General features: G+C 33.1%; 1 pseudogene; it reads right to left on the reverse strand.

Moving 5' to 3' along the window:
* Positions 1 to 26685: 26685 nt before the first annotated feature.
* On the reverse strand, positions 26686 to 37895 carry LOC101712776 (vesicle transport through interaction with t-SNAREs homolog 1B pseudogene; annotated as a pseudogene).
* Between the last annotated feature and the right edge of the window lie 34194 nt (positions 37896 to 72089).

Below are 72089 nucleotides of genomic sequence, written 5' to 3' on the forward strand. Positions count from 1 at the left end.
AAAATATTCATTATTTCTCTATGGTAGAAACATTCAGAGTCCTTCTAGCTTTGGGAAATATACAGTGTATAATTTGTATATAGGACTATATTGTAATAGAAATAACAAATTTTATAATTATATTTACACTAGTACAATTTTATATTTCTTCAATTTTAAAGAAAATGTGCTTTTTCTATAAATGGAGTATTACTCAGCCATAAAGAATGATAAACTAGACACATTTATAGCTAAATGGATGGACCTTGAGGCCATGCTCTTAAGTGAAATAAATAGGATACATGTGTAAATACTGAATAGTTTCTCTGGTGTGAAAAACTGAAAGTGTAAATGAAGACCAAAATTTATAATACATAATGTAAAATAGGAAGAAAAGAACCAGTGAGGAGCAGGAAGTAGAGAGGAGGGTTGGGGAAAGGAAAGAAGGTAAAGAAAAAAATATGAGAAAAGAATGGAAAACTAGAAACAAAATTTTTGCAATTAGGGAGGGTTTGAAGAGAGGAAAGGGGAATGGGGAAAAACAAGAACCAAGATGTATCATGTACACATAAACATTCCCAATGATGAATGTGATCATAATGTATATCTAAATGTACTAATAAACTTAATGGGAAAAAAAACTACACTCAAAAAAATAAAGAAAACTTATAGTTTGTCACAAAATAATAACCTTAACCAACTGTGTCCAAATTTTGTGTTGGGATTTACTTTGCAGGGTTATATGCTGGTGAATGGTTGTTACAATGGCAATATTTTCTCACATAAAGTTAATGACATTCCCCTCAAGATATATTTTCTCTCTTTGTTTTTGACTTCTGTAGGAAATTTAAAAATGAAAGGGATGTACCTTGTAGTGGTAAAATAATTTTTGTTTATAGTAAAAGGCATTTTCAATATTGACAATACAGTGATGTACTGAGAAGCAATTTAAGTGGCTCCGAGAAGTATTTTCCATATCTCAGCCATACCTTTCCCCCACAACATGATGCTGTGAAGAATGAGAAAAGCCATGGCATTTACAAAGTGTATGCTATGATTCAGGTGCTTTATGTGTTTGGAGTAGATCATCACATTTTGAGGCCCACTTATTAACTCAATCATATGTGTTGACATTATTTCCCTTTTATATGTCAGATCTGGGATTCAAGAAGTACAAAGAATGATGACAAAAGTATGTGCCTCATTTGTGATATACATGATTTGACAATGGAGAAATCCCTTTCATTCTTAAATGACACCTTTAATTTTACTGCTTTTATAATATTTCATAAAGTCCAAAATGTAATGTATTTTAATAATGAGGAGCTACACGGTATATGAAATACTGAATTTTCAAGCAACTTCCCTTCAGTTGTCTTTGGTGTTTGATAATATTTTTAGCATAGCCGATCAGTAACATTGTATATTTACATTTTGTTTGGAGTGTCATTCAATACTTGAAATATTTATGACAGAATATTGGGGCCATTATTATATGTGAGAAAAGAGATATTCAGAAAGTGCAGTGTAATTGATGTTGAATTCAGTTATTAACCCTGACCTTCCTGCCTAGCAGCAATACAATTCCTCATATATGCTAATGTACTATTCTGAATAGATATTTTTATAATTCATTAACAACATTATTCCAACAAAAGTTTATTTTGTAAGCACATTTAGTCTTTTAGTAACCTCAAAACTAAATCTCATTTGACATTAGATTCTCATTTTTAATATTGTATCATTTTAGTAATTTCTTGATATTGGACCAATGATTTAAAAGAGGAAAGAAAGACTAGGAAATATGTATTTCTAAGGGAAGAGTGCTGTAGACAGACTCTTTCAGGTTTCTTTCACAATATCAAAACAAGTACATAATAAATATTATTGTTAGTTCTTAGGAGACTAATTGGCCCAAATATGAAGATCATTTAGAATATGCAATTTTATTTAGTTATGTGATGTATTCTCATTATGTGTAAATGTGTCTACCACATAAACTTCACTACAAACAGTTGCTGAGTGAAAAACTTTTTGACAGAGTTCAACGTCAGAAATGTATCAATTTATCTGTTAAATACAAATGATTTTCTTTGCAATAATAATTACAATGTTTGAGACTTACTATAAGTTTCAAATTATAAGTAACTACTTATTGATTACCATAACTGGAGAAAAGGTATATGATTTACAAACATTGTACTGGCACATTTATTGGAAAATTACTTAAGTACATCACTGATTTCTTCAACAACTTAAAGTATTTCTGGTTTTTCACTGTTTGTGTGTGTGATTTTGTCACAAGACAAGAAATACTTTCAACATGAATTCTATTTTCCTGACATATTTCAAGAAAATAAGAGTGTGTGAAACATTTGACAAAATAAATGTGTATGACAGAAATTGAGGAAGATTCATAAAACAAATATTGTCTTGTCCATTGCAATTATTTGAAAAAATAAAAGTATTTTAAACTTCAGAAGAGGTGATTAAAAAATATGTAGTCCATTACCTGGATAACATTATCTTTTGGATGCAAAATAAATAATCTTAAAACATACCTTTATGTGCTTACTATAGATCAAATAATAAGTTAATCTTTTTTGTTTTCATATGTCTTATTTATTACTCACAATAATATGACAATTATTCTCAGATGCTCATGAATAATGCTTAGAATCAGTACTATTATGACAAGGTTGCAATTATAATGTGATGTCAGTTGATTTGAGTACAAGTAGCTTGAGTACACATGGCTAAGTTATTATTGCCACCTTTTCAGAGCAGCAGAGAAAGATTAACAAAAAGATTAGGTCATTTATTCAATACAAGTTTATAATAAGTGGTGAATCCAGCATTTTAACACAAATTAAGTGCTTTTGTAGAATTTACAACTTTTAAAATTATGCTACTGATAAATTGCATTCAGGAATTATTTATCAGTACAATGAGATAAAATATGAAAAAGAAAACTGACTTTCCCTATTGCTCAGTTAAACTCAAGTTGAGTATATGCAATATTAGTATATTATAAAATATTTTTAAATCCAATAATTCAGATTCAAATATAAGGAAATTGCATACCCATTATATATATTCAAAATTTAAGACTATTTATAACAATTGATATTCTAATAATGAGCTCTTAATAACTTTGACTTTGAGGATGTAATCATATATTTGACAATATAGAAGTCAAAATTCCTTTAATTTATAAAACAATTGTATCACTTTTCAGCCTTTTGACTAAGATCAAGTGCAAAACAATTGTACCATTTTGCTAATAGACTCTCTTGATCTACAACTTAATTCATTTGTCAAGTGATATATTTTATATATTGTGTGTAATTATCAGTATATGTATATGTCCTATTATTTTGTTTTGTTATAATTTCAGTTCTCTTTTATCAATGTCTCCATTACGTATAGCTCAGAGGCCTTCCATTAATACGGACTTTAAAGTCTTACTAAAGTCATCAAATGGAGTCCAAATTGCATCCTTTATTTGTAGTTGTCTTCAGGGATCTTTTTGGTATGTTTTAATTTAATAAATTTTTTCTTTATAAATCATTACATTTATGTGTGAGAAAATTAACTCAATGCCATCGCTCAGAGCCTTAACTACTGCTCTTATGGTGGAAATAATAACATTTTCAAATTAAAGTGAAAGTTTGTATTCTTTCTGCTGCTTACCTATATGAATTAAAATATGGTCTGAACATATTATTCATATTCTAATGTTGAACAATTTTCATTGCTATTTAAATGTTGTAGGGGATTCCAAGAATATAATGTACCAAATCATAAGCTTTTTCATGTATATTAAAATGATTTGATTTTTCTATATAAACACTAGTTTGATGAGAATCTGCAAGATTTATTGAAAAAAACATATGAAATACAGGTGTCAATTTTTTTGTTTTTATTGTTTTGATAGTCTTTACAGTAATTTCCTAGATATGAAATTACTGGATCCATGGCTGGAAGAAGTCTTATGTTGGTCAAAAAGATTAAAATGCCTATTAACATTAAATTATTTAGGAATATTTAGCCACCAATGCTTTCTAAAGATACTATGCTTCTAGATTCAGGACATATATGATATAAAGTGAGGAAGTTGTAATAATAGAGCATTAATCAAATTAGACAATAAATGTGAGGCTAGATTTGATTATAAATTTGGAAACTTAATGAACAGTAAGTAGCATTGATATCACAAGTTTTCTCTACTTAAAAAGGGCAATACCATGATCATTTCTCACTTTTGAAAATTTCTTATAATTTTGACTATAGTTACATAGAATAAATTACAAGAAAATACACATTTCTTATATCATAATTCTAATTATATGTTTTATATTTTGTATAAAATTGTCTTAATTTTAGAAAACATAACAAGAGACATATTTAAAATACTTTATATATAACATAACAAAAATTATAAAAGCCTGAAGTAATAAAAACATTTTTATTTATTCTAATATTCAGTTAGTTATTACTTTTCTATATTTGAACTTCTGATGTCTAACTAATTAATATTATTTAATAATAATGATTTTGATTTTGTTTCAATTAATCAGTCACTTGAAATTCCCAAAGTTAACATAGATTCAGAACACTCAGCCTATTTTGACAAGTATTACAATTAAACCTAAGTATTGAGTGTATGTTCTATTTATTCATTTATTGGTTTTGGATTTTTGAGACAGGGTCTCACTGTGTAGTTCAGGCTGGTCTCAAACTTATAATGATCTTCCTGACTCAACCTTTTGAGTCCTGGGATTACAAGTGTGTGCCACCATGCTTGGCTCTGAAGATGGCTATATTTCTATCTAGTGTGGCTGGCCTTTTACAATTTTGTTTAAAAAAATACATGAAATAGAAATAGTGTAGGACATGTTTGTGACACATCTGAGCTTTGAGTATAAACTTCAATAAGGTATTGGTTTTGGAAAACAACATTTGAACCCATCATGTGACAAAATACTTGACGAGCTGTCTGAAAATGTAACAAAATATTTGATATCTGAGCAAAATGTAATGTTATTGAATTTTACTGCATTCGAATTACCATAAAAATAATACATCTTTGAATGAAGGACAGTTCCTACAGAAAAGATATTAGTGCCTGGATTTTAAAATAAAAAATAACTAAATTACAGCTTAATAAGTGTTATGAGAAGGAAAAGTAAGGGACGTTCATGAAGGATACCAAAGCACAGGGAAGTTAATTACCTAATTTTTAAAGATAACCCTACTGGAAAATATATCAAATAAATAATTACAAATCAATTATATTTATATTGGAAGGCACATGATCAACATCCACTTATGTTGGTTACCTGAAAAATACACCACTTAATATTAAAATGGTTATGGGAGTGCTTTCCCTTTTCTCTTTACCTAACAATATTTAAAAATTTAAAAACAAATATTAAACTTAATTTTATTGATACATTTTTGACACCCATAAGGATTACATTCATCATAGGGAATTTGTACCTGTCCGTGATATATCGTAATTCTTTTTTTTTTTTTTAATTTCCCTTCTTTCCTTGTATCTTTATTCCCTTCTACATTTACAAACTTTGTTTTTATTTTTTCCCTCCATTCTTTTTTATTTATTTTTATCCCTATTCTCTTCCTCATTCCCCCCTCTCTTGTTCCCCTTCCCATTTGAACATTTTCTTCCTATTTCCTAATATTTGTTCTTCATTTTGGTCCTTATTTACCCTTTGAGTCTCTCACATAAGAGAAACAATGTGATCTTTAAACAGGTGTGTCCAATTTATTTCACTTAAAATTATGTTGTCAAGGTGCATCCATTTCCCTAAAAAGTCTCAAGTATAGCCTTCTTTATGGCAGAGAAGTATTCCATTGTATAAAAACCCCACATTTTCTTTATTCGTTCCCCCATTGATGAGCATATGGGGTATTTCCAAGATTTAGCTATTATAAATCGTACTGCTATAAACATAGGTGCACATATATCACTGTGATATGATGCTTTTATCTCTTGGAAAGATAACTAGGAGGGGAATTGCTAGATCAAATAAAATCTCCAGTTCTAGGTTTTTTTTTTTTAAGGAATCTTCATACTGATTTTCATATTGGATATACCAATTTACACTCCCATGAACAGTGGAGAAAAGTTCATTTTTTTCCCACAGCCTCACCAGCATTTGTTATTAGTTGATTTCTTGATGAGAATCATTCTTTCATGAATGAGATGGAATCTCAGTGTTGTTTTAATTTAAATTTCTTGAATGACGAGGGATCCTGAACATTTTTATATATTTACTTACTGTTTATACTTGTTCATTTGAGAAATGTCTACTCATTTCAGATGCCCATTTTTTATTGGGTTTTTAAATTGGGGTGTTCTGGGGTTTTTTAGATTTTTTATGTATTCTAGATATTCATTCTTTATCTGAGGAATAGCTGGTAAAAATTTTTTCCCATTCTATGAGTTCTCTCTTCATTCTTTTGTTGCAATAAAAGGACTTTATCTAAATTTGATAAAAGCTATCTATGACAAACAAACAGCCAACATCATACTAACTGAGCAAAAACTGATAGCTTTTAGGGGCCGGGGATTTAGTTCAGTGGCTCTAGCACCTGCCTCACAAGTGCAAGGTCTGAAGTTCAATCCCTGATACCAAACAGAAAAAAAAAATCTGATAGCTTTTACTCTAAAATCAGAAACAAGGCAAGGATTCCCTCTATCTCCACTCCTATTCAATATAGTTCTGGGAACATTAGTCAGAGAAATTAGGGAAGACAAAGAAATTAAAGGAATAAGGATAGGAAAGGAAAACTTAAATTATCATTATTTCCCAATAACATGATATTCTACAGAGAAGATTCCAAAAACTAAACCAAAAGACTCCTAGATTTAATAACCAAATTCTTCAGCATAGCAGGATACAAGTCAACACTAAAAAAATCAGTAGCATTCCATACATGAATAAAAATTCACTGAAAGAGAAATAAAGGAAACAACACTTTTCACAATAGCATCCAAAAAAAAGAAAGAAAAGAGATAAGAATCAATCTAACAAAGGAAGTAAAAGAACATTATATTGTAAACTACAGTACTCTGAAAAAGGAGATCAAAGAGGATATCAAAAAATGGAAAGATATTCCTTGTTCTTGGATAAGCAGAACCAAAATAGTGAAAATAGCCATAGTGCCAATACTCTTATACAGATTTAATGCAATCTTGATCCAAATAGCAATAGCATACTTCACAGAACTAGAGAAAGCAATCTTAAAATTCATATGTAACTAGAAGAGACCTAGAATATCAAAAGCAATTCTAGGCCACAAAGGGAAGGCAGGAGGCATCACAATCCCCAACTTGAAATTATATTACAAAGCTACTGTGATAAAAACAGCATGGTACTGGAAAGCAAACACACCAAACCCAGACCTGAGGATCAGTGGAACTGCATAGAAGAAACAGAAACAACTCCAAACACACTCAGCCATTTTATCATTGACAAAGGAGCTAAAACCATCCCTTCCATCCGTTCACTAGAAGACAGATAGCCTCTTTAATAAATGGTATTGGAAAAACTGCTTTCCACATACTAAAGATTAAAGTTAGACTCATATCTCTCACCATGCACTAAACTAAAAAAGAAATGGATTAAGGATCTAAATATAAAAACACAAGCACTAAATCTGCTGGAAGATAGAATAAGTGGAACTCTTGAAGACATGGGTATAGGCAAGGACCTTATGAACAAAATCCTGATCACACAGGGAATATTAAAAAAGAATCAACAATTTCGATCCTATCATATTAAAAAGATTTTGCACAGCCCAAGAAACCACTAATAACCACTAATAATGAAGAGACAAATTTTTATTTCTACTATTTTTTTTTTTTTTTTTGTACCAGGGATTGAACTCAGGACCTCATGCTTCTGAGCAAGGGCGAGAAACCACTGAACTAATTCCCCACCCCTAGACAAACCTTTTATAAAAAGACTGAGTGAAGGAAATTCTAGTTGCTTATAGACTTAAGTAAATCAATGATATACATTAATTTTAAATTAACATATCAGTAACTCACCCACAATAGCAATAATTCAATTAAATTTTAATATTTTCTTTGCACTAATTAGACAATTTTGTAGTAAATTATACAATTTAGAAGGATGCACAAAAAGTATTACATTTTATAATGAAATAAATCATAGGATTTTGTTCAGCATTTCAGTATTTTTACTTCATGCATAAAATCCGACATATGTCAGGAAAACAAATTAATCATATAAAATTCCTAATAAAATCAATTTATTATATGTCCAGAGTCTAACATTATAATTTATTTTTAGATATTTGCAATTATGAAATGAGGGTTTCCCAGATATTTAAAAATTTTTATGCATGTTGTAGACAACCTTGGATACTTGAAATAAATACCTGGGTTGAAGTATTGATTCTGTTCCTAAATATCATTGCATCTTTCAGTGATTTAAATAATAACATCAAACTTTCAAAGTCATTATCAAAATTATATTTGACATTATATTTAAAATACCCTGGCCCACTAAATTATATCCAAGTTTATTTTGCTTTTACAAAAATAAAGAGTTTTGATTATTACCCAATGTGTAGTTGGATTAGTTTCTATTTTCTAACTAAAGAAGTATTATACAAATTTAAGTACAGTAACATTACTTACATTTATTTCTAAATATTATTTTTGTTATAAAATATATGTGGTAAGTTAATAGAATAATCAAGAATTTTGACATGATAAAACCTGGGTTCATATATTGTCTTTACAACTTAAATATGATAGACATGAGAAAATCAATCAAAAAACCTTAATTGAAGTGACTAAAGATGTAGATTACAATACCTGTCTTATTTTTTCTTTTAGACAGAGCTTCACTCTCTAGCTCAGGCTGATGCCCCACTCACTGTGTAGCCCAGGGTGGCCTCAAACTGCCAGGAATCCTCCTGCCACAGTTGCTTGAGTGCTTGGATTAAAGCATGCACCACCATGCCTGGCAAAACACTTGTCTTACAATATAATTATAATATATATGAATCTAATATTTACCTTAACCATATAAAAACACCAAACTTGAACATTTTTTAAAATAAAAATGTGAAATTATCATTCATTTAGTATGAAATAATTTGCTTTAAATTATGATTTTGGTGGATTTTAATTAGAAGCCCATTGCAATTACATAGCAATCTACTGTAAATGTGTGTTAATAAAGATGTGGTTTTTTAAAAAATATAAAATGGAGACCACCCCCACTAGCCCAGAGGAGGTGAGCCACTCCCAGTGCACAAGAGGAGGCTTCCAGGCTGCCTTACCACCCCTGCCAGCACAGAGTAGGTGAGCCATGCTTGTTTCAGGAGTAACTCCCCCCATTGAAATGAGAAGACATGCAAACAAGTTTCAAAACCAGACTTCCAGATCACCTAAAAGAACCCCAAAGGGAAATGAGACGGAACACTCTGATACTCAACCATCTGGAGTCCATGAACTGGCAACAAAAGATGATATTGAAAAAATGAAATCAGAAATAATTTTTCAGATAACAGCAGGGATTGCACTCACAGTGCAAGACAAGATTAATAAATCTAGAGAGGACACAGATAAAAAAATAAAGGAGCTGAGGAACATGATGGAATCCCACCGTAGGAAGCAAATGGAATCCATAAAACAGATACAAAAACAGATTTCCAGGAGATTAAAAACTCCACAGAAAGTCTATGCAGCAGAATGAACCAATGTGGGGACAGAATTTCAGATATAGAAGATATGATTGCTATTAGAGATCAGGAAAAGAAAAATGTCTTTAAATTTGTAAGGGACCATGAGAAATCAATCCAGCAGCTGCTAGATGATGCAAAGAAGAATAACATAAGAATGATCACAGTCAATGAAGAAACAGGAGAGAGTGAAGATGACATAAAAAAAAATGTTCACAGAAGTAATGGCAGAAAACTTCCCAAGCAGGAGAAAAGAACTTGAAATACAAATTAGTGAGGCATATAGGACTCCAAGTAGCCTTGATCAAAAAAACAATCTACACATAGGCTTATAATAGTTAAGATTTCAGAAACCCAACAGAACAAAATTCTACAAGCAGTTAGAGAAAAGAAACAAATAACATACAAAGGAAAGCCCATCAGAATCACAGTAGACTTCTCAATGCAAACCCTGAAGGGAAGAAGAGCTTGGAGTGATGTATTTCGAGCCCTAAAGGAAAACAACTTCCAACCATATTGATGTACCCTGCAAAATTATCTTTCAAAATTGATGGAGAAATAGGATACTTTCATGACAAAGAGCACCTTAGGAACTTCATGAATGCTAAACCATCACTCCAAAAAATTTTAGACAATATCCTAGGAAAAGACAATGAGGATCACAACCCCAGGAAGCCCAGCAAATGAATCTGTCAGGCACAACAAGAAATTAGATGCAAGGGGGGAGAATCCAACAAACAGAAAAAGTCATGAAAATGATAAGTCAATATGTCTAAGTTATAACCATCAATATTAATGGTCTCAATTCACCAGTCAAAAGAAATAGACGGGCAGAATGGGTCAGGAAGTAAGATTCAACAATATGCTGCATATAAGAAACAAACTTAATTCAAAAAGAAACTCATAGACTGAAAGTTAAAGGGTGGAAAACAATACTCCATGTGAGAGGAACCCGAAAAAAAGCAGGAGTAGCGATCCTCCTTGCAGATCAAGTGGATTTCAAACCAAAATCTGAAACAGTCTGGTGTCAAGAATTTCAGATAAGGGATAGTCAACTTGTATATACAAATCTATTGTGAACATGTATTTTCATTCCTCTTAAGTAAAAATTTAAGAATAGAAATGTTGATTCTTTACATTAATACAAGAAATTTCTATATTGTTTTCCAAAATGGTTTTATCATTTTACATTTACATTAGCAGTATTAGAATGTTCTAATTGGTTCACACCTAAGCTGACATTTGTTCTTTTGAAACTTTTAACTTCATCTCCCTAATGAGTGTATATTTTAATCTTGTTATTGTACTCATTAGTATTTTTCTGATTCTTGTGTTGCACACCTTTCCTTGTGCTGTACTGGCTATTTATCATATACTTATGTCTACTTTTTAAGTGAGTTGTCTATTAATGAGTTGTAAGAGTTCTTTATAATTTCTGGTCATAGGTTATATGCATTATAAATATGGTCTGTTTAAGAACTACTTTTCATTTTTTTAATGATGTCATTTAAAGTTCTAAAGTTTGATGGAATCTCATTTATCATTTTTTTCCATTTGCTGAAAACACTATCTTTTCCTCTGCTCTTGAATTGAGTTTATGTTCTATAAAATGTTCATGTTAAATAATCTTTCAAAACTCAATGGACCATATATGTGTGGTTCTATTTCTAGATTCCCTGTTTTATTCCAGTGATCGATATGTTTTTCCGAACACCAACACTGTCTTGATTACTTTAGCTTTACAGGAAGTCTTAAAATTAGGTACTAAATGTCTTCCAACACTTTTTTATTTTTTCTTTTTACTTTTCTAGGTCCTTTGTACTCCTACATAACTTTCAAATTTCAATATCAAACTATTCATTTACAGCAAGTATCCATAGACCTGAATTTATATATATATATATATATATATATATATATATATATATATATATATATATATATATATCTTGTTATTTTCTAATCCTAGTAAATTCAAACATAAGTTCTACGGGCTCCTAGAGATTTTTTAGTATTTTCTGTGTAGATGATCATTCCATCTACTTATAAAGATTTTACTTCTACTTTGCCAATCCTATCCTAATTGTGTTATTTTATTGCCAAACTAATTTTGTTTGGGGCTATGTTTCAAAGTTTAATGAACAGATGAAGAGTAGGCATATCTACCCTGTTCCCCACTGTGGGAGCCCCCCCCCCCCGTTAGAACTCTTGAGTGCCTTTTGCGGGCATGTCTGGGCCTGCTGCAAGTCTACCCGGCAACAAGGAAGTAGCCCCAGTACCCTCCCCTTGCTCCTTCCCTCTAGCCCTATGGTATATATGCTGTAGCAGCTTCCGCAATAAACGAGACTTGATCAGAAACCTGTCTTGTCTCCATCTCTCGTTTCTCTTGTCCCTTGTCATTCTCACTCCCCCTCTAGGGTCTCCGTTGACTTACCCACGGGCCGGGACATCCCACCTTAGGGAGAAAGCATTGTGTCTTCTCCATTCATATAAGGCATATTGGGGGGAAGTATGGAGTACATGGCTTATGTGTTGAGAAGGTTCTGTCCTACTTCTAGTCTCCTGATAGCTTTTACCATGAACAGCTGTAGAATTTAGTCCAATACTTTTTCTCCAATTACTGATAGGATCACATGGCTTTTTCCTTTCCTCTGTTAAAATGATGACTTTTAGGGGTGGATCTTCCAATGCTGAACCAACACTGACATCCCTATAATAAAACCACTTTCTAGATACAGCTGGATCTGACTTCTAATAGGTTTTGTTAAATAAATTTTTATCAATGTTTATACTTTTTTCTTCTATTATCTTTATCCAGTTTTAGTATTAGCCCTATGTTGATTTCCTAAAATGAGAGGAAAAATGTTCTTTTTTTTTCTGCTTTAAATATTTGATATAATTTATCAGTGAAAATGTATATGAGCCTGTTGTTGTCATATAGATAGGTTTTCAAGCTAGGAATATACTTTCTTTAATAGGTGATATTCAGATTTTATATTTCCTGCAGAGTCAGTTTCATTAATTTGTCTTCCAAGGTACTTCTTAGAAGTTGTCAAACTTATTTCAAAAAAGATTTTTGTAATATGCTTTCTATATCCTTTTAAATTCTGTAAAATCTGTGGTAATGTCTTATAGATTTTGGTATTGTAATTTTAAAAATGTATAATTGATATTGTGTAATAAGAAAAGGTCTAAAGGAGTAAGGGAAGTGGGAGGGGTAGGGGAAAGGAAAAAGGGAAAAGAAAAAATATGAGAAAAGGAAAAAAATGGAAACAAAGTCTTTGCAAATAGGGAAGGGTGGAGGGGGTGAAGGGAGGGCAGGGGAAGGTTAAAAAAGTAATTACCAAGATACTCATGTAAAGGTACAAGATCCCAATGATGAATGTAACTGTATTTAATACCTAAAATGTACCAAGAAACTTAATGGAAAAAAAAATATATATAGGAGTATATTCAGCCATAAATATTGATAAACAGAGATATTTATAGCTAAATGGATGCACATTGAGACCACCCATTTAAGTGAAATAAATAGGGCACACATGTGTAAATAATAAATAGTTTCTCTGGTGTGAAAACCTGAAAGTGTAAATAAGGACTAAAGTGTATAACAGATAAAGTGAAATAGGAAGAGAAGGTCCAAAGGGGAAGGGGAAAGGGAAGTGAGAGGGGCAGGGAAAAGGAAAGAAAAAAATATGAGAAAAGAAAGAAGAAACAGAAACAAAGTTTTTTTGTAAATAGGGTTACAGGGGTAGAAGGGAGGGAAGGGGGATGGAGAAAAAATAAGAACCAAGATATATCATGTACAGGTACAAATTCCCAATGATGAATATTATCATAATGTGTATCTAAAATGTACCAATACATTTAATGAATAAAAAAGTAGAAAATCTGTTTTAAAGAGTTTTACATTTTTCTAAAGCACTTCTTTGTAAAATAAATTTAACTCATTATTTATTACGTTAACTGATTATTATATAGCATTTCCTGCTTGAATGTTAGCTCCTCAAGGGAAGAGTTGCCTGGATAAGATGTATATCGTGGGCTTATAAAATCTTACTGCATCAGTAATTATTTTTGACTGTAGGAGTACACATAGTTTTTACTTCTATAAAAGTAAGTAAAGTCAAAACTGTAGAGTATATTTCAAATATTTCATTATTGGTCTGAATATCATCTTGTAATCTTATATAAGCTATTTTTATTTATAAAACACCTGCCAAGATATCTGCCACTGTACAAGGTGGCAATCAAGGACATTTCATTCTTTCATCTTGGTATGTTACTACTTTGGTTTTTGACTTTGTTCATGCAGGACCTGTTTAGTCCACCTTCTAAACCTAGAATGTTCTGTGATGTGTTTCTCAAATTCAAATCAGAATGAGAAAATTTATCTTACTTCTGTATTTAGAAGTAACTTTTCCCTACACAGAGACTATAGCAGTTGATTGCATCATATATTTTATGATTAAAACTAAATATAAATTGTTACTTTGAACAATTACAGCTTATAAATTACATTACAAATTTTTCAAAATGTAATTTATGTATATACATACACATTATAATTAAAATATATTACAATTATAATATATATATACACACATATATATATACATATGCATTTAAAGCTTGGATTGATTTAATTTTCCATAATTACAATAATAAAATAAACCTATTAGCAATATGAAAGCGACTTAAGGCATTGAACAAAAGGCAATGAATTCCTTTTACCACTTAATTAATTCACAAAGAAACATTTTTCCATTTGTTTTTGTTTTTTATTACCAAATAAATATATGTAATTTTTGTTTCTCTCTATGGGATAGAAAGAATAAGAAAATTATTCCCTGAAAAGAGTTAGATATAATTAGGATGCTGCTAATTATATTTTATTTTAATGCCTACTAATAAAGAATCTACTAATGCTCATTAATTTCATGTACAAGGTTAATTGCAAAAGAAATTAATTCAATTTATATCCTAATTCAAAACTGAAGTCGTAGGAAGTTTTCCTGTCCTCTGCTGATTGATGAAGTAAATGTTCTAATAATAATTCCTATAGCATATTAATGATACAACGAATTGAGAACATTTTACGTTGTGTCAAAATTGTTTCTAGAAAGTTCTCCTGTTTAATGTTTTGAAATCAAAACAGTTAAATTCTAATTGCATTCATAGAAAGCATTCTATTAAAGCAGAACATTTCAGTTGCCTTGCAAGAGTATATGATAAAGTAAGTCACAAGCGATGTGGGTCCATTTACTTAGCTATAAAGGTCTCTAGTTTCTCATTCTTTATGGCTGAGTAGTACTCTATTTTATATAAAACAAAATATTTATCCAGTCTCCAGTTGATGGGTAATTGGGCTGTTTCCAAGTGTTTTTTGTTTTCCTTAAATTCTTTTATTCGTACATTGTTGGTGGGAGTGAAGACTGGTGCAACCACTGTGGAAATCAGTATGGAGATACCTCAAAGAACTAGGGCTAAAGGTCCCATTTGACCCGCTATTCCCCTGCTGGGTATCTTCCCCAAGGAATTAAAAAAATCATACCACAGCGATATATGTGCACCCATGTTTATAGCAGCATAGTTCGTGATAGCTATTGCTTGGAAACAGACCAAATGCCCATCAACTGGAAACTGGCTAAAGAAGATGTGTTTTTTAAAATAAAATGGAGTACTACTCAGCCATAAAGAATGAGAAACTGGAGTCATTTACAGCTAAATGGATGCATATTGAGACCATACTCTTAGGTGAAATAAACAGGACACACATGTGTAAATACTGAATAGTTTCTCTAGTGTGAGAAACTGAAAGTGTAAATAAGTATTCAAATGATTAAAATGAATAATTGATAATTTGAAATTGGAAGAAAAGGTCCAGAGGGGTAGGGGAAGTGGGAGGGGAAGGGGAAAGGAAAGAAGGAAAAGGGAAAATTATGAAAAAAGAAAAAAAATAGAAACTAAGTCTATGTAACTAGGGAAGGGTGGAGGGGGTGAAGGGAGCACAGGTAATGGGGAAAAAATAAGAACCAAGATACATCATGTACAGGTACAAGCACTCAATGATAAATGTAAACATACTGTATATCTTATGCTGCCTTTTTATGAGAAAGATGCAGTTTTTATATCTCACATTAGTATCTTGAAGACCTTGCACCAATCCTAGGTGATATTGCCATCGCTTCATTATTATAATGCAATGGAGGTATTATCCAAGTTCTATATGCCTCAATAATTTGAATATTAATGTTAAATATTGACAGATTTTTAAAAGTATCTGATAATTCATAGTAAAGGAACTAAAATAGTAATCATTTTAAATAAAGCCACACATTTTGTGTAAGCTACCACTGTGATTACCATAGATATAAAATTACAAGGTTGTATTACTTACTGGTTTAAGGAAATGGGTAAGAAGTATCCTAAAATAAAGACTAACAATAAAGGGAAGGGATATTTTAGTTTTCCATTGTTGTGAAAAAATTACCACAAACATAGGACATAAACACACACAATTGTGTGCACACATGTGTGCACGCACACACACACACACAATCTTTGAGGTCTAAATCTGTAGATCAGAATTCCAGATGGAACATTGCTGGAATCTAGCTGAAATGAAGATGTTGTCTGGGTTGGATTCATATCTAGAGGCTGCAAAGAATATCTACTTTCATGATGACTCAGACTATTGAGAGATTTCAATTCCTGGCAGCTGTAAGATTGAGTTCTGTATTTTTACATTGCCTGAGAGCTGGACACTAGTTTTTGTTCCAAGAAGCTACCCAGATTTCATGCCATGTGGTATCCTCAGTGTTCAAATCCAGCAACTGATGATTTTGTGTGTGTCAAATCCCATGCATACTTTGACTGACCTTAGAAAGAACTCAGCCAATTTTAATAGAAATAATTATATGAACTACACCCCCAAATCTTTTTTTCCTAATTTAAACTCATACAAATTACTTAGTTGCAGTAATGAGGGAAATCCATGGTGCATTCAGTCTAAGGGGCCCTGGAGCTTGTGTACATGAGGAAGCAGGGGCTTTGGAAGGCATCTTAGAATTCTATCTACCAAACTAAATCAAAAGCTGTGTGACATAATGGAATACACAAGTTCTGTGTGCATAAAGATTTGACATCTTAAAATATACAATTCTGTAAATTATGCGATGTTGTAGAAATTCATACACCATCACTGAACCCCAGATTTTTTCATTGCACCAAGATTTTACAATAAACATTTTTTTGTTTTGCTGTGACATTTTGCTGCCACATAAAATGTTAGGTTGATTCAATTTATAGATTTTACCATGTATTTTGATGTTGAATTCATAAAAATTGATTAAAACTTTTTCTCCAGGATATGTGTAAAATGAATTGAGGAAGAAGACCAGGGACAAAATACGGAGAGGCATAGAAGTCCAGCCATTGCCTCAGCTTAGCCACAACATGTGATCAAACTCCTATCTATTCTGACTCACAACACATCTTAAGGAGTAAAATGGTAATTATTATGCATAACGAAGCACAAGAAACATTTCTTTAGTTGTGGAGGAAAAAGAGCACTTGTGGGAAGGGGACGAGAAGGAGGATTTTAAAAGTGATCAGGAAAACTAATAACCAGCCACATAATAGAAGATGAGGAAAACAAATGCCTTGAGAATGACAGTGACAGAAGGATAAAGATGAAAGGGGTGTCAGGAAAATCAAATGCTAATGGGAAGTACACAATTAATTTATGGAGATTTTACAAATTTGCAAATGATAGGTATTTAAATCGATAAATTGCAGTGAAAGTATTCTGGGAAAAGGGAAATATTGTTGTGAATGTTGAAAGCACATAGTACTTGATAGTGCAAGGGCCTTGAAGAATGGTTAAGTATATGGAGATACTTATCAATGTAGAGTTTTAGAACAGTGGAGATTTACAACACTGCCATGAAATAGTATCCGAGAAAGTACACAGAGACTTCTGCCCTGGAGGGCACCACAGTGTGGTGTAAACCTGAGATAGTGACCAGGTTGTGATGAAGATTGTCAGCCTCAAATTTTATATTCTTGAGGATGCTTTGTTTGCTTAGAAAAGGTTTTATATTATATTAGTTTGAATTATAAAACATGCACAACTCAATTTTAGAAATACATAAATAATTGGTAATCTCAAAGCTTTATGCCAACAATCTAAATCTGGCCAGTTTAAAAAGATGGCACACTATGAATCTAAAAAAAAAGATGAAATCCCAACTAAAAAGCATCAGTGTCTGTCCTGATGCATGGCAGTTAGGAACCAATAGGTGAAAGATGTCTTAACTTAAATTGTGATCTCTCCTTATGCATGCTTTGATGAGACACACTGAACACTGAACCTAAGTTAAGATGCTACAGCAGGATATATTACTCAATGAAAATGCTCTAGTCACATACACTATACCTTCTAAAACTCCAAGCATTATTTATTTCTTGTCTCATTTTTTACATAGCCCAAGTTCATGCTGCTATGTAATATGCTTTTAGAGATATTCAAATTACATTTGACTGGATTCTACTACTCCAGAGATTTGTATGAATCTGTTTTAGGTCTTCTTAATGACTCACTGAAAATGAGATTTATGGAAGATCAAGCTATTGCTAAATGTAAATAGCATTAGTATGGTTGTGAAGTAAATCTAATATAACTCAGATTCAAAAGTGCCCTACACAGTTTACAGTAGTGTATATGTATATTGTAGAATTTAAAGATTACATTTATTAAAAACACAATTTTAATTTTTTAATGTTTTAAAAACATTAAGCAGATATTTAGAAATCTCTCCTTTCTTTTTAAGATTTTAAGACTGCATAGTGAGTAAATATTAAATATAAGGGAATGTGTAATAATATTTTTCGCTTTTTCTTTGCCTTTACAAACAAATGCTAATTTATGTACATTTTCATTAATACCGTGAATGCAATTTTTAAATAAATTTTCCTTAGGTAAGCAAAATTGTTTACAGTCATTGAATGCTTTAACAATTGATAGCAATATGACACAAATAAGCTAAAAACCACTTCAAGGAAAACAGTATAAAAGCAAAAATTTAGCATTTAAAAAGAAATATAAAACAAATAAACAAAAACACAGAGCTGTTTAAAATAATTTAGATGTGAAACCAAACATGAATGTTCATTCTTTTTTCTTTTCTTTCTTTTTTTTTAAAAATTACTAGGGTTTGAAGCCCAGGCCTATGCACAGCACTATATATCTCCAACCCTTTCTATTATTCCTGTTTTGAGAAGGTCTTACTAAATTGGTAATTTGCTTAGGCTAGGCTCAAACTCACCATTCTCTTTGCTCAGCTGTCTGATGTGCTACCATTATAGGCCGGTGACAGCAAGTACGAGTCAATCTTACACAAATTTACAAATTTTTGAACACCAATGTATGTGCATGCATGTACACGTGTGGTGCTTGTATGTGTGTGTGTGTGTGTGTGTGTTGAAGATTGAACCCAGGGCCTCGTGCACACTAGCCTAGCACTCTATCATTAAGCCACATCATGGGCCTGTGTATTATAGACAGATGAGTTGGTAGAAGTATTATAGGCAGTCAGACAGGGCTAGGTCCTTGAGAGGGTCAAGACAAAGGTTAAACAACCACAGCAACAACCAGAGATACATAGGTTGAAAACCAGGCCTCAAGATAAAGACAAGATGAGCAGACCTACTATGACGTATTTCCTCAAATAACAAACACTGAGCCTAATGAAGTCTAGATAGACATCAACCACCTTGGTGGGTGACCAGCAACCTCTGGACCCACCACTTCCTAGCAGAATCTTTCTTCTTTCCATCCATATTTGTTACATGACTTGTTTCTCAATTTGACCAACACTACCTAAGTGACTATACTTGTAAACTTATTAGATGATCATGGCTGTGGCCCACACTGTACTCAAATGGGTTTCACCCCATAAAATTCTTCTGAAAAGTGGGGTCACTGGGCTATCCACTGAGGTCGCCCTCCTGCCCTTCAGGAGCTTTCCTATCAATAAATACCTTCCTACTCTTTTTTTTTTTGGTACCATGGATCGAACTCAGGTCCTTGTGCTTGCACAGCAGGCAGCAAAACCACTGAGCTAAATCCCCGGCCCATATATCTTCCTACTCTTAACCTCTGTTGTCCGTAGGAATTTTCCAGAGAACAAGAACTCGGCTTTATCATATAGCTAACAGGTTGGGAGATATCATATTTCATACTTCATCTCCAGTATTATTTTCTGTAACATTTAGACACCAACTCTTAATGTAACATATCATCCTCTTTGATAGAATACCAGTATATTTTACTTCTCTACAGCTTTTATTCTATGAAGAGAAAGATAATAAAATATGGTACTATGTTTTTAATTTCATTGATTGATGTTGGGTTGTCTAGAATTTTTAGATCTTCTTTGTTCAACTTTGGTAATTCATACGTATCTAGGAATCTGTAATGTTCAACATCACCGGTCATTCAAGAGATGCAAATGAAAACAACTCTGAGATTCCACCTCACCCCAGAAAGTATGGCTGCTATCAAGGAATCAACCAATAATAAATGCTGGTGGGCCTGTGGGGAAAGAGGAACCCTGCTCCAATGCTGGTGGGAGTGTATACTGGTGCAACCACTGTGGAAATCAGTGTGGAGATACCTCAAAGAACTAGGTCTGGCAGTCCTATTTGACCCACCTATTCCCCTGCTGGGTATCTTCCCCAAATAATTAAGGGAATCATACCACAGTGATATATGTGCACCCATGTTTATAGCAGCACAGTTTCGAATAGCTAAAACTTGGAAACAGCCCAAAGGCCCATCACCTGGATTGGATAAAGAAAATGTGGGTTTTTTAAAAAAAATAAAAATGGAGTACTACTCAGCCATAAAAATGAGAAATTAGAGACATTTATGGCTAAATGGATGCACATTGAGGTGATACTCTTAAGTGAAATAAACAAGACACACGTGTAAATACCAAATATTTCTCTAGTGTGAGAAACTGAAAGTGTAAATAAGGACTAAAAGGTATAATAGATGATGTGAAATAGGAAGAAAAGGGGCAAAGGGGAAGGGGAAGTGGGAGGGGCAGGCAAAAGGAAAGAAGGGAATGGAATTAATATGAGAAAATGAAAAAAAGGAAACAAAGTCTTTGTAAATAGGGAGGGATCGAGGGGTTGAAGGTAGGGCAGGGGAAGGGAGAAAAATAAAAACCAAGAGATTATGTAAAGGTGCAAATTTCCAATGGTGAATGTCATTATATTGTATACCTAAATTGTACCAATAAAAGGATATACAGTTAGAAAATTATACTATTGTGGAGAAAAAAAACAGTAGGAAGGACACTGCAAAGTGACATATCTGAAAGCAATGTAGTTTTAGGTAGGATTATAAGGGTAATCCTCACTGCTTACATTGGAGCAAAACGTGAAAGAGGCAAAGCCATGAGCCATGTATCCTAGGGAAGGTTATCCAGACAGAATCTTTATATTTCAAATATTTTGTATTCTAAGTATCAATATAAGTAAATCTCTAATATTGTCAGTACCTCCTTTAATATCAATTGCTCCAAATATAATATTTAGTTGAAATACATGATCTTGATGAGGTGTTTTATTGTTGTTGTTGTTTTCTGGTGTACTTGCAATGTGTGTGTCTATCACATGCTGGGCTTTATATGTATTATCATGAGTGAATAAATATTGTTTTTGACACAGGCCAATTTTACATATGAGCCATAGTATTTGCTCAATGAAAATATCAACTTTTTTAGCTATGCTAGTTACTGTAATTGAGATGTACTACAAGTTGCAAGCTAATAAGCACTCAACTTTAATGGTATTCATCGGCCAATGTTTCTATTTGTGGCCATGCCCTCTTTCATTTCTTTAATCTCTTTTTAAGCTACCAAAACATCTTCCACCCACAAACATTACCATTAATCTCTTCATTGCAGCATTTTTAGTTCATCTCTCATTACTCTTGTGAAATTAATCCACATCTGTCATATTTTCTTTCTAATCCAAACACTGGAGCCACACATAGTAAAGTCAAAATACTATCAGTATTAATTGTAATGTCAATTTTGATGTTAGAATACACAGTATTTGAATTGCTGCCCTTTTAAATTCTTGCCAAGTCACCATCCTCTCCTGATGTATTTCCTACATCACTTGTCACTTTTCTCAGTGGGCCTCTTCATCATCATCTCTGGCATTTCTGAATAACTCACTGCTTTCTTGACATAGTCTGATACCTCTTCTCTTTATCCAAAGTCAACTGTTTTATTATTTCATGCATCCTCATGTTTAAAGTTGGTGGCTCCTAGATGAATATATCAGTGTGATTCTCTCCTCTGATCTTCAGGTTTTTATATAGTTCTCAATCAGCATCTGTGCTTGATGTCCAACAGGCTCCTTGCCCTTAATGTGAGCAGCAAATTTCATATTTTTTATCTTAGCATCACACTTTGAAACTTCATTTACAGTAAATGACTACTGCATACTGGTGGTTGCTCATACCAAAATGTTGGTCATCCTCGACCCTTCTCTCTCTCTCTCTCTCTCTCTCTCTCTCTCTCTCTCTCTCCCCTCAAGTCCATCAGTATATATTAGTGGCACTGCACTAAAAATATCTATTTAAGCAGCCATCTTTTCTGACTGGGAATACTGCAATAACCTCTTCATCTTATTCTACCTCTGTACCTGTTTCCCTGCAGCTCTTCTTAGCCGTTCACCTTTTAAGCTAAGCCCAAAGTAACATTATAACACCTCAAATTCCTACAATAACTTCTCATGTTAAATGTCGAAGTCTGCACTGATGTACTTGAACCTTATAATGGTTAAGGGAAACAAAACACTACATGATCTACCGTCTCTCTCCATTGTCTCTCTACTTCCTCTGTTATTTTCTCTTCTCTTTTCTCCTTAAAACATCTGGATTCATAGTTTTTATATGAAATTAGAGACAAGCTTATCATCCAGGGTCTTTATTAAGCCTTGTCTTTTAAAACAGACTTTCTTTCCAGATATATAGACAATCCACTGACTTCCATCTTCTGGATCTTCAACCAAATGTCACCTATGCCGTAACAATTCTCTTACCTTGGCACATAATGGCCTAACTCTTGTTTTTTAGTACCTATCAATATAGTGTGAGGCCAATTTTTGAACCTAATCATTTAATACATTAAAATAAAGCATTCATTCCTTTATTGCTTATCTTCCACCATTGAAAGAAAATACATGAGTTGTCATGTTTTTTTATTATTTTCTGATGTGATTTCTTGTTTGTAAAGTGCAAAGAGGTGTACAGAAATATTTTTTGACTTAATGAATCTGCCAGGTATTGTTAAATTGCATTTTAAAATAGTCATTCAATATCCAAATTCTCACTGTAGGTAAATGCCTGTTTTTATATTATATTCAATAATGTCTGGCATTATAAAACTTTTGGCTTTTATTTTAGAAACTAGTAGGTGTAAACACCTGTCACATTATTAGTACATTATGTGGTATTTCATTCAATTATGAAGTGTTATGGACATTTCAATTTGTTTTTCTTATACTATTTGCTACTTATTCTTTTGCCCAGTTTAAATGATATTTCTATTTTGTTACTAGCTCTTAACAATTCAAAATTTTTTAAGGAATTTGGCATTTGTTTGTGCATTGTTTTTCATATTCTTCCATTTTTATACTTTATTGTTATATTTATGGATTATTTTAATAATGCCACATTGTATTGTATTTTTATTGATATTTTAAATTGTATATATTTAAACTTGTTCTTCCTATTTGTGGTATTTGTGTTTTCTGACATGCTTTAAAAGTAAAAAATAAATAAATGATTTATTTTAATTCAAATCTTGACAGAGATTTGAAAAAAAATTACTTGAGAATACACATAAATGGATTGTGCTAATCCATATTTGGTTAACTTTACAACTAAGGTAAGAAGAAGAACCAAAGGTAATTTGTAAAGAGGTGGCTGTATTATCCTTTTAGTAAATAATTTAAGAAATCAATACACACTGTTCTAAGAAGAAGTTCTACACTGCTGTTTTTATAATTCTCTTTTTTACTTTCTTGGACACTAATTATGGATGTAGATTAGTAGGAATCAGGGATCCGGAGTGGTGGGAGAGGGGCACAAGCACAGGGGAAAGGAAAGTAAAAAGAAACAAGATGTGATATGAACATATCCCAATTCCCCTTGAAGAAACTATCTATTATGTATCACAAACATAATAAATTATTTTTCAAAAATTTGCCACATTGTTTCCTTATATTCTCTATGTTTCTTTCCTTGTGTGACTGTATAAAATAATTACAAAGAAATTTCATCTCATATCTATATTGATTGGAATATTATAGTATCATTACTGTTGTTATGATAAATTTAAAATAAATGAATTTATCATTGGAATTTAAAATATCAACAATTTAGGCAATTTTCTCTCTGCTTTTATCTTTGCAAATACCTGTGTGGCTTCTCTGACTTTATAAATGGAATCTGCTCTTCCCACATTTGTCAATGTGAACATCTATGGAGATCATCAAGGATGAAATTTCCAACCAAAGATTGAACACTTCTGAAATTTTATACATTTAATATAAAATATGCATTTCAGAATTAGTGTTCAGCAGTATATACATTTATCAATGCAATATACAAATTTTATGTGATTAAGTGGTTTATCTGATATTTATCAAGTCTAATAAAATAAGACTTTAACAGCTGTCTCATAATTTTAAAAAAAATCTTCCATTTTATTTGGGCAAAAATCCCAGAAAATACACTAGCCAATTCCTAATATTTGAAAGTGGATGAGAGATTTGTTCTTTTCTACCAACATCAAATAGAACAAACTGAGACCTAATGGATCACAAAAAGACACTCATGCAAGACACTACATTTGAGTTTCTACACAGAATGGAAGAAAAATATATTAGATCTCAGAGAGAATGGACTTCCCTTAATGAAGCGGAAGATGAAGACCGGTGAGGCAGGAGAAGAACAAATGGGGTGTGTGGAGGAGGGAACAGGGCCATAGGGATTATTGGAAGAGCACAGAGCACGCCAAAGCCAGTTCCTGTAGGCACTGCTATTTTCATCTCTATTTTCTTTACAGCTATAAAAACAATTGATCTTTTATTTTCTTATGAGAACAATAGCTATATAGTTCCAATACAGTCTCCAAAATTGTTAGAATATGGTGAAATAGACAGCCTTTGAGTCAAACTAGTCCTAAATAAAAACAAATGCTATATAGTTGTTCAATAGCTTCCTTAAATCCTGATTATATTATAATTTGGGTTTAATAAATATTAATTGTATCAATTGGTTATATTTTGATGATTTGGGAGGATTTTTTAATATTGCATACTGAAGTAGAAATGGGAATTAATTCATAGAATAGAATTTAATAGATACTAACAGATAAATTATATTTCTGTGCAAAAAGACTTGCTTTCTTTGGAGTTCTTTGAATTGTTTGATTAAAAAATTTCTCAAGCTTTTGTTCTGAGAGGTAAGGTATTGTCACTTAGTGACTCTTTGTAACTTCTTAATTTAAGTGCTAATTTAAATGACTCCATTGTCCTACTACACTGGGGAGGGGGTAATAAATGAGTCACCTTGTATCAAAATATGAAGAAGTATCCTCTTTGATATTATTAGCCTCTGCATTGTGTTAGGGAAACTGATTCTATGTGCTAGAGCAAAATCCATGGCTCATAAACTCAACGGAGGTGAGTGAGTTATGATAGTCTTGGAAATACATTAATGAAATTCTGCAAACATCAGTATGGTACATTAGTCTTCATCACATTTGGCTTTATTAAATACACAGATAGATGGGAACCTGTCATGTATACCAATTGTTTTGCTTTTTCAAAATGACCTAAGGAAATATAAAAGCACTGTGGCTTTTTAAAAAGCTTTTTCAACACCACATGTAAATGATATCATTTCATAGTTTGGTGATTTAAAAAAAATGAGACAGCTTAGGATATTGTCATCATGATGATTTAATATTCATTAAGGACCCATAACATCTCGGACACCATAGGGGGAAAAAAAAGAAAAAGGACACTGCAAATCAAAGTATCTGTCCTGGAATTATGTTTGTTTGTTTTTCTCTAAAGAGAAAATTGCATGGAGAAATGCAATATTCACTTCAGAGTACATGACTTGAAAGCCAGGGTTTTCTACCAGAATCAAGGTGGCTTCTAACATCAGGAAGAACTAAGTTGAACGGTCATTTCAAGGCAAAATGTATATTAAACTGAGAGTTACATTAATTAATAATAAAAATTGAAATGGTGAACTCCAGGAAGGAAATTTTGCTTTATTACCTAAATATATGAATAAACAGTTTTTAATGTTATTGAATCCAAATTAAAAACAAAATATATATCAGGATTTTGCTTTATTTTATTTCTACTTTTTGGCAGGATGTAACAGATTATAAATGGAGTTTATATTGTGGAACTACCTTCCTTGCTGGAGTAAAGACTTGTGTGTATGTGATGCCTACTGGATACATTGCTCTCGGGCTCATTTTCTGAGGTGTCAATGTGATGTCATTCAAAGCAGGAAAGCTTTCTGGCAATCAAGGTTGCAAAAGTGTTGAGTCTTTCATAAATAGCCAAAATTTTGCAGATACTCAGTAACTAGGTGCTAAATATAGAAATGGTGCTTCATATGTATTGGTTGTCAAATGATGCAGCTTCAGAATTTGAGTCTCTAGTTTTCTAGAAAATTTTATGAGCGAGTTAATATCTAATAATTAAATTTTTTTAAGAAATCGGAAACACTTATTACCTTAGTATATCATACTGGTCTTGTTCTTCCTTCACGTTTACGTGGTTTTCTGTCTGCACACCCTCTTCCCACATTTTGGTACACAGTGCATCCTTGACCCGTCAGCCCACAGCAGCAACAAGCTTGTTCCACATCTTCCCTAACACCATTCATCCACAGGGTCAAGGTTCCGGTCCACAAAGCCCTTCCTAGAGGAAGTGCAATGCTTGCCAAAGAGCTTGTAATAAACCAGGCCTCCCAGGATGACGAGCTCCAGTAAGATGACGATGGAAAGCAGCAGCTTGTTGGTCGTCACTTTTCTGGACATTGACCAGAGAAACTTAGACTTTTGCTCGTTTTCACTTGTGTTTACCAGTCTGTTCGTGGTGCGTTCCAGCTGGTCTCACTGCTCCCCCAGCCCTTCTAAGATTTCCCAGCCAATCTGGTCCGTCTCTGTGTCAGTCCAATGAGACTAAGCAGTACTCTGGGTGGCCCGGTTGAGGCTTACAGTGCCTTGCAGAAGCAGTGGCCTCTGAGACTGGAGCCCATTCATATGCTCATTCTCCATTGCACATGTACTGTGCTTCAAGTCTCCTCGGCCCCCAAGTATGGCTGTCAAAGGGCTTCTCACCTCCGATGAAGTTTGGCAAGGTCCTTCCCATAGCTTTGCAGCTTAGACACCATGGGGTTATGGAAAGTCAGGGGTGCATACTGTAGTTGTTCCTCCAACTCTTGCCAGCATTTTATTTGTTTCTGCTGCTTTTCATCAAAATCTCTGATCAACTTCTTCTTCTCCTCGGACCCTGCAGTCCCCAGCAGCTGCTCGGGCACCCCCGTAGACCTTCATGGAGCCCGCAGAAGATCTCAAAATCCTCCGAGGAGGCCGCAGAGGTGGCCACAGCGCAGCCGCTGAGACTCTTGGAGCTGGGCCCCGTCCTCGGCCAGTGGTCAGCAGCCTAGCTCTGAAGCCATCACAGCGACTGCCACACGGACTCCTCCCCCTAAACTATTTTTTATTTTCCAAGACTCCTTTTCTATTTGAAAATATGCATTTTCAGAAAAAAATAACTGCTAGGAATAATGGCAATTAATAAATATTTGATGATGTACCAATCTTGGGCTACTTACCTAACCTTGTGCAAATCTAATACTACCGTACAAGATGTTGGGAATTAGGAGTACCCATGCGAAATGTATTCTGTAAATTACAGTGACTGTTTGTCTGGTCATAGTGCCTATGTAGGGTAAGGCTTTGACAAACCAAGGACTACATGAGATTGCACAAAATATGTTAATGATAAAATATAACAATCAATTTTTACACTCTTGGCCCAAGGCATATTCATATAAAATGTTGAGTTCCATCATGCTCAACTCTCTTAAAGCCTAAACCCAGACAGCTGATGAAACAGAAAATCAAATGTGTGGTCTGAATCAGTGAATTTCTGAATTATAAGATATGGTGACTGTAGCTTTTTTGGTATCTTTGTATGAAATTTGGAGAATTGGAAATAAGGATGAGCAGAAATACTGGAGAAAATTTCGATTAAGCTAAAAACAGAAATTGGTCACTAACAGAAGCAGACTGCTCTTTTCTGTTCAGTGAAGGTGTTGCCTCTTTAAGAATTCTGTAATTATTGTTCCTTAATCATGTTAAGAATGTTTGTTCTCATCATTTCTCTCTTTCTCTCCCTCTCCTTCTCTCAACAAGAATAGGAAAAATTAGATTTACCTCTTTAACAAAGCAGCAATTGTATCTATGTAATGCTTTTTCAACTCTTTTGAAGGAATCTTTTTTCCTCCCCCTGCCCCAAACAATCCACTCTTCTACTTATTCTATGAATTTTCCTGTTATAGATAATTTATACAAATGGAATCATACAGTATTTGTCTTTCTATGACTAGATTATTTCACTTACAATGTCTCTATAGGTTCATCCATGTTGTCATATATTAAAGAATTTCTATCATTTTATCGATTTTTAAACACAATGTACTCCACGATAAGTATCACTCTGTATTTCCTTATCCATTCAGGTGCCCATAGCCATTTAGGTTGTTTCCATATCTTGGCTATTGTGAATAATACTGAAGTGTATAGTGGAGTGCTAATGGTCCTTGAGATCACAAATTCAGTTTTTTATAAATATCCAGAAATGAGATTGCTGGTTTATACAGTAGTTCTATTTTTGAATTTCGAAGAGCCTCCATGCTGTTTTCTACAATGGCCAGATCATTTTGCATTTTCACCAATAGTGCGTAACCATTCCAATTTCTCCACATCCCCACCAGTATTTGTTTGGTTTGGTTGTTTGTTTTTGTTTTTAAGCAGTCATCTTTATAGAAAGTGTTTCAACTCCTCCCTAAATCAACATCTATTATACATTAAGTTGGAGTTGCATCACATTAAGTGGGGCAAATGGTAAAATCAAATTTGTGATGAAAAGTCTTATAAACCAAAGACCACACCAACTTCTCTGTAATATCTCCAATGAAAATTTGGATATCTATATAAAATTTGTTACTATGATGCTAGACATGGGAATGAGAAACATAAGTTTCTGTATGTTTAATTCATAAATATGGGTTGAATTAACAAGTATGTTTAATTTGATGTGTTACCCCAAATGCTGTAGTAGTAAATTTCTCAGTAATCACTAACAGTTACCTGGCTAAATTGGGTTCCACATTAGATAATGTTGAGATGTCAGAAATCCCTTGATATGATATAGCAGAACTGTGCCAAGTCAGCTGAAGATAAAAATATTGGAGTGGATTCATACTGCTTGCTGTGCTCAGCTAGCATTTAACCTGCTGCTGGTTGAGGCAAGGAATTAACCATTTTGACAGGCATTGAGAAAATTTTTAGGAAGACAAGAACAGGCATCATTTAAAAATAATCTTTTGGCTGAGTTCTAGAGATCAATAATGGGGATGTTAAATGCAGTCAGCCAAATGTGTTGCCTAATTTCACTGGGAAAGATAGGATGATGGTGTGACAGAATTCTAGCATGGGTAATATACTGTGAGAGGTAACCTTCACAGTTACTAGATTTTGTCTATATTCAAAATAAAATAATCTGCAAGATTAAGTAGTAATAACTACTTAAGCATGGTTTCCTGAAGCAAATATAATTGGGTATAAATTGTATAATTATACAATTAGAATTATATAATTTAAGGAAAATACTCTGTATGACTGGTTAATACCACCGGATTTCAATAATAAAGTTATCTACACCAACTCAGTTTCTACTTTAAATCCATTCAGACTTCATGAATCTTTTGTGAGAATTATCCCATAAAATTCTAAACATCAGTATAAGTCACCATTCTAACTTTCCCTGAATGACCAATGCTTATATAGTACAGAGAGATAATGCCAATTTTTCATATATACTTTTATAAATTTTCTGTAATATTTTCACTAATAGAACTTGGAATGGCACTGCTGTCATGGTGGCAGTTTATGGTTTTCAAAATAAAAGTATGATTGCCCATGTACGTATTACAGGGCTTACTGAGTCTTAAAACAAACTGGTTATTTTCTTCAGTAAGGAGTTGGAGTAAATATATTTCAGAAACTGAAAGAATCACCATATTGCCTTCCTGTCTGAAGGAGTTAAATATATCAAGGGAGACTCAAGTAACATAAACAACATCTTAAATGCCCCTCCAATTCTAAAACCCCAAAGCATGGTGACATGCTTTAGAGGCACTTCTGAAGATATATTTTATAAAGAAATCTGAAAAATGTGTACATTTCTTTATTTCTATCATGTACCATCTAACATTTCTACTTTCAAAGGAAGAAGGCATTTAGGATTTGGAGAAGAAATCAGAAGACAAGTGAAAGTTTGGTAAACAGGGATACACAATTGCCATCCTTGTTTCGTGTGTGTTATCATCATGGGGATGTTAGTCTGGCCCTGGTACCTCAGGAATAGCTATTCATAGGTGAACACTTTTTCTTTTCTCCATCCTAAGGAGTAGAGAATACTGCAAGCAGATTATCTTTTTCTGGTGAGAATGATAGTTTACAGTCACAATCTTGCCTAGAATTATATCAATTTCTAAACCTATACTATAATATATATCATTACATGATCTCAAAAAATATGATTTTTTTATCAGCTATCTTGATAACCTGCCATTAGTTTATGGGGGAAAATAGTAAGTAATATGTGTAACAGAGGAATACTGATTGATCTCATATAAATACAGGCATCATTCATGGTGTTTTTCAAGTACTTAGAATCCAAATCATGTGAGTTTAAAGTCATCACCCTATTGTCAGTGTATCTGATGCAAGTGGTGGATAACAAAAGTAAAGTTGTGCAAAGCCCTGAAGACTAAATGAATTCTACCCTGCAACATTAGAGACTGGACAGAAGAAAATCTGTATTGTTCAGATGCCCAGTTCCTGAAAACACAGGAGCCACTGATATACTGCATGTCTAACAATGCTATCTGAGGTATTGTGAGGGTCTGTTTGTGTTATGCATATGTTGTTCAAATTTTATTTTAGTGAAATAGGGAAATAATTGCAAATACATCAGCAAAATCTTTGTGTATTTTGTAAAATAAACTAAAACCAAAATTTCACTTTTCAGGGCTTCGTAAGCATTCTATTTTTCTTAGAGGACTATGATGGTGTTTTGTGTCCACTGGCAGTTTTAAATAATCTTTTATTTACTTTTTCTCAGCACATAGTTACCCTAATGAAATGCAAATTTGAGGAAATATTTAAATGAGGAACATTGATTTCATGTAATTTTAATATCAGACAGAATGCTTCTTCAAAGAAACTTGAATGATAATACCAATGGATGGATTCAGGACCATCAACAGGGTAAAGTTAAAAAATTTTGTAAAGGCCATATTTTCCATTGCTGTAATTGACATCAGCTCCATTTCTTTTCAGTTTTTCTGATTGTGAAAATGAAAGTTGACTGTTATTCATTTACATTGCATCTAAGATATAATGATCTATTTTATTTGCTTTGATTTTCCTAGATTCTAGTAGATCAATCATTTTCATTGTCTCATTCATCTATTCATTATGGAAACTACATATATTTTAACTCTTAAGTATTATTCCTTGTGTTTTTCCATTCTGAAATTCTGTAAAACCACTAATATTAGATAATCCATGTTTTCCAGCAATATGCCCTGTTAATGTTGGCCTAAAAAAGCAGGCTTTACAAGTTTTCACAATATTAAAACTTTTCACTAGTACATTTCTTATTGACTTAAATTATGGAATTCTTCTGGGCACTCAGAAGTATAATTTCATGTTGGGTTATCTAAGCATGAATACAAGTTAAAATTAAGAATTTTATACAGGGAAGATTTTGCTCTTCCCTCGTTTTTATCTAAGCATTTACTTTAGAAAACTTGAAACTTTAAATACTTTTCTTCCTTTGAAAAGTTGACAGGCTTTTCAGCTTTATGACCTCAGAAGGTCACAAAGAGTCATCTCCTTGGATAAAACCATAAAGGACAAGGACGAAGGGACTCTAATCTTCCAGTTTTTGTGGGACAGTAGAAGTCCAATTTTGGTGGGCTATTTGTTTCAAGTTATAAAATGATCTCTTGTGTGTATATAGATTTAAAAAGTTGTTTTTCCTTTGGATAAATCCGCTTACACAGATGATTACTCCAATTGCTAACTCCATGTTTGTTTGTGACAAATGGTGTTGTCAAATTGTCTTCCTTAAGGATAAATTTTTATCTTGAGAACATAATTGTAATGGGTTGTGTATCCTTGACTGTATAAAAGTATGAAATTTATTTCTGCCTTTGAAATCTTAGTGAATCTATTGTGATACACATCACATTCTAACTTAATTCTTATTTAATAGCAAGCATTTTGCTTCTCCCCTATCTTTATGGATCGAATATTTAGATAGAGAAAATGTGTGTTTTTAATTATATTTCACCAAAAGCTCTTAGTTTATGCTTATTAAATGCATTATAACCATTTATAATTCCATAAGATTTCTCATTTGTTCTTTATAATTCTGATAAGAAATATCTAGCATTTGCACTCAATTTACTTCAAAACACTGTTAATCTCAAGATTTAATATGGTGTACTAACAAATCCTTTGAACTCTAAGCATCTTAGCCAGATATCGAATCATGTGTTATATTTTTATATCTCATATCCATAAACTGCTCACCAAGTTTTACATTCTGTATTTCCTTTGCACACTACAGTAAAATCTATTCCCGTCTATAGTAACTTGTTTCCTAAAGTATAAATTGGGCAAGATTTGAAAATCCCTAAATAAGCAGGAATCTCTATCCTAGTATAGTATATACTTCTCAACTTGGACTTTTCAGCTAAAGATGGATAAAGAAAGTTTGAGGGTAGTCTTAAAGAAAATGAATATTATCTTGTGAAAGACATGCTAAATACATGAATTAGATGGTCTTGGCTAGTATCACGTGACTGCTTCTATCTTTCCTATCTTTTAGAAAAACTCAGTAAAATAGAAGCAATTATGTTTTCAATGCATATACTTATATTTTTTTCTAGGTCTCAGATACTTTTCTCCTATCAGACCTGTATTATATAACAGACTATTAATTATTGCACATTTTATATTCATTAAAGAGCACTGTCAAAATCTTGGGGCAGATTTTTCAGCATTATCAATCATGTGGCTACCAGATGATGCCATGGAAGTGTTCTAGTGTAAAATCATTCATTGCACTGGCAAATAAGTTCTCTGAGCCTATTATAACATGTTTTCAATATGCTATAGTGTCAACAGCATCTATCTTACTCTATAGCAATTGCCTTCCTTGTTTTACCATATTAATTCGACATTTCATTAATCCTTCATGGTTTCCTCTCCTTGAGTATTTTATCCCAATTAAGAATAAAATTACATTATTATTATGATATGATCATTTCTAGAAGCTGTTATCATTTGAAATACTGCTCTCAGTGGGTTCATTACTGTCCTAAGTAGGTAGACAATCCAATTCTAGAATCCCATCTTTAAGGGATTTCATTTTACTTGCTGAAACAAGATCTTCTAGCAGTTTTCTGAGCTTTATTTCCTAGAAAATAAAACAATACAGAATGAGCTAAATGTCAGTGCTTTATTGTAAGATTGTAATCCTAAATGAGTAATAAGGAGAAAATGTAGATATGATACAGGAAAGACAGGAAGAAGAAATGCATGATGAAGCAATCTCCTTTTGGCTATTACTCCATGATGAGCCCTGAGAGGCAGCCTTCTGCCTAGCAGATGCATCTCTATATGGTTGTACAGACTGGAATGAGAAAAGGGCAGAGAATGTATATGAGTAGTAGCTATTCATGCCAGAACAATTTCTTTTCCTGAGGTGGCCAAGCCCCATAACTACTTTTTTTACCTTGACCAGCTGCTTTTGCAACACTGCCTGCAGCATTCCTGTGCAAGAATGTGATTTCTGGAGTGACTGCCTTCTAGGCCAGCTAAGCCAAACATTAAGTGTGTGTGCAGAGGTGAAAGGTAACTTCCAGGAAGGAGGTAGTATAAAGACAGAATGATAGAAATCTATCATTTCAATGAATACATAAGCTAAAATTTTTATAGGATCATGAAAAATATTGGATTTCAATTTTACACCACACAAAAAGTCTTTTCTAGGCTTTTTTAAAAGTCAAAATTTACAATATGTACAAAAAACATTTTGAAAAACTTCAGTTTAATAATTTGGTAGAGAAAGTTATTACTTTCACAAAAAGTAGGAAGTTCAGACGGGTAATAAAAACACAAAAAATAAAACTTTAACTGCCTTAAATTTATAGACATTTGTTGACCAAAGGAAGCCATAAAATGTGTGAAAAGAAAGCCACAAAATGGAAAAGATATGTGGAGCACATGTAGGTTGCAAAGAAAATAGAAAAACACTGTATATGAAGCTGTGAAGAAAAAATGAAAAAAAAAACATAGGTAAGTAGTAAAAATCGGAGACTGTTATTTGAAGTAAAAACAGTATCATGGTGGAATAAGTCTGGCTTGGACATCAAATGTGAGCATGCTGAGATATGTTGTGGAATATAAAACATGTTGGTTTGGGGATGCTAACTAATAGCAATTTATATACTATATGATTTAACACAACAATTTGGGAAAAGTAGGAGTTCTTCAAAAATACAAAACATTATAAAGAATATGAAGCACAAATCCTGTTGAAATAGGAATAGCAAAAATTATTCCTAATGTTAGAGAACTTGCAAACACACCTACATCAAAACAGTTTAAGTGATGGGAAAATTGTACCCTAATTTTGTAAAATGGAGAAAATACAAAGATGGCTCATATTATTTCTAGTTCTTCTGAAGGCACTTTGTATTCTACTCAGCCCTATAAGATATTTATTAGATAGTTAAGAAAGAAAGAAATCCACTGAAATTACCTGTACTTATAAACAATAGGAAAAGAGTTTAATTCCAGTTTAAAATGATTATAATGAAATTACAAAGGTCCTGGGTAAGCAAAATGATTCACAGAAATAAATTGGATTTGTTTTCAAGAGTGATAATCAAATAATAATCTTAGTACTATAAGAGACAGTTTAAACTCTCAACAAATCCATAAATTGCACAGGAAGTTATTTAATGTACATTAACATCAAGTTGTTAAATCATTTCCAAACATTATAAATGAAGGTCAGACTAAATGGGGATATTCTGCATAATGTTGAATGGTGAATGCTGAATGGTGCACTCAATATTATAAAGATGTTGATAAATTTCAAAATAATATATAAAAGCATTTAATATAAATTTTCTTGTGTATATGAATCATCATGAAAGCAGGACAAGGTGAAGAATTTAAAAGAAATCTGAATATATAAAAACATTTTAATAGGATAAATCTCTCAGAGGAAATGTATAGACTATTCAGATCTCTCTTTCGATAGATAGATAGATAGATAGATAGATAGTTAGATTTACCCTCAGATAAATATATGGGAAACCAGTCATTAAGTAGGAAGGAAGTTGGATCATTCCATGAAGTAGATTAAAATGAGATGTCTGTAGCATCAAGTTGATTTCAGTTTCATTTGCTTTAAATGTAATATATACAAGATATGTACAGGAAAGAACATTTTCAAAATGAAATGTCTAAAGCGTAGGACATAGTATGAAGAGCTGACATATTTGATCATATATATACCATAAGCAAGCTTTACTAAAACTTACACAGAAACTGTAAATATACAGGAGGTGAGAATTTAATATAAAATATAAAATTGCAAACCCTAAAAAAAATGAAGCACGAAAAACAACAGAAAAATGAAGAAAACATAGATTAAAAGAGAATAAAATTCAAATGAATTATACTTGAGAATGATAGCTGATCTGTAAATAAAAATAAACCACTACATTATATCAACAAGATATTCAAACAAAATGTTACATAAAACTTTTGGTGGAAATAGAGACAACTCCTCATTGCTAGTAGAAATGAGCTTAATGAAGTATTTATGGACAGTAATCTATCCTCAATTATAATACTTATTGTGAAGGTGGATGTGGTGACACACTCCTGTAATCCCAACAGTCAGGAGGTTGAGGCAGGAAGATCCCTATGAGTTCGATGCCAGCTTGAGCTACATAGTGAGACCTTGTCTTAAAAAAAAGTATATATATATATATGTGTATATATATATATAAATAATATATATATATATGTGTGTGTGTATTTATGTATTTACTGTGATTCAGAAATCCTTTCTTGTGTATATAGCCCCCCCCCCAAATCTCATATACTCATAAAAGATGAAATGTTCTGGAATTCATATCAGAATTCTTGTGATAATGATATTTGGAGGATATTTAAGTATTTATTTTTGAAGAAAGATAAATAGTGGGTATAGCCTCTAAATATCTAATCTAGCATTTAGAGGAAATAAATTAGTGGAAATGCACTTCTTATATATAAACAGATTTAAAAAAACCCATAATATTGCTAAATCTTGTATGTATTTCAGTTACTTATTTCCTAAATAAATGATAGATAAAATTCTAGAATGTATACCAAAAATATTAGATTATCTGTAAGATGATACAGATAGAGTGAGAAAGGGAAGAAATCTACAATGCATGAATGGAGTAATAAATGTAAAGCTAAAGCAAAAGAAATGACAATGGATGAAGTAGGAGTACAATATAAAGAATATGTTATCTGAATTTCATTTTTAAGCCCACTGACTACATATGAGGTAGAGATGAAAAAGAAAACATCACAGTACAATTGGTGAAGGAAAGTACCATAACCAATCACAAGTGAATGAGAGTCTTAGTCCTTTTCTAGGCACTGGGACACAGAACCTGACAACCACAACCTAAAGGAGGAGAGATTTACTTTTGCTCCCAATTTCAGAAGTTTCAGTCTATGTTCAACAGGCTCAAATGCAGAAAACAACATGGTCCTAGGCCCTGGGTGGAAGAAAGCTTCTTACATGATAGTGAGCAGGAAGCAAAAGAGAAGGGAGGAGCTAGAAAAGGAGAAACACCCTGTTAAGTTGCCCACCCCCCAGTGACCCACCTCTTTCAACCAGACCACACATACCAACAACACATTTAGCTAAGAAAAATACACTTAATAAATACAGTGCCCGGATGATCCAATCACCTTCCAAAGGCCCCACCTCCAAGTGCATGAGAATTGAGGGGTCATACTTGATCTAAACCATAACAGTAACTTTGTCCATTTTCTCCAGCTAGGACAAAATAACCATAGAGTTATTCATAAAGGAAGTTTGTCACTCATAGTTTTAGAGGTCAGGAAGCCCAAGCTAGAGTAGCTGCAGCTGGTAAAACTTCTTTCTGAATCATAACTGTGTAGCATCTCATGGAAGAGAAAGAGGGAGAGGGTCTGCTCAGGATCTTCCTCTTCTTCCTATTCAGCCATTCCCCTCACCATGAAAGCTCCATTCTCATGAGCTTATCTAACACTAACTCCCTCCTGAAAGCTCTGTCTCCAAATCTAATGACATGTTCAAGGTGAGTTACAGAATTCATGAAAGAAAGAGGTTATTTTTACTTGCAGTTTTAAAAATTAAAAGTCCAAGATCAGGCTGGGCAGCACTGGCCCAACCTTTGGGAAGACTTCGTGGCCGATGGCATCATGTTGTGCCAGATGTATATGCAGAAGGAAGCACTGCATGTCAAACCAGGAAGTAAAAAGAACTGGGTTGTCCATCAAGGAGCTACAGAGAGCTACACTAATTCCTTTGGAGGGCAGGCTTTGAATGATATAAGCACCTTCCACTGTGGCCCACATTTTAACACTTCTTTCAGCTCCCATATTACTACGCTGAAGACCCATTTTCCAACACATGGACTGTTCAAGGACAAACCACATCTAAACCATAACAACAATCTACATATTGAATGGAGCATTAAACTTCTAATGCATGAATTTTGAGGCACACCTCCAAATTGGAACAGTGAAAAAGTTGAGTCTAGCACACAACCAGTAATGGCATATATGTTTACTATGCAATTTAGCATACCCAGAGAGGCATGTATCACAGCATTTGGTAAGTATCAGACATGGATTCATTCAATTTTCTACTTCCAATCAGACATTTTCAAAAAGTCATAATTTTTGTCTTTATTAGGTCTGAAGATTAACTTTAAAAAGCATATATAATACTTAAAAAGATGCAGAAAAACAAAATACAATCTTCTCTAATATATTTTGTTTGAATGATTTAAATTGTTATTTGAACTTGATAGTTGCTATTAACTCATGTAAATGATTTTTCATTTGCTTTCCTCTCATACTCTCTCTCTTCCCCTCCTTCTCCTCCCCCCCTTTTCTTCTTAACATGATCTCAGCATCTAACTACCTTACGTAGCTCAGGCTGTCCTCAAAATTACAATTCTGCTACCTTAGTCTTGAGTATACAAAGATTTGATTATATGCATTTGCTACCATACCAGCACTAATTTACCTAATTTTAGAAACACTTTAAAAATAATTTATCCTTAGAAATATATTGTAAAGTAATTGAACGGAGGGAACTTTTTTGCAAAAATAAAATTTCAATACAAGTTTCTTACTACTCTTTCACTAAAATTGATGGCTACAGCATAATCTTGATTCAATTATCAAACTTTTCAGAGAAAGAGAGGACTATGTGCTTCCACCATTATTTTATGATAAGATCAAAAGACATTTAAAAGTCTCCAAAATTAGTTTTCAATCATCTCTCAATTCAGAAAAATTATGTTGTTTTTACATTATTTAAATGATTTGTATTTATTAATAAAATTGTTATTAGTATGAATCTGTATGTATGTATTTTACAAAAGCTTTGTTAGAACTCTTTATCAATTGGAATCAGAAATGTTTTTTTCATTCACATTTCTTTCTACAATTGTTTCACTAGAAGGCAGGTCATTGAGTAAAGGTCAAAATGACCTGTGAGAACACAAGTTATGTGGAAAATGATAAATTGAGTATAAAAAAGTAATGAACTGAAAGCTATGTGACTTGACTTCTGAGCCAGTTCTGGTGTTTGAAATATATTCACTAAATCGAGATACATTCTTTCCCCATCTCATGTTTTTCCTCATCCTGGAAGAAAATAGGCACTAGAAGCACACCTAAACATCACATATTCCCACAAGTGTTTAATGCACCCAGTGCGGATTCATCCAACAAATCCTTTCTAATGCATCTTACCTGCCAGACATTTTTCTCCATGATGAGGAAGCAGAGATGTAAGTGTGAAGTAAGGAAGTGCAGGGCTTGTGCAGGGGGTGGTTAAATCCTGGTTCATGGAATTTAATTTCAAAAGAGGAAAGATAAATCTCTAGAGGAATGAGAAGTCAGTAGCTTTAAAAATGTAGTAGCAAGCCAGGTGTGGTGGCACACACCTGTAATCCCATCACTCTGGAGGCTGAGGCAGGAAGATCCTTCTGAGTTTGAGGCCAGCCTGGACTACATAGTGAGAACCTGTCTCAAAAAACCCCAAACAAAAAAAAATATTTAGTAGCATCAAAAGTTGTAGGTCTTGATAAGGTCAAAGGAAGTAGAGCTGGAGAACTCCAAGAATTACACTGGAAGGAGAAGAGAGGAAATGTTTGACAATAAGATAAAGGAAGGATCGCAGTCATCAGTACCAACAAGCTATAATTTTAAGTTTTTCACTTCATCACTGCAGCTCTTCCACTGAGTCCATCAGCCTGCCTGCCCCCATCAGAACAAAATGCCTACCAGAAGCTGCTAGATGTATTTTTTTCCAGGATAAAACCAGAATATTCAGCCATGTGCTAGTGCAGGAAACACTCTCTGAATCCAGTAGAACTGGGCAAATGATTGTGTGGGGAGATTTGATACTCTACCACTGAAAATTAAGATGGTGACATATGGATCTTGAAGATTAAGAACAAGAGAGTTTGACCTTGCAGTCAGATGTGGGTAGCTGTGCCCTGCTCCATCAGGCTTGCCCTGCCCGCTTGCATCCAGGAGACCCTGAGGACAACACCCACCTGGCTTGGCTGAACAGGAACCTGTAACAACAGCCCCCCCCCCCCAGCTTCTTGGCTGTGCATCTATTTGGTTCCACACTACAGAGGCACAGGAGGACATAAAGACCATTGTCCTGAGTTGCAGAGGTGAACAGCAGAGAGAGGGCCTCTTTCAGGCTCCCTGATGAAAACTGAAGCCCAGTGGAAAAGTGAAGATAATCTCTGCAATATAGGCACACCAGACCACAGTACTTGATAAGTCACCTCCCATTTGATCCTGGACTATTTTTAGGGGAAAGACAGCTGGAACCTGTAGTAGAGCCTTGCAGAGTTCTGCCCTACAGGAGGGCAGGGAGCTCAATTTGGGACTTGGAGCCAGAAGTCTGTCTGAATCTCACAGGTCTGTGATGGGCTTACTGGGACTCATTGAACTATAACTGACAGTACCAAAAACAAAAATGTAAAGACACTTAAGCAAGTCACAAACCCAGGCTTCCACCCCACAAAAGGCAATTTCTGAGGAAAATGAGGTGGAAAAGTCTGATAATCAACCACCTGGACACCTTGAACTGATAGCACAGGAAGTAACAAAACAGATGAATGAGGCTCTAGAAAAATTCAAGGCAGAAATAATCTCCCAAATAACTACAGAGATGGTGAGCAGAGTGAAAGATATAATTAGAGGCTCTGGAACAGAAACAGATAAAACCATAGTAGAGCTCAGAAATATGCTGGAAGCCATGAATGCCCAGCATAAGAAAGAAATAGAAACCATAATCGCCCAACATAAGAAAGAAAGGGAATCCATGAAACAGATTCAAACAGATATTCAGGAGATGAAAAACTCCACTGTAAGCATGCATAGATTGAGGGACTCTGAAGATAGAATATCAGACATAGAAGACAGGATGGCAGTTAAGGAGAGTGAAAACAGAATTTTCTTCAAAATAATAAGGGACCACGAAAAATAAATCCAGTAGCTGCTAGATGATGCAAAGAAGAATAACATAAGACTGATAGGAGTCCATGAAAAAACAGGAGAAAATACAATTGACATAAAAAAAAAAAACTGTTTAGAGAAGTAATAGTAGAAAACTTCCCAGACAGAGGTGGAGAATTGGACATTCAGACAAGTGAGGCATATAGAGCTCCAATTAGCCATAATCAAAAAAAATCTACACCTAGACACATAATAGTTAGGATCCCAGAAACTCAACTGAAGAAAAAAATCCTACAGGCAGTTAGAGAAAAGAAACAAATCACCTATAAAGGAAAGCCTATCAGAATCACGGCAGATTTTTCAACACAAACCTTCAAGTCAAGGAGAGCTTGGAGTCAAGTATTTCAAGCACTAAAAGAAAATAACTTCCAACCTAGACTGCTATATCCTGAAAAATGGTCTTTCAAAATAGATGGGGAAATTAGATACTTCCACAACAAAGAACACCTGAGAACTTTTATGAACACCAAAACCAGCACTCCAAACAATTTTAAGCAATATCTTAGAAAAAGACAATGAAGGTCACAACTCCATGAGGCCCAAGAGAGAGAAGCCACAAGGCAAGGTAAGAGCTAAAGGGAAAGGGGGGAAAAATAAGAAATAAAAGAGCCAACAACAGCAAGACATCATGACAAAGTTGAGTCAATATCTATCAATTATGACTGTCAGTGTTAATGGCCTCAATTCACCAATCAAAAGAAATAGAATGGATTAAGAAGCAAAATCCAGAAATATGCTGTATACAAGAAACACACCTAACTCAAAAGGAAATTCATAGACTGAAAGTAAAAGGATGGAAAACAGTTCTCCACAGGACAGGAGCCTGGAAAAAGCAGGGGTAGCAATCTTATTTGCAGACAAAATGGTTTTTAAAAACAAAACCAATTAAGAGAGACAAATTTGGTCACTACACCCTTGTGAAGGGAACAATCCAAGAGGAAGAGATGACAATCATAAATGTATATGCACCAAATATGAATGCCACCAACTATACAAAATAAATATTAATGGACATGAAAAACCAAATAAGCACTAATACAATTGTAGTGAGGGACCTCAATACCCCTCTATCACAAATAGACAGATCATCTAGACAAAAAGTTAACAATGAAATTCTAGAACTGAACCAAGCTATTGAACAAATGGACTTAATAAATGTTTACAGAGTGTTCTACCCCACAAAATGAGAATACACATTCTTTTCACCTGCACACGGGTCATTCTCCAAAATAGACCACATGCTAGCTCATAGGACATGTTTAAGTAAAGGTAAAAGAATTGAAGCTATCCCCTGTATATTATCAGACCATAGTGCATAAAATCGGAGATCAATGAAATAAGAAACTGCAAAACCTCCACAAGCACAAGGAAATTGAATAACACCCTCCTGAACAACCGATGGTTCCAGAGGAAATTAAAGTAGAAATTGGACAGTTTCTATAAGTAAATGATAATGCCAGTACAACATACAGGAATCTATGGGACACAATGAAAGCAGTTCTATGCAGGAAATTCATAGCAATTAATGCCCATATTAGGAAAACAGAGAGAACTCAAATAAATAACCTAATGGAGAACCTCAAGCTCCTAGTAAAAGAAGAGCATAACAAACCCTAAGCTCATACAAGACAGGAAATTATAAAGATAAGAGCAGAAATCAATGCAATGGAGCCTAAAAGAATGATACAAAAAAATTAATGAATCAAAGAGTTGGTTTTTCAAAAGAATAAATAAAATTGATAAACCTTTAGCCAACTTTATCAAAAAAAGGAAAGAAATGGCTCAAAACCATGTAATCAAGAATGGAAAAGATGAAGTCACAACAGATCTAGGAGAAATCCAAAGCATCATCAATTCTTACTGTGTGAACCTATACTCTAATAAAATGGAAAATACAGAAGAAATGGACAGATTCCTAGATATATACAAACTAACAAAGTTAAATGAAGAAGATATAGAAATTCTAAACACCCCAATTACAATGAGTGAAATTGAAAATGTAATAAAAAAATTTACCAACAAAGAAAAGCCCAGGTCCTGATGGCTTCACTGCTGAATTGTACAAGACATTTAAAGAAGAACTATCACCATTACTCTTTAAACTCATCGAGGGAATTGAAAGGGAAGCAAAGCTTCCAAATTCATTCCTGGAAGCAATTATTACTTTGATTCCAAAACCAGGTCAAGACACAACCCAAAAAGAAAACTACAGGAAAATCTCCCTAATGAATATTGATGCAAAAATCCTCAACAAGATACTGCCAAACAGAATACAAATGGTCATCAAGAAGATCATACACCCTGACCAAGTCAGATTTATCCCAGGGATGCAAGGATGGTTCACGATTCATAAATCGATAAATGTAACGCACTATATTAACAGACTCAGAGACAAAAAACACATGATTATCTCAATAGATTCAGAAAAGGCATTTGAAAAAATCCAACTCCTATTCACAATAAAAACTCTACAGAAAATTGGAATAGAAGGTCTTTATTTCAACTTGATTAAGGCTATCTATGAAAAACCAACAGCCAAAATCATAGTAAATGGTCAAAAACTGAAAACTTTCATGCTAAAATCAGGAACAAGACAAGGATGCTGACTTACACTACTCCTGTTTAATATTGTTCTTGAAATAGTAGCCACAGCAATTAGAAAAGAGAAAGAAAAAAAAGGAATGAAAATGGGAAAGAAAGAAGTTAAACTGTCATTATTTGCCGATGATATGATACTTTACATAGAAAACCCAAAATACTCTGCCAAAGGACATCTAGACTTAAATGACAGATTCAGTAGAATACCTGGATATAAGGTCAACACTCAAAAAACAGTAGTCTTTTCATATACAAATAATATACTCACTGAGAGAGAAATTAGGGAAACAATTTCTTTTACAATAGCATCCAAAAAAATGAAATATCTAGGAGTCAATTTAACAAAAGAAGCAAAAGACCTCTACGCAAAAACTGTAGCATTTTGAAAAAGGGGATCGAGGAGGATATAAGAAAATGGAAAGACATCCCTTGTTCCTGGATAGGAAGAACCAATATAGGGAAAATGGCCATACTTCCAGAACTATTATATAGGTTTAATGCAATCCTGATTGAAATTTCAACCATATATTTCACAGAACTAGAGAAAACAATCCAAAAATTCATTTTGAAGCAGAAGAGACCTAGAATAGCAAAAGAAATTTTAGGCAACAGAGATATGGCTGGGGATATTACAATCCACAACTTGAAACTATACTACAAAGCTACTGTGACAAAAACAGCATGGTATTGGCAAAGAAGCAGACCTGAGGATCAGTGGAATAGATTAGAAGATGCAGAAACAACTACCAATATGCTCAGCCACCTCATCTTTGACAAGGGGGCCAACCATCCTCACTGGAGGAAAAACACCTTCTTTAATAAATAGGGTTGGAAAAACTGGATTTCAACCTGCCAAAGATTAAAACTTGACTCATGTCTATCACCACACATTAAATTAAGATTGAAGTGGATTAAAGATTTAAATATTAGGACAGAAACAAATTTCCTGGAAGATAAGTTAGGTAGAACTCTTGAAGATATTGGTATAGGAAAAGATTTTATGAACAAAACCTCAGTGGCATGGACCTTGAACAAAGAATCAACAACTGGGATCTTATCTTATTAAAAAGCTTCTTCACTGCAAGAGAAACCACCAACAGAGGTAAGAGACAACCTACAATGTGGGAAAAATTTTTCAGCAACTGTACCTTAGACAAAGGACTACTATCTAGCATATATAAAGAACTGAAAAAAATCAGACCCCACAAATTCAAAGACCCAGTTCAAAACTGGGCATCTGAAATGAACAGACATTTCTCAAACAAAGAAGTAAAAGTAGCAAATAAATATCTGAAAAAATTTTCAACATCACTGGTTATTCGAGAGATGCAGATGAAAACAACACTGAGATTTCAGCTCTCCCCAGAAAAAAAATGGCTGCTCTTAAGAAAATATCTAATAACAAATGCTGGTGGGGTTGTGGGGAGAAAGGAATCCTTCTCCAATGTTGGTGGGAGTGCAGCTTGGTGCACTCACTGTGGAAATCAGTATAGAGATACTTCAAAGAACTGGCCTTAGAGGTTCCCATTCCGCCCAGCTATTACCCTGCTGAGTATCTTCACAAAAGAATTAAAAGGCTCTTACCACAGCAATATATGTGCACCCATGTTTATAGCTGCACAGCTCATAATAGCAAAAGCTTGGAAACAGCCCAAAAGCCCATCAACTGGAAACTGGATAAAGCAGATGTGGGTTTTTTATAAAATGGAGCACTACTCACCTATAAAGAATGAGAAACTACAGACATTTATAGCTAAATGGATGGATATTGAGGCCATCCTCTTAAATGAAATAAATAGGACACACATGTGTAAATATCAAATAGTTTCTCCAGTGTGAGAAACTGAAAGTGTAATTAAGGATACACATGGATGAAATTGCCTAATAACATATTTCTCAGATTGTGTTTCTATCACGTGTCATATGACTGTATCAGAATTTAAATTAGGGAGAAGCTTGGCTTATGTGGAGTCTGCTAACTAACTGGAGTTTTTTTCCAGATCATTATTTGTTTAATGTTGGTTTTGGGGACCTTTCTGAAACAAGTCACATCCTCTGCTGTCTTGTTGGTGCTTGAGGTGCTTTTTTAAGTTATATGGAAAAATGTTTAAGTGCTTTTCAGTTTTGTTTTGGTTGAGTTCTAATGTATTTGAATATTATTTTAGTGTTTTTCCCCTTGCATTGTTCTTCTTTGAGTGGTTTTAATTTTTTGTATGTGTGTGTGTTTGATAATAAAGTTATTTAATAAAAAAGAACAAGAAAATGGTGCATTCTCTTTGGGAATTCATTTGACAAGCATCTATGCTAAGAGCAAATGACTGTTAGAGTAGATCAGTGTAACTTTCATGTTTTAGGTTCATATCTAGGGTTTTCATTTTTAAAGTTTGTTTTCTATACAAAAATAATAAAGCGGTCCAAGACTATGACCAAATCTATGTATTTGCTTTTCATATTGCAGGAATCTACGTTTTATTTTATCAGATATTTTCATTTAGGATCAAAAAGTCACTGTTGAGCAGTTAATATCTATTTTTTTAAAAAAATTATGTTTTGCCGTTCTTAAAATTATCACCCCCTCTGCCTTGGAAGGTGTTGATAACAAATGAATATTTTCCTCTAATTCATACGATACAAAAATGCATATATTGGGAAGGCTATGTTTAATTATCTTAACATTTCTTAACTACCATCATCATCTTACCAAAACCTATATGACTAACTGGGGTTAATAGCTAGGAGGGAATTAACATAGAAATCTACAACAAATTTAAAATGTGTCTAAATAATTAAATATGAAAGCTAAATAGATAGACTAGGAAATTTGTAACTCTATAGTTCATTTCAAATGCTGATTATTATTTAAGCTACCATTCCTTTCCTTGGAAACAGCAGTATTGGATTTGATTTTTCTACTCAGATTAAGATGCTATCTATCTGCTACCCACATAATTTTATGTACTTAATAGAGAGGAGAATATTTTTCAACTTAATCTTAAAGCCAAATGTCTTTACTGTATTTATCAAAATTGTTTCCACAATACTTTGTATATAAGAAAAGTATAAGAAAAAATTGACCTTTTATGAATTGTTAATTCTAAAAAAAGACTCAATCTCATTTTGTCTTAGCATAATTAAAATACCCTTTTCAAAGTAAAAGCTAAAATCTGCCGACATTTTCAAAAATTCTGTGCAATTATGAAATGCTTGCTGAGTAGAATATAGATAACAAAAGAACAATTTTTGTTAGAAGTGAACATAAATCTATTCCTAGTTTATTCTATACACATTCAGTAGAAATAAAAATAAAACAATTATATGTTAATTCTACTTATACATATTTATTTAACAATTATTTAATGGTCATGTATGATAAGCTAGACATTCTTGTTGGTGCTTACTATAGAGCAGTGAAAGTGGAAAAATTTTTCTCAATAATATTTTATTACAATGAGAAAATGCGCTCTGAAGAAACATAGAATTACTTAATGAGTTAGATAGAGTGTTGTAGATATTTTAATAGTCCCCTCAGAAGATGTTCTTACTCTTAGACTCATTTAATTCAGTGTTATATAGCAAAAGATACTTTGCAAATGCTGTGAAGCACTGTGATGAAAGGAATTATTCTACAGCACTTAGTCAACTCAATATAGTCACAGTGGATCTTACAAGGAGAGAAAATTTGCAGGTTGTGTTCAGAAAAAAGAAAAAGACAATGAGGAAGTATCAGAAGATTCTAGGCCAGAGAAATTCAATCCAAATTTGCTTTCCTTGAAAATACAGAAAGGAAGATGAACAAAACACTGGGGAATTATTTGGAAACTGGTAACAGCCCTCAGATTATAGCCAACAGGAAATTAGTGACATCATTCCTACAACCCTAAGGGATTGAATTCCACCAGTAACTCACAGGAAAAGAAAGCAAACCACCCCTGGACACTTTACAAAGTAACACAGACCTGCCCTGGCTCTCATCTTAGTTAAGCGAAGCGGATGCTGGACTTTGGCCTGGAGAGCTACAGCACCATAATTCGTGTTGTTTTACATCAGTGCGCTTTTGGTAAATCGTTGTGGCGTTGATTGAGACGTAGTACACAGTGTAAAAGCTAAATGAAGCAAGATATAGGATCGGAACGATCCGTGTTGGAGGCAAAGTACAATTTTCAATTTGTTACTGAAAGCATTTCTGATTGAAAAATTGACCTCTGATAAATTATCTTAAAACATAAGACAGTAATCTTTATTACTTTCTGCCGCAAAAGCTTTCTGGTATGAGGAACTGGCAAATTTAAAGCCCCAAGCCAGAGAAGTGCTTGATGTGTTCAAGGAAAAGAAACCCAGAGGCAAATGGGTTGTGTAGAAAGAAAAATCAAAGATGAAATAATTCCCGGAATAATAGACCAAGATAATTATGATTATTTAAATCAAAGTATATTATTTTGACTGAAATTGAAAAATAATAAGTTTAAAGCAAAAGGAAACTATTTCACTTACTCATTACTATAGATAGAAGAAATATGATGTAAGAATATTCCAGTGATGGGAAAGTTGATAGATAAAAATTTTGAATACATTTCCAAAATTTAAATCTAGAAGAAACTGGTTGAATCTTTAGTATATTAACTGATAGACAGCATTAGACATTAAATGAGGTAAATGTTATGTAGGGATAAATTTGAGCTAAAATAATAATAAATCTACAGTGAACAAAAATTTACAGTTGTATATACACTCATTGATATTCTGGGTTTGAGATATGTGTCTATGAGTCATCACTTTAAACAGTATTAACAACCTAGAATAAATTAGGGTACTGGAAGAACAAATGCAGATACACATTGGTACCAGTAATCATGACAAGTCAACTTGGCTGGATTAAGAAACACCTTAAGAGTAGAGTAGGGCTGGAGATTTACCTCAGTGGTTCTGCCACCTGCCTCGCAAGAGCAAAGTCCTGAGTTCGATCCCCAGTACCAGTACCAAAAAAAAAAAAAGATGAAAGAGTAGAGTAAAAGAGAAATAATAGAAAATAAAAACAAAAATAAACCAAAACAAAATAAAACACCAAAATCTGAATGTGGTGGCTCATGTCTCTAACTCCAGCATTTGGGAGGTTGAGGCAGGAGGATCCTTTAGAGTTTTAGGCCAGCCTGAGCTATGCAGTGAGCTCAAGGCCAGCCAGGACTACATAGTGAGACCCTATCTCAAAAACAAAAACAAAAAAAAAGAAGAAAAGAAAACAGAGAGATAGACATTTTTCAAATGAAAAGGGGATCTAGAAATAAAGGTAGTAGGGAGGGAACAGAGGAGAGGAGAAGGGGAAGTAAAAAGGATCAGGATGTGATATGTACATGTACCAATTTTCTACAATGAATGTATTCATTGTATATAGTAAACAGGTACTAATAAAAATTAAACATCTAACAGATTAGTAAATCACACATCTGGTTGTATCTGCGGAATCTTTCCAGAGATGGTTGGCATATGGTCCAGCAACTGAGGAGGAAAAAACCACCTAACTGTGGGTTAACCATCAATATTCTTGTAGGCTGTATGGAAATTAATCCATTTAAACAAGTAAAAATCAGTAAAATGTGATTCATTCACATTTCCATATATACATATATATATAAAATATATATACATGAAAATACATAGGTATAAATTACATATATATTCCATCTATTCAGCTCCTCTAGAGAACTGTAGCCAATACAGACATGAAAAGAGGTTTAACTGAGTCTAGAACAAAGCATGTTTTAAAAGGAAGTGAAGGAACAAAGGGACCATAAGATAATGACTAGTGATAAAAGGCACTGTGGGAAACCTACTGAAGCAAATATTTAAAGGAAGGCATGAAATGCTACCTGTTGGCCAGCACTGAAATTTAGGTATTGGATATACCACTGTGGGTTTTGTGATGCATGTTAATTACAAATTGTTTGGAGATAAACTGTGAACAAACTTCTGATTGTCATGGAAACAGGAAAAAAAAAGGGAGACATATTGGTGAAACAAATAAGTAGGCTAATATATTTTGTTTTGTTTTGTTTGTTGTCAATGCTATCTGGACCAAGTTTTGTATCTGTGGCTAGCAGCCACTCAATTTTCCTTTAGAAGGTAAGGCTGTAGCCAAGCATATCTTTTGTCAGTGACTTATATGATGTGCCCACCAAGACCCTACCTGAACTGCCTTGGTAGCAGGTACCAGACAATAAAAAACTGTCTTTACGCTGTAGAGGTAGAAAAAATAATGTAAATTAGCTAATGCACAGAGAACATGCGAAGCCCAGCTGACACCCCTACTTGCCATACATGAGCTGCTCCTACAACTCCTGGTGGCTTTTCCAGTGTCCTCAGGTACAGCCACACTCCTAACCCTGAGTGTCATTCTTTTCTTTTTAGAGCTGCAAGTAAAAAAGTGTTCTGTATTTCAGGAATCTGAGTATCATAGTGTCATTATGTTGTGCCTTGGCATGAAAAGAATTATTAAATATTATTAAACAGGTATCTTTTGATAAATTTTGTTATTTGGGAAGAAGTTGGGATGATAGATGTGGTCAAGTGACACTTTTATTTCTATCTTTACTAAATTTTATTGAGACTGTGGCGTATCTGGATTTTAATAGAAATGATTTTTAAAAGGATATATTATTAATTGAAATAAAACTGAGACCATTGAAGGATCAATGTATCTTAATAATCCATCCATATAGGTTGATAGATGAGCTGATGATAGAAAGAGGAAAAAACTCTAAGGTTGTTATTTCTAGGGTTGAAACAAACAAACAAACAAAAATCATTGGTAGCAGTAATATTAAGCTTATGCCACATTGTAGTGCATATAGGTTCCCAAGAGAAAATATTTGAGTAAAACAAAGTTAAATTTCAAAAGACTAATGTGTTGCACTGTGGATCAAGGAGTTTCCTTTGGAGTGTGAAAACTCGGCTTCTTTTCATTACATTAAAAAAAAAAATCATGGTGCAAAAATTGCTGAGCTCTGCATTTCTGTATGGAAATTAACCAATTTAAACAAACAAAAAGCAGTGAAATGTGATTCTCTCACTTACAATTAAGACTAGCTCAGTATATTCGGAATCAGCATATCATTTTTCTTTGGACTACTGGAGTCCCTGGAGTATTCAGCAGCAGTATAAAGGGTCAGGCTTATTCAATTATTAAATATCCTACTGGGATCCTGCTGCCTTTTTTGAGTAAAATGTAGCAATGAAGAATGTGTGCATGTTTGATATTATGCATATGTTTGCAGTCTATCCATTTTTAAAATACTTGAATAAAAATATTGTGCCTGATCTTTATTCATTGGAAATTTTTCTTTGGCTCAGTAAAGTAGATTTAAATTTTGAACCTTAGGATTTGATTATGCATACTGTTTTCACCTTTATTTTCTTTTGATTTAGAGCTGATAAATCTGCTTCTAAATGCTGCTAACCAAAGTCATTGTTTCCTTACTTTTTTCAATATTTACTGCAAATGTTAACAAAAATTCATTGTGATAAATAAATCTAGAGAATGGAGCATTATAGCAGAGTTCTGAGATAAAGCATTAAAATATAATTTTGTTTAACTTTATTCACAGATTTTTTTAATGTCTTTAATATACTAAATAAAGAAGTAAATATAAAATATTTAAAGTGTTCTGAAAGAGTTTGAAATTCTAATTTCGGTTTGCACTGATATACATTTAAATTTATTTTTAAGTCATATATAAGAGCACATACTAGTGGAGTAACATGTAATATCTTGATAATTTTATATATTATGTTTAAATCAGGTTAAACATATCAACCACTTATTATTTCTTTGAACCAAAAACTTATCAAATCTTCTCTTCTAGCTTTTTGAAATATTCACTATGTCACTGTTATCGATTGTGACTGCATTGAGTGATACCACACCAGTATTTTTCATTCCTACCTGCCTGTGACTTTGTATCTATTACGCTCTGGATATTCAATTTCCCCTAAAGGGTCATGTGTTGAATGCTTTGTTACCTGTGGTACAGTTGGAGGTAGTGGAACATTTATGACTTAAGGCCTGGGGCAAATAAATTAGGTCCCTGGGGTCATGCCCTTGAAGAGGATACCGGGGCTCCCTTCCACAATTCTGTTGCTTCCTGGCCTCTATGACATCAGAAGCTTTACTCTGACACCTAAGTCTGCCATGAAGTACTATGTCACAAAATGCCCAAGAGCAAAGAAGTCAACCAACTGCATTCTGAAACCACAAGTCAAAGAAAGTTTTTCCTTCATGAGTAAATTGATTTGCTCAGAATTTTACCATAAAAGAGAATTGGCTATCATAGTATCCATTGATTCACCTTTCCTCATTCCTCTACCTTCTGCTCTGTCCAGCCCCAACCACCATTCTACATTTAAGTTTGTCTTTCTAAAATATCACATTTAATTTTTTACATACAGAATTCAATCACTCAACTTAGATACTTATTACAGAGGTTGAAAAGTAAGAAATCTAAAGAAAAGTAAAATATTTAATCAGAATTTTTGTTTGTTTTTTAAGACAACATCTTGCTATGTAGTTCAGTCTTCCCTCAATTAGATAGAATTTGGAAAGTGCAAAACTTACTGTAGGTCAGTTGTTTTTTTTTTTTTTTGGTACCAGGTTTGTGCTTGTGCAGCAGGAGGCAAAACCACTGAGCTAAATCCCCAGCCTATTTGTCAGTTTTATTTGAGGATAAGCTTATAGTTTAACATTGCCTACAAAATGTGTAACTAATCTTTAGAATAACTTTTCTTGCATAATTTATTGGAAAAGATTTCTGAAGCACAGATCTCCATGAAAACTGTGTGCCTATTACAAAAATATTTTGTAACTGATTCTCTCCTAGGGATAAAATTAAATACTTGATGCTGAAAGCAGCTGAATTATTTAGATACTGTACTTTTAAATACTATTATACTACTAAATATGTTCATTTAAATAATTAAATTTGCTTCCAGTAATAGAACACTGAGAATAGTATTGTCTTTGCAGTGTATTTAAGTTACATAATGGATTCTCATAAACATAGTGAAAAAAAAGTTGATCAAAAAAAAATTATTTAAATGTATGATTTTGCATTTATTTGTTTACAATGAAAATCCACTATTTTGATGAGTACAGTGTAACAAGCTACCTTTTATAGATTAATAATTTAGTTCAAATATAATTAATATGAGTATGTGGTTACTTACATTTTCCTTAATAAAACAATTCTTACCAGAAAATTTGATTTTTTAATAGTGATTATAAAGCTGTTTAGTGATAACCTAAATTTTTTATGATTTTTAAATTATTTTTGGAGAGGGAAAGAGAGTACACATATATAATCAAGAAGATTAATATGTACTCTGTCATTTTGTTCTTATAATAATTTTTATCCTCCTTTTAGATATTAGAATACATGGCCTTGTCCAGGAATAATACAGGAATTTGTATCAAATATTTCATGTTAAGTTAATTTTCCTTTTACTCCACTCATAGAAATAGTGCTTAGGAGTAACTTAACTTGAATATAACTTAAACCAGTATTTCCAGGACTCTGAAGTCTTATTTAGAAATCTAGAATAAACATGATTTTCCATTTACATCTCTTGTGAGAAACAACTTAGTTATATGAAATTGTAAAAAGTATGACAAAATTTATAATTAACAAAAACAATGAGGTGATGAATTTCCTTTCACTGTGTTCTATTTTACTAGTGTTGAAAATATTACTATTTACTTATTTCATATATTCTCAAGATTTTTTTCATTTATTTATTTATTAGTTGTCCTTTTGATAATATATTATATTACTGGCAATAGTTTAGCTAATATTTCCATGTATTCAATCCTGTATGGGACAAAGTAAAAATGGTAAAAATTTTACAGAATATCCATGCTCACATTATATGAAGAGTTTGAATTCCTAGGAACATAAGTCCCCAATAATATGGTTTTAGAAAATAAATATATTATCAAGTTATTGCAAACCTGCTGTTTTATGCATGAAGACAAGTGGTTGAAAATCATCTTTGGGCCAGATAATAAACCTTTTAATGCAAACACACATCTAGCAATTGAATATTATCTGAGATATGGTTTATGAGCAGCAGGATCTCTAAAATGCCACTTACAAATAAAACTGAGGAGTGCATATATAGATCCTTAAGACTTTTTGCCTAAGTGCAGGTAGAGTGGACTAGAAAAAGCACCAAGGTAAAGTGCCTTTGTTGTATCATTCTGATTTACGATTCTTTGCATATGTACTATTAATAATTTATCAGTTTCTATTTTTTCTAACTACCTTAAAAATCCATTCTGTTTCATAATCTAGATAATAAACACAGCAAGGTCTAGACATAAAGAGATATCAGTTTTTATATTTTACCTAAGTAGCTGATGAGAATTATTCCTCCTGAAAATGCTTTTAATGTCCTCCCTAATTCTTGATTTATGATTTTGATTTATTCTTTGGTTGTAACAACCACTTTTCTTCTCCCAGTGTTCCTATAAAAACATGGTTGTATTCCATGCAGTAGTAATTCACAGTTTCAAATCAAAGGGTTATCATGCCAAAGAATAAATGGGAATAAGAGAAAACTGGCCAGCCAGGTGCTGTAGATTATTAAGGAGAAGTCTGGTTTCCAGGAAGGGATGACAGGTCTATTCAACTGTAAGCTGTGGCTCAGGCTCCACAGTGATTTAGTTCTAGAGCAGTGAACTACAGCAGAAAAGGCTAAGCAAGTCCCATAAATCTTGATGCAAAATGACAAACACTGGAGCACTTAGGTGATGCAGGTTTCAGACTATGTAAAGTAAGCTTAAAGTAGCAGTGCTCTTAAGAAGGAAATTGAATATGCACTGTAGTCATAGCCTGAAAGTTTGTTTTGCACTGCTTGCTGAGCACTAGTAAATTAATATAGGTCAGACCACAGAAAGCATGTGTGAAAAGGTGTTAATGGGAATGATGACTAAACTGAAAAATAAACAATGCAAAAAATCCATATGTAACACTCATACAAGATCAAGCACACAAGAAGGTAGAAGTAGATATGAAATTCTTGCCTTAGGTCAACAAAAAGTAACCAGAATTTTGGTACTTCAATGAGACTTTCGGGAAATGATAATTTTAATTAGATCATTGGGCATCAATGTTGACTTTATAGTATTAGTTTTGATACAGGGATGAATTGAGGAGCACATAAGGATTGGCACTCTACCCAACCCATTAAAACAACTTATTTCATTTTTATGGTTACCTGACTTTAAACAAGATAATATCAATTTAGAACTCTCTTCTTCAGGTGGGACTAAAATATAGAGCAAAAGGGTACATAGATCCTAGGTAGTACATAAAAAGCTAAAATTTCTTCCTCTTTAAAGTCCCAATCATTATAATCCATTTGATTTTTTCTTTGAAAAGAGTAAATGAATTCATTGCTTTGCAGTACTCATACTACGTAATATTCTAGTATATACATGTTGGATAGAAACATATACATGTCTCGGCTTACAGAAAATTTTAACTTTGCTTGTCCTGGGCCTTTAACTCCAACCACATCTCCTAAAACCTGAGTCATGAATTTATTAGCACAAAAGTTCCCTAGAAAATAATTCACACATTACAAGGCTGAAATTAAAATATTTCAAAATTACTCAGATTTATATGAATATGAATATTTACCAACAATTATAATATATGGAAAACGTTTATTTATTCATTACTTTATTTGTTAAATATTATGGATTTTAAATTAAGACTATTATCAGTTTTCACTTTTATTGAAGTGTTATTAAAACTTATGTTTTAATATATTTATGCATTGTTAAGTGATTACTAGAATCAAATTAACATATACATCCCTTTATATAATTACTGTTGCTGTGTGGTGAAAATACTTGATATCTAACTCTTCACAAATTCCAGATCTACATTATTGACTGCAGTCACCATGCTAATGGTTACAGAACTTAATCTTATAACTGAAACCTTGTACTCTTTGTCAATATTTTTCCTTGTTCCCTAAACTCAGGCCCAGTTAATCAGTTATTTTATTCTTTGTTACTATGAGTTCAAATTTTTTTTTAAAGATTTCACAAATAAGTAAGACCACACTGTATTTGCCTTTCTATATGTGGTTTTCTCACTTAGCATAATATTCTTTAGTTTCCTTTGTCTATATTTTTGCCAATGGCAAGTCTTATTTTCCTTTTTAAGCCTAAATAATATTCCAGACAGAGACACAAGTATACATACACACACATAGCTATTGTGAATGATGTTGCAATTAGAATAAAAGTGCAGAAATATACTCAAAATATTATTTTCTTTTGAATATATAACTAGAAATGAGAATGCCAAAATATATGGTGGTTTCTTTCTTAAATAATTTTTGATGAAAGTCTATACCCAATTGGTCTGACAAAAAAATTTAAAATAACATTTTCCAAAGAATTTCATTGAGCTACAAAAAATGCAGGTGAGTAATTTAATCATCATGAAAACAATACAAGAAAATGTTTTAAGAGAGATAGAAGAAATAAGATTGAAGCATGCAGAAATTTTGGAATTGAAAAATATAGTGATCAGGGCAGGAAATAAAAAATTTGAATTTTAAATCTTTTCAGTTGGCTACTTTGGTTTGATTAGATATTTGTTCATAGATGAATTTTAAGCCTGTTCATTTGTCCCAAATAATTATTCAATATTTGTAAAATTATAAATTGATTCTAAAAAAACTAATGAAAAGAAAAATTAAACCTGGATAAGTAGACATTTTTAACATATTCCCATGTGTACACATAAACAATAAATGTTAAATGAATAAAAATAAGAAAAGGGCACAATAGAAAAAAAAAAAGCAATATCAAGCAGCTTTTCTCTCATTCTGAGTCCTTTTTTTCTTTAAAAATTTTTGTTTGGATTTTAGCATGTATCTTACTGAATTTTCCTAAACTGTAGAAAACAGAAACCATCTAGATAGTTAAAGCAAAAGGAGTTTTTTAAAAAGACAAAAGAAATTTGAGACAGGGAAAATCTCTAGAATAACACTTAAAATTGTTACGGGAAAGCAGATGAGTCACACAAGTTAAAATCTCAGACAATCCTTCTTCCTTGCTTCTTTGATCGCAAAGTAGCTCAGTGTTCCATGTTTTACCCTTTTGTATTCTCTGTACTTTGAAAATAATATTAACCAAGGAATATTCTGAGCACTACAGAAGTTAGAAATTGTGATGCACTTCATCAAGAAAAAAAGGTCTTGTTCAATTATAATGATTACTATTAAAGTAGTGATATGTGACCAATTAAGACCCAGTAGTGCAGGCCCAAAACCTACATGTTAAGCTTGTGCAGTGTATATTTCAAACTGCATGGGATAGATTATTGTCAATCAAAGATCTGAGGAATGGAAAAGATAATAATAAAGAGAGAGGAATCAATATGTGAATTAAAAAACTGGATCTACTTGTTTTTAAGGCCAGAATATTTTTATTTCTTTTCATTTATACAAATAACTAGCTTGTTCATTTTTCTGTATTACTTTATCACTTCCTTTATTCTTCATCATCTTCCAATTTGACCTTGAAGTAGTTTAAAATATGTTTTATTCACATAGAGTAGAAGGAAAACTTCTAAATATTCATAGTACATGTGTGAAGTTGGCCATGCTGGAAATAGAAATCAGTCACAAAGTGAGAATCTTACATACCTCTCTGTGTATTCAGAAGTGTATTTGCTTTACAAAGAAGATTCCAGTTTATATCCCAGGGTATGTTATCTTTGGACACACACACATTCATTTGTGTTATGCACAAAGTAAAGGATAGGATTATTTAGGATTTCCACCACAAGTCTAAAATCGGAGCCATTGTACTAGCCTCTACTGTCAGAGAGAGACGGGGGGGGGTTATAAATTGTATTTGTGAAATGATCGCAATGGTAAGGCTTAACTGTTCCTATCCAGAGATATTCTTCCATTTTTATTCTAATCATCCTCAACAAAAGGCTTCATCACTTCTACCTGATTTCAAGTATCTTCAATCATTCTCTCCTCACTGTTTTCCTTTTTAAAAATAATCATGGTCAGCATTTTTGCGTCTAAAATCATGTATCTATTCTTTGGTCTTTCATTTCTGTACCTCTCCTGTGCATTTGAAGTAAATTTCAGGTTGATCTCAAATAACCATACTATAAAAAATACATGCAAATATTATCGTATTCAAATTATTAAAGATTTGTCCAGACAGTGTAAACATAGTAAGCCAAAAGGGGGTTAGGATATAAAGCAAACAAGTAAATGTCATTTTTACTCCAAGAACATTTAAGCAAAAGTCAACTTTATGTCTTGCCTGGGTCACAGTGGACAGAAAACAAAACTGCAGACCAAACCAGACACAATGAGACTAGCAAAAATTCCAGGACAAGTGACTCTGGCAGTCTTCCAACAAAATTTGAATTTTAGAAATTATCCAAAGATGTACAGAAATCTAAGAGGAGTATTTTTCAAGAAAATGAATGTCTGAATCTCAGTAAGAATCATGAGATTTATTGTGCTTTTCCTTCCTTGCTTTCCATCTAATTCCTCTGTGATTGTCTGTAAAATCCAACAGCCACAATCACTGCAAGAACTATTACAGTATCCCAGCAGCAATAAGCTGGAAAAGCTGTTTACACTCACTCTCTTCTCACTTCTTGGAAAATATCTTTTATTTTATCAGTTCTGTGGAAAACTTCACTTCATTTTGATCAAAATTTTGTGCAGTATGAAATACCTTATCCTAAGGATTGTTTATCAAAATTAATTGAAGTTGATTGTGTCACTGGCCAAGGCTTTTGGTAACTGGGGCCATTATCAAAAATACAAAAGCAGCTCTTCCTCAGTGCAGAGGAAGGGCTTCTGGGCCACTGTACCACCTCTCCTAGAAGGAAGAGGCTTGCGGGCCTCCATACCAAGGCTACTAGCAAAGAGGAAGGGTCTTCCAGGCCACCATACCACCCCTCCCAGCAAAGAGAAGGTGAGCTGCGCAAGCCCCAACAGCACACCCTCCCACACCCCCATGAAAATGAGAAGACATGTAAATGAGTCTCAAAACCAGACTTTCAGTTCACCAACAGCGACATCAAAGGGAAATGAGATGGAACACTGATACTCAACCACCTGGACTCCCTGAATTGGCAAAAAAAGGGGATATGCAAAAAACGAAATTAGAAATAATTTCAAGATAAGAGCAGAGATTGTGGTCATAGTGCAAGACATGATTAATAAATCTAGAGAGGAGCTGAGGAACATTATGGAATCCCAAAATAGGGAACAAATGGAATCCATAAAACAGATGCAAACAGATTTCCAAGAGACTAAAAACTCCATCAAAAGTCTACACAGCTGAATGAGCCAATGTGAGGACAGAATTTCAGATATAGAAGATAAGATTGCAATTAGTGACCAGGAAAAGAAAAATTGCTTCAAAATTGTAAGAGAACATGAGAAATCAATCCAGCACTTGCTAGACGATGCAAAGAAGAATAAATAACATAAGACTGATTGGAGTCAGTGAAGAAACAGGAGAGAGTGCAGATGACATTAAAAAAAAAAAACTGTTCACAGGAGTAATGGAAGAAATCTTCCCAAGCAGGGGAAAAGAACTTGACATACAGATAAGTGAGGCATATAGGACTCCAACTAGCCTTGATCAAAAAAATCTACACATAGACATATAATTGTTGAGATTCCAGAAACCCAACAGAAGAACAAAGTTCTACAAACAATTAGAGAAAAGAAAAAAATCAAATACAAAGGAAAGCCCATCAGAATCACAGCAGACTTCTCAATGCAAACCCTTAAGGCAAGAAAAGCTTGGAGTGATATATTCCAAGCCCTGAAGGAAAACAGCCTCCCAATCAGATTGATGTACTCTGCAAAGCTATCTTTCAAAATTGATGGAGAAATAAGATACTTTCAAGACAAAGAGCACCTTGGGAACTTCAAGAATACTGAACCAGCACTCCAAAAAATTTTAGAAAATATCCTAGGAGAAGACCTTGAGGATCACAACCCCAGGAAGCCCAGCAGAATGAATCCATTGGGCATGACAAGAAATTAAATGTAAAGGTGGAGATTCCAACAAAAAGAAAAAGTTATGACAATGATAATTCAATATGGATCAGTTATAACCAGCAATGTTAATGAAGTCAATTCACTAATGAAAAGAAATAGACTGGCAGAATGGGTAAGAAGCAAGATCCAATAATATGCTGCATGCAAGAATTCAAAAAGAAATTCATAGACTGAAAGATAAAGGGTGGAAAACAATATTCCATGCAACAGGAACCCGAAAAAAGGCAGAAGTAGCTATCCTCTTTTCAGATCAAATCAATTTCAAACCAACACTGATTAAGAGAGACAAAGAAGGACACTACACGCTTGTAAAGGGAACAATCCAGGAGGAAGAGATGAAAATCATAAATATCTATGTACCAAACACTAGTGCACCCAACTATATAAAACAAATAATAAGGGACATAAAATGTCATATATGCACTAATACAATAGTAGTGAGGGACCTCAATACCCCACTGTCACAAACAGATAGATCAATTAGACAAAACATAAGTAATGAAATAGTAGAACTCATTCAAACTCTAGAACAAAAGAACTTAACAGATGATTACAGAGTGTTCCATCCTACAAATCAGAATGCACATTCTTTGCAGGTTCACATGGGTCGTTCTCCAAAATAGACCACATATTTTCATATAGAACATGTCTAAGTAAGTGCAAAGGAAACAAAGTTATCCCCTGTATAATATCAGACCACAGTGTGATGAAATTGGAGGTCAATAGCAAAAGAAACCGAAAAAATTTGATAAACACATGGAAATTGAACAACACACTTCTGAATGACCAATGGATCACAGAGGAAATTAAAGAAGAAATCAGACAGTTTCTTCAATTAAATGACAATTACAATACAACATATCAGAATCTCTGGGACACAATGAAAGTAGTCTTACAAGGGAAATGCATAGCAGTGAATACTCATATCAGGAAAACAGAGTGAGCCCAATTAAACAACCTGATCTGGCACCTCAAGCTTCTAGAAAAAGAAGAGCAGGACAAACTCAAAGCCCATAGAAAGGAGGAAATTATAAAGATCAGAGCAGAAGTAAATGCAATGGAGACTAAGGAAACAATACCAAAAAATCAGTGAAGCCAAGAGTTGGTTCTTCGAAAGAATCAACAAAATTGACAAACCCTTAGCCAACCTTATCAGAAAAAGGGAAGAAAAGGCCCAAATCCATGCAATTAGGAATGAAAAGGGTGAAATTACAATGGACCCAGTAGAAATCCAGAGGATCATCAATACCTACTTCAAGAAACTACATGTCAAAAAGGTGGAAAACACAGAAGAAATGGACAGATTCCTAGATATGTATGAATTACCAAATTTGAATGAAGAAGACCTAAAAATTCGGAATCACCCAATATCAATCAATGAAATTGAAAACATAATTAAAAACTTACCAACTAAGAAAAGCCCAGGTCCTGATGGCTTCACTGCTGAATTCTACAAGACATTTAGAGAGGAACTGCTGTCACTACTGTTTAAACTCTTCAATGAATTTGAAAGGGAAACAGTACTCCCAAATTCATTCCTGGAAGCTAGCATCACCTTGATCCCCAAAGCAGAGAAATACCGAACCAAAAAAGAGTATGGTAAACCAATCTCACTAATGAACATAGATCCAAAATCCTTAATAGGATACTGGCAAATAGAATGCAGAAGATCATACACCCTGACCAAGTGGGATTTATCCCAGGGATGCAGGGGTGGCTCAACATATGCAAATCAATCAGTGTAATACACCATATCAATAAAGCCAAGGACAAAAACCATATCATCATCTCAATAGATGCAGGTAAAGCATTTGACCAAATCCAACATGCATTTATGATAAAAACCTTAAAAAAAATTGGAATAGGCAGTCTCTACCTCAATCTGATAAAAGCTATCTATGGAAAACCAACAGCCAATATCATACTAAATGGTCAAAAAATGAAATCCTTCACACTAAAATCAGGAATAAGACAAGGATGTTCACTATCACCACTCCTGTTCAATACAATTTTCAAAATATTAGCCATGACAATTAGACAAGAGAAAGAAATAAAAGGAATAAATTAGGAAACAAAGAAGTCAAATTGTCATTATTTGCAGATGACATGATACTGTATATAGAAGACCTCAATAATGCCACCAAAAGTCTTCTAGACTTAAAAATCAAATTCAGTTAAGTAGCTGGTTACAAGGTCAACACACAAAAATCAATAGCTTTCCTCCATATGAACAACAGGCTCACTGAGAGAGAAATAGGACAAAATAATTCCTTTCAAAATTAGCATCCAAAAAAATGAAATATCTAGGAATCAACCTAACCAAAGAAATCAAAGACCTCTTTGAAAGCTATAGCACTCTGAAAAGAGAGATTGAACATAATATCAGAAAATGGAAAAACATCCTTTGCTCCTGGTAGGAAGAACCAACATAGTGAAAATGGCCATACTTCCAAAACTGCTATATAGATTCAATGCAATCCCAATTGAAATCCCAGCAACATACTTCAAAGACCCTGAGAAAACAATCCATAGATTAATTTGGAACCAGAAGAGATCTAAAATAGCAAAACCAATTCTAGGCAATAAAGAAAAGGTAGGGAGTATCACAATCCCAAACTCCAAACTATTCTTCAAAACTACTCTGAGAAAAACAGCATGGTACTGGCAAAGAAAGAGACCTGAGGACTAGGAGAACAGATTAGAAGAGGCAGAAACAACTCCAGACACACTCAACCATCTCATCTTTGATAAAGGAGCCAAACACCCTCACGGGAGGAAAGATTGCCTCTTTAATAAATGGTGTTGAAAAAATTGGGTTTCAACTTGTCAAAGATTATAACTAGCCCTGTATCTCTCACAATAAACTAAACTAAAATCAAAATGGATTAAAGATCTAAATATTAAAATAGAAACACTGAATCAGCTGGAACAGAGGTTAGGTAGAACTCTTGAAGACACTGGTGTAGGTAAAGATTTTATGAACACAACCTCAGTTGCCCTTGAACTAGCGCAAACAATCAACAAGTGGGATCTCTTCTTATTAAAAAGCATCTGCACAGCAAGAGAAACCACTGGCAGTGTGAAGAGACAACCCTCAATGTGGGAAAAAATCTTCACCTGCTATTCCTCAAAGGTCTATTATCTCGAATCTATAAGAACTTTAAAAAATCAGACCTCCTTAATTTAAAGACCCAGTCCAAAATTGGGCATCTGAAATGAACAGACATTTCTCAGACAAAGAAGTAGAAATAGCAAATAAACATATGAATAAACGTTCAACATCACTGGTCATTAGAGAGATGCAAATGAAAACAATGCTGAGATTCCACTTCACCCTAGAAACAATGGCTGCTATCATGAAATCAACCAATAACAAATGCTGGCAGGGCTGTTGGGAAAGAGGAACACTGTTCCATTGCTGGTGGGAGTGTAGACTGGTGCAACCACTATGGAAATCAGTATGGAGATACCACAAAAAGTCAGATTGGAAGTCTCATTTGACCTAGCTTTTCCCTGCTGGGTATCTTCCCCAAAGAATTAAAAGAATTATACCACAGTGCTATATGTGCACTCATGTTCATAGCAGCACAATTTGTAATAGCTAAAACTTGGAAGCAGCCAAATTGCTCTTCAACTGGAGACTGGATAAAAAAAAAATGTGTTTTTTAAAAAAATAAAATGGAGTACTACTTAGCCATAAAAAAGAGAAATTAAAGAAGTTTATAGCTAAATGGATGAACATTGAGATGATAACTCTTAAGTTAAATAAATAGGACACATGTGTAAATACCAGATAGTTTTTCTAGTGTGAGAAACTGAAAGTGTAAATAAGGACTAAAAAGTATAATAGATAATGTGAAATAGGAAGAAAAGGGGCAAAGTGGATGTGAAAGGGGAAGTGGGAGGGGTAGGAGAAAGGAAAGAAGGGAATGGAATTAATATGAGAAAATGTAAAAATAGAAAAAAAGTCTTTGTAAATGGGGGGGGTAATGTACCAATAAAATAAAATTTTAAAAAGTACAAAAAATAGCAATTTTTGGTGAGAATGTAAAAAAATGGATCTCTCTTATTCTTGGTGTGATTTTAAAATGATACAGCCCCCATGGAAACCAGTTTTGCGATTCTTTAATAAAATGCCCAAATTACAAAAGTGTAAATTTATAGTTTAAAAAGAAAAAATTTCATGTATACATATGATTATAAAAATATTGTGTGCTTTTCAAAAAAATATTTTGTTTCATTTAGCCTTAAGCTACTGGCATAATTAAGTAACTGTGGCTACTGCTCAGAGTGGGTATGTTGGTGAAGCATTGTGAAGACTTCAAAACAAAACAAAACAAAACAAAACATTTCTTCCTAAACCCAATAATAGTTTTATTTAAAAATGTGAATATGTATAAATGAAGAAACATGTATGTAAATTATATTGGGATTATTTAGACTTTAGAGAAGTCATTTTTATAAATGAACTCTAATAAGTGATAGTTTTTGAGACAGTGTCTTCGTTATGTGTCTAGGACAGCCTCTTGAGTGGTGGGATTATGGGGATGTGTCATTATGCCTGGCAAGACTGATTTACTTGGTTACATGATCTAAGGATAGAAATATTATTAAAAATTACATGATAGGAAGCCAGAGAGCAGATTTGGGAGATGAGGAAGGAGATCAGGGAGATCAGGGGGCAAGGAAATTGGGAAGAGGACAAAAAATGATCAAGATATGCTATAAATACATACCAATTCCCAAAACAAATAAAATGGCTATGTATCACAAACATACACCAATCATAAAACATAGATATTATGGTGATTCCAAAATTACTTGTTATGTGTGCTGCAAATATATTTTAAAGCATATTAGAGGGAAATATTTATGAGTGCCTTCACATATGAAACTGTTCCATAATTATGCCATTCTCCGTATAATTGAATTCAGAATGAGGAAACTTTGATTGTCACTAAATTACCAATCAAATTTTGGTGATTGTGTAGTCTCCTTCCTTCCTCCTAGGAGCTTCAAACACTTGGCTCTGACAGAAAGCTCCACTGCTGTCTGGTTACCAGGATTGACCATGTTCCTTGTCTCTCCTGTAAGCAGAGCTAAAAGGAATTAAATTCCTCCTGGAACATTTGGTATATGTAGAGATCAACTATGATCTCTTGTTGGAATGGGAATTCAAGGTATTATCAAAGCTCCGCTGTTTCTTTCTTGGAAAGTATTCCCCATGAATCCTATTTTCTGACACATTTCATACCATTTGTGGTGTCCATGTTTCCACTGAAAAGCTTGGCTCTGAACTCTGAAGAGAGTTCTTTCTCACTCATCTTTTATACTGAGAAATCTTACATTGCACAAAATTGAAAATTTAATTTGAATTCAGTGTATCGATTTGAGTTAAAGGAGTTTGTATTCAAAAAGTTCAGAGCAATTTATTTTGTACTAGATTAAAAGATGATCAAAGCCAAACAAGTGTCACCTCTGAAGTCTAATATTTTCTGGGCAATTGCAAAGAGACAGGAAAGTCTTATAAATAATTGTGACCAAATATAACCAGAAGAACTCACAGACCAATGTGTACATACAGGGCATTTTGGTGGACAAATATTGCCCTATACTGTTTTCATGTGAAAATGCTCCAATAAGATTCTAAAGCCCAATTCTCATGTTATCTTTAATATACACTTGGTTTGCAGCTAAATTAAATTGAATGAAAATAGCTCATAAATAAATATATAATAGTTAGCATTGTAATATAAATAACAAAATTCACACATTTATTCTTTAAGTTTTATAAATGTTAACTCATATTTTCTAGGCATTTAAATTAAATTAAATCAATATTATTTTATTAAAAGCATATTTGTCATCTATCATTTATATTAGATATTAATATTATTATAGAAGAAATTTTCTTCAGTGCCAAAAGCTGTTGAAAAATTATGTACTCATTTATTTTGCACATTGCTCTAAAGAAAATTGGGAACTCCTGAAGTTTACAGATATTTTTTACAAATTATCAAATGAATTGTTAAATTCATTATCAAATGAATTGTCTTGCTCCAATAACATTAAAGTTGTTCTCTCTCTCTCTCTTTTTTTTTCCCCATTAACTTTATTGGTACATTTTAGGTATACAATACAGTTACATTCATCATTGGGATCTTGTACCATTACATGAGTATCTTGGTTCTTATTTTTTTCCCCCTTCCCTTGCCTGCCCTTCACACCCTCCACCCTTACCTATTTGCAAAGACCTTGTTTCCATTTTATTCCTCTTCTCATATTTTTTCCTTTCCATTTTTTCCCTTGCCCTACCCCTACCAATTCCCCTGCTCCTTTAGACCTTTACTTCCTGTTGCACAATATCAGTTATACATTTTTTAAATTACAATAATAAGATCTAGGAGACATTACCACAGATTTTACAGAATTTAAAAGGATATAGAAAGCATATTAGAAAAAACTTTTTCAAATAAATTTGACAACTTCTACGAAGTAACTTAGAAGACAAATTAATGAAACTAACTCTGGAGGAAATAAAAAATTTTAATAGCACCTATTAAAGAAAGTATATTTCTAGCTTGAAAACCTACCTATATGACAACAGCAGGCTCATAAACATTTTAACTGATAAATTATATGAAACATTTAAAGGAGAAAAAAGAAAGAACACTTCTCCCCTTTTTTTCTGAAATCAACATTGTGCTAATCCTAAAACTGGGTAAATATAATAGAAGAAAAAAGTATGAATATAGATAGAAATTTGTTTAACAAAACAAACTCTTAGAAGTCAGATCTGGCAGTATGTAGAAAGTGGTTTTTTTATAGGGATGACAGTGTTGGTTCAGCATTGGAAGATCCACTCCCAAAAGTCATCATTTTAACAGAGGAAAGGAGAAAGCCATATGATCCTGTCACTAGTTGGAGAAAGAGTATTGGACTAAATTCCACAGCTGTTCAGGGTAAAAGCTATCAGGAGACTAGAAGTAGAACAGAACCTTCTCAACAGATCAAAGACATGTACTCCATACTTCCAACAAAAGCTCCTTCTATGAGTGGAGATGATACAATGCTTTCTCCCTAAAGTGGCGAACAAGGGCATAAATGCTTACTCTTCATCTGTCCATTAGACTTTGAAACATAGGTCTAAACCAAATAATCTGGCAATAAAATGACACAACTAGGTTAGGACTGGCACAGCAGAAGCAAAATCTTTATATGTAGATGAAATGATCATCTACAGAGAAAATACTAAGAAATCTCTAGGAGCCCCTAGAACTTGTATTTGAATTTAGCAGGATTAGAAAACACAAGGTATATATAAAAATTCAGGTTTGTGTATGCTTTCTATAAATGAAGAATTGGATATTGAAATTTTAACATTATGTAGGAGTACAAAGGACCCAGAAAAGCCAAAAACAAAAACAAAAACAGTTTTGGAAGAAGTTTAGCACCCAATTTTAAGACTTCTTCTAAAGCTACAATAATCAAGGCAGTGTTGGTGTAAGGAAAGACATATAGATCATTTGAACAAAACAGAGAATCTAGAAATAGAACCACACATATATGGTCCACTGAGGTTTGAAAGATTATTTAACATTAGTATTTTATAGAATATAAACTCAATTCAATAGCCGAGGAAGAGATAATGTCTTCAGCAAATGGCACTAGGACGCCTGGTATCCATATATAAAAAATTAACCTCAACCCTTTTTTTCCATACATGAAAATAACTTGAAGGGATCTATGAACCTAAATAAGAAAGCCTAAAAGTATAAAACTTTTAGAAGAAATTATAAGGGAAAATATTTATGAAGTCAGAGTAGGCAAGAACTACCTAGGATACAAAAACCATGATGTATAAAAGAAAAAAAATTTATGAGATTCTATCAAAATGTAGAACTTTAAATGACATCATTAAAATGAAAAGTAGTCCTTAAACAGACCATATTTACAATGCATTTAACCTATGAGCAGAATATGTAAAGAATTCTTAGAGCTCATTCATAGACAACCCAGTTAAAATGTAGACATAAGAAGATGATAAATAGCCAGTACAGCACAAGGAATGGTGTGCAATTCTAGAATCAGGAAAATACTAATCAGTACAATAATAAGATTGAATTATACACTCATTAGGGAGATGAAGTCAAAAGTTGTAAAAGGCTTGTCATGACTTTTTTTTTTTTTGTTGGATTCTCCCCCCTTGAGTTTAATTTGTCAGGACCAATGGATTCATTTTGCTATGTTTCCTGGGTTTGTGATCCTCATTGTCTTTTCCTAGGGTATTGTCTAAAATTTTTTGGAGTGCCGGTTTGGTATTCATGAAGCTCCTGAGGTGCTCTTTATCATGAAAGCATCTTATTTCTCCATCAATTTTGAAAGATAGTTTTTAAGGGTACAACAATCTGGGTTGGAGGCTGTTTTCCTTTAGGGCTTGAAATACATCACTCCAAGCTCTTCTTGCCTTGAGGGTTTGCACTGAGAAGTCTGCTGTGATTCTGATGGGCTTTCCTTTGTATGTGATTTGTTTCTTTTCTCTCACTGATTGTAGAATTTTATTCTTCTGTTGGATTTCTGGAATCCTAACTATTATATGCCTATGTGTAGATTTTTTTTGATCAAGGCTAGCTGGAGTCCTATATGCCTCACTTATCTGTATGTTAAGTTCTTTTCCCCTCCTTGGGAAGTTTTCTACCATTACTTCTGTGAAGAGATTTTTTTTGTCATCTGCACTCTCTCTTCTTTCTTCATTGACTCCAATCAGCCTTATGTTATTCTTCTTTGCATCGTCTAGCAGCTGCTGGATTTATTTCTCATGTTCCCTTACATTTTTAAAGCAATTTTTCCTTTCCTCTTCACTAATTGCAATCTTATCTTCTATATGTGAAATTCTATCCTCACATTGTTTCATTCTGCCGTGCAGATTTTCAATGGAGTTTTTAATCTCTTGGAAATCTATTTGTATCTGTTTTATGGATTCCATTTGTTTCCTATTTTGGGATTCCATCATGTTTCTCAGATCTTTCATTTTTTTTATCTGTGTCCTCTCTAGATTTATTAATCATGTCTTGCACTGTGAGCAAAATCTTTGCTGTTATCTGAATAATTATTTCTGATTTCATTTTTCCCAGATCCTCTTTTGTGGCCAGTTCAGAGAGTCCAGGTGTTTGAGTATCAGAGTGTTCCATCTCGTCTCCCTTTGGGGTTGCTGTAGGTGATCTGGAAGTCTGTTTTTGAGGCTTGTTTATGTGTCTTCTCATTTCCATGGGGGGGGGTTGCTTCTGGTGCCCACTTGGCTCACCTTCTGTGGCCTAGGAGCTTGGGATGGCAGCAGGGGAGCTTCCTTCCGGGTGCTGGGACTGGCTAAGCTTCACTGCCCTAGGAGCCTGGGATGGAGGCAGGGGCAGTTGTTCTCTCTCTTAACTCATGTTCATTTTTTAAAAAATACTGATATCATGTCATTCTTTAAAAACCCATGGAATAAGTTTTATCTACTATTTTCACATTACATATTTCTGAATAATGTACAGAATCTTTAAGCTCATGTGTATGGGATCTACTACTGTTATTCTGAGAGTAACATTTGTTAAACATTAAATAAAATATAAAATAAAAAAGGAAACAAGACTTCTGATGCCAAAAGTCATTTGCTCAATTCACATTTAAATTTATGAGGTGCAAACAAAATAAATAATCTTTACCAAAATGATGATTGTTTTGGTTAGAATTAATGATTTAAAATACTTTTTACAAATGTATTGAAGCTTATTTTATATGTTCTATCACTAAACAATTTCAAAATTAGAATTCAGTGATCTGATGTAAATTTAACAAGTTTTATAAACCCACAATAATTTTTAAGACATTTTCATATCATCCATAAAATCATTTATGTTTATTTCCTAAAATTTCTAATTGCCACAGAAAATTTCTATCTCTGTGAATTTGCTTTATATATACATTCACATAATATCCAGTCTCCTTCTCCTCACTTCTTTCAACTAGCCTATAGTTGTAATTGAAAAATTACCTTGCTTGCCAAACTTATTTTGTATATCTTTCTACTTTAACTGCCCATACAATAGCAATGTTTACACAACCATCTTTAGAATTCAGAATTGTTCAAATAATGTCATCATTGAGCTAATACAAAATCAATTAGGATGAACTATTATGAAATTATTCCTTTTCTTCATATTTGCCCTCTTTTTTATTTCATATTTTTTAATCTTCTTATAGAGAAAATTTGTATTTTAGATTTTGTAATCATACTAATGAACTCTAACTTGACTACTTTGTGTAAAAGTGTCATTACTCTATTACTGAAATGTTGTAAAGTTGTCACTTTTTTATGACATCATTTTGTAGAAAAACAAATGCCTAAATAAAGTCTAGATCAATTGAATATGAAATGAATAAAACTAAAAATACTTGACTTTGTAATTGATCTTTATATTTTGTCTATTTTTCTGGGCATCTGATATATTTCTATGTTTGCAATTATTTTTATAATAATTGGAGTTTTATTTCTTGTCACTCTTTATATTTTGTATTCATTTTGTTTGATTAATTTATTAGTTCTAATCTGCAATAAAATATAAAATGGAATAACATTAAAGAACACCTTTGTTTCTTTATACTGCAAAAGAAAATCTTTAACTATTTCATCAAGAAATAGAAATTTTAAAGGTGACTTTAAATATATCTATTTTCAGAATTTATGTATTTGTTTAATTACTTATTTCATTTCATGACCAGTGTTTGAACACACAGTGTGAAATTATATCCTAAACCCGCTTTTTGGATACAGGTTTGCACTATGTCACCCGGGCAGGCTTCAAACTTTGCAATTGTTACTCTTCATTCTCCTTAGTAACTGAGTCTACAGGCCTGCAACACCATGCCTGGATCAAATGATTTTAATCAGGAGTGAATTTTAAATATAAGAAACTTGATCTAAAATTATGAAATAACCATATGAGTTAATTCCTTTAGTTGAGTAGTTATTCAAATGATTAAATCAATTCATTTTCTTATAGTAAGTCAATATCTCATCTAAATATAAATTAATTTGTAGTGTTTGTAATACAGTATTATATTTACCAACTTTGTTAATATTTTTCACAGTTTTTCATGTATGATTATACCTGAAGTTGATAATAAATTGAACTCTTATACAATATTTTATTAAAGAAATACATTAGAATAATATAATAAGAATTAGTAATAAAATGAACAAATCAGAAACACCAGTATACAATTTCTCTCCTGCATAAAAAGGAGAATTTACTCATAACAACCAAATCAATGGTCATTTTGCTGTTGTCTTACATCTCATAATGTACCTCCAATTATCTCATTTAGAGATTATTCTCTCAATTTTTGTCTCTATTACACTTCCCTATGAAGTGATTATTTTGCAGTATAATTTTTTAATTTTTTAATTTTAATAAGCAATATGAGTGAAACTTGATTGCAGGTTGAGAAGGAAAATTAAATTATCTCTACCTAAAATCTATTATCGGTGAGAGAGGCCATATTTTTATACCCAGGAAAATAACAATCCCTCTCTCTTTGTTCACTTGAAATCCTCGTATTCGTTTTCAGAGCACTAAAGTAATTATGATACTATGAATTAACCCATACAGTTGTGCAAATGAGATATTTCCAATCTAAAGACACATTTTCAACAGAACATAATGAAAATTTTTCAAACCAAATATGAGAATATAATATTTGATTCTTGGTAAATGGTAAGATTAAAATGATCCATCAGAAAAAGATTCTGGGTATTTTTCAAATATCTACATGTAATTTATTTTATTAGGGGAATAATGTAACTATATCTAGGAATCATAAAAAGAAAAGTAGAGTTGGGCAGTAATTAAATCAGTAAAACCAGATTTTACTGAACTATTGTAATACAAGAAAAGTGACCTCAGGATAGACTTGTAATCAATTCCTTTGTTTAGGATAGGCAAATGGAGAATTATGGCTAAGAAATAAAGTGTAATCAGAAGGTGGAAAATAGAAATTAGAGATTATAGATTAGATAGGAATCATCCTGGGTAAGGAGCATTTCAGGCTATATTAACTTGACAGGATTCTTGCTGAGGGCAGGCCAGAGTGATTAGATATTACCTGATGACCAGTGAGAGGAGAGCATTTAATGCTCTATCACAGGTGAACAGATATCAAAGATGTGGAATGTTCTTTAAATCAACTCAGAAAGATTCTTGCTAGAAATGAGCAATCTAGACTGGGTAAGAACAAATGTCAATTTCAAAGCCTAGAGAACATAGAGAGTCCTGGCAATGTTGG

The sequence above is a fragment of the Heterocephalus glaber genome, unplaced genomic scaffold (assembly GCF_053883595.1).
Source record: "Heterocephalus glaber isolate CG9 unplaced genomic scaffold, H.glaber_assembly_v1.0 deba00001577, whole genome shotgun sequence".
Lineage (NCBI taxonomy): Eukaryota > Metazoa > Chordata > Mammalia > Rodentia > Bathyergidae > Heterocephalus > Heterocephalus glaber.